The 72,089-nt window shown below is 38.2% G+C and overlaps 1 protein-coding gene and 1 long non-coding RNA gene across 6 annotated transcripts; one reads left to right on the top strand and one right to left on the bottom strand.

Annotated features, from left to right (window-relative positions):
* Positions 1-13,527: 13,527 nt before the first annotated feature.
* On the bottom strand, positions 13,528-36,625 carry PRPF4B (pre-mRNA processing factor 4B). 3 transcript variants are annotated; one of them, XR_008464658.1, is made up of 17 exons: positions 36,489-36,616; positions 31,428-32,621; positions 28,197-28,370; positions 27,789-27,944; positions 26,970-27,051; positions 25,197-25,407; positions 22,706-22,779; positions 21,153-21,243; positions 20,635-20,782; positions 19,238-19,375; positions 17,873-18,026; positions 16,757-16,871; positions 16,108-16,259; positions 15,529-15,615; positions 14,582-14,859; positions 14,088-14,222; positions 13,528-13,573 (listed from the first exon to the last, which is right to left on the bottom strand). XR_008464658.1 is itself a non-coding variant. In XM_054189784.1 (15 exons), the coding sequence occupies exons 1-15, from the start codon at positions 36,524-36,526 to the stop codon at positions 14,656-14,658; spliced, it is 3,018 nt and encodes a 1,005-aa protein (XP_054045759.1). In that variant the 5' UTR covers positions 36,527-36,616; the 3' UTR covers positions 13,528-14,655. The 3 variants fall into 3 exon arrangements, 1 of the variants encoding a protein (XP_054045759.1); XR_008464659.1 differs by having other exon boundaries at positions 14,088-14,859; positions 36,489-36,625; XM_054189784.1 differs by having other exon boundaries at positions 13,528-14,859.
* On the top strand, positions 36,590-63,264 carry LOC128904875 (uncharacterized). Of its 3 annotated transcripts, XR_008464661.1 has the most exons (7): positions 36,590-36,792; positions 39,230-39,366; positions 42,630-42,769; positions 44,485-44,752; positions 49,284-49,345; positions 53,253-55,272; positions 57,822-63,264. It is a non-coding gene; the product is annotated as an uncharacterized LOC128904875 (long non-coding RNA). The 3 variants fall into 3 exon arrangements; XR_008464662.1 differs by lacking the exon at positions 53,253-55,272 and having other exon boundaries at positions 36,640-36,792; positions 39,190-39,366; positions 57,822-59,032; XR_008464660.1 differs by lacking the exon at positions 53,253-55,272 and having other exon boundaries at positions 36,646-36,792; positions 57,822-59,027.
* Positions 63,265-72,089: the final 8,825 nt, after the last annotated feature.

The following is a 72,089-nucleotide window of genomic DNA, read 5'->3' as shown; positions in this document are numbered from 1 at the left end:
GATTGCATCAAATGTTCCTGAATTTTCCTTACATTCCCTTCAAGGTGTCACTGTTGGGTGGTGTACATCTTGCTAACGTAGCAGTGCGATGTACAATAGGATTCAGGTCACACTTGGCACGATTATACACGTGCTTTCTCCATCTATAACCTTTCCTAGATACTTAGGGACAGACGAATGTGCACGTTATGTAATCTTCTCGTAGTAGCTAAGCAAAATATTTTCATTCACAAAATTTTCTTGGAGGAGTAATTTTCCTCCTTGAGTTGCAACTGAGCAAACTTTAATACACCCTCCATACTGCCTGTAACAAGTGCAATGTAGTCTCAATCTATTTTAGCTGTAAGCAGGTGGAATAGGTCTAGAATGCAACATCTAAAACCTGGGGAAACAAAATCCCAAAACTAAATCCTTTCATGACTTAACAACCATTTCTCCATTCAGCATAATCAAGATGCATACAGTTGAAAGTAGTTTGTATAGAATGTTTAACATGATGTTGCTTTAATTAATTAGTTGCTGTGGAACACACCTCTGATGATTGATAGCGGTTCAGCAGCTTCTCACTGAGAAGGTTACGCGGCACAAGGCGACGACGAACCAAACTGGCAGGAAAGTCTGGAGAGCTTTGCAAGACGGTCATTTAGTTCAGGGTTGGCAGAGGGCTAGAGCAAAAAGGCTAAGATTGCTATTGTCATATTGTCCAAAACTTTGGGATTAAAATATGAATCTGTACAACTGAAAATTCAATAGTAGCTTGTTAGGCAGTAGCCACTCTGGATCAAAGGGGTTTTTTTCCTCTTCTGACAGAAAACACCCAGACTCTCCTCAAGCCTTCTCTCATTGCCACCCAAAGGTCAGGTTGAGAGCTGGTAGGACGAGGACCTCATAGTTATTAGTCTGCCACAAGTGGGTACAGGTGAGAAGTGTCATCTGAATGAGTGCCAAGCTGCATGCAGGTGGTTGGTCACAGCAGTGCTGCGGTGTTCGTCCCTACGTGAATCCTCCTGCTGTCCCAGGGGTGCCCTGAGCGCTGCGCTCCAGGCTGAGATGTTCTGTTCTGGGACTTGCAAATCTCATGACCCAGCGCTTTTCATGAGTGCAAAGTTTGCGTGCACCTGTATTATGTTAGAGACATAGTGTGCTGAAAATATAAACAAAACAAGGTTCGTAGGAAGAGATCCTTTGTTAGAGTGGTTAGTGTAATGTAAAAAGTTGAAAATTTTTCCAGCTTATGGCTCTTTCTTCACGTGTTCTCAAAAGCACTCCTCTTTTCCCTGAGTATGGTAGTTAGTTTTATAGGAGTCATTTCTCCCTGCCTAAAATCTCCATCTTGTTCAAATGCCGACACAAAATTTGAGGTATATTGTTAAAAGCCGAGTTCAGCTCACTGAAACTAACAGATACATGCTTGTAACAGGTTAAAACTTCCTGGTAAAAGATCAAAGAAAAAACCTAAAAGTGATAACTTCTGAGAAGCGTTTTCACGTGCATTGCATCCCAGATTGGTTTGTTCCTTTTGCAGGTCTCTTGCAGACTTCCAGTGGACCTATCGCTAGATTTGCAGTCATCTGAAAATAAGTGTAGCACAACACAGGTGGACTTCGTTGGCCAAATAAATTAGGTATCCTGTTTTACATTGTATTCCTTGTGCTTATTCTGAAACGTGTTTCTGATACTTAAACAAAACTGTTTCCCTTACTTCAACTAACTCAAAGCATCAGTGAAGACGAAATGTTTCATGCCTGGAAGAAGACACATAATGAAGGTAAAATTGCTGTGAGCTGGTAAAATAATGTTTTAGTAATTATATCAAATTAAATTGAGTAGTTAATATCATAGCCATCCACCCAGGCTGAACAGGTGAGAGCAATGCATGCAAAGACATGTTAGCACTTTGTGGAATTAAATATCAGCAGGTAATTATCAGCTTATATATTTTCTAACTGGAGCGCTCAAAGAGCTTTTATTAATTGATGTAAATTTGTTTTCATTAAAGAAGGGAAGTTGGCAGATTACAAACAGTATGTTCAAGTAAAATCCGTTAGTCTCTTCTACAGCACGTTATTTTGTACTATAGTTACACCCTGAGGATGCTTGTGGGTATCTAAGTATACAATTCACTCACTCCATTATTAGTGTAATTTCTTCAGTAGATCCTCTGTATACTCTGTCTGATGCTGGTTTTCATTATTAAAGCAGACAGGGACATTTTTGTTTGGCTGTTTTTTGGTGTTTGTTTTTTTTTTTATTGGTACTGCCTTTCTCTTCCAATTCAGTTAAGACCCTAGAACTGTAAGAACCACATGAGTACTTTCAATTACAAACAACATTTCTTATGCACCATATGTTCTAATGTATAGGAAATGTTTATGCAGATCGAAAACTTCAACATGAACTTTGAATAATTCACTTACCTTGTTTTCCCTAAACTTATATGTAAATATACTGATAGTATCTCCAGTTTGTAGCCCTCGTGATAGTGTATGTTCACCTTAATTAACCTTCTGTGATGTGTAGGGTTTCATATTTTTCAGACAGTAAAATGTCTATTGCAAATGTATTTTTTAGATGTCATTTCAGATAAAAGCAGTACAGCTAATATTACAGATAGAAAATATGGAATTCTTTACCTATTGATACAATGGTTAATTTAAAAATCTAGAAAAGATTTGCATAGATTAAAAAATGTTAAAAATTTAGAAATTAAAGTACTTTTTACTTAGAGAAAATCCATGGAGTTTGTAACAACATACCTAAAAGAAGATAATGAAACAATCTCTAAATTGTCACAATTTACATTGATTGAAGACATATTTTTGCTGTCTCACAGCACTGCTGAATATTTTTCTATTTCTTCTTGACATTTAAAGTGATTAGGTTGGAGTAATGTTTTAAAACTTTTTAAAAAAACAGTATCTGAGCAACACAAGGGCAGAAGCTAACTTCTGATCATATTGTTCCATTAGCCCTGATCTAAATACGTGTGACTTTTTACCTTTGTTTTGTGATACAAGGACAGAATGCTGTTTTTTATCAAGGTCTACTTTTATACAAGGAGAAGAGGCAGAAGGTACAGTTAAGTACATAAAATTAGTGGAGAGAGTTTCTTGGAAATCTCCTCCCTATTCTGCAGTAATAAAACAGAAGAAAACATAGTCTGTCAAGGACAAACAATAGCAACCTGATCTAATTCGCTTCATTAGTGTGACTGGCTTGGTGTATAACCGAAGAGCAGTGAATGTAATTTAAAGTTTAGAAAGGTTTTTGTGCTGTTCTGCTATGCAGCTGCCATAAACATTTCCAGGAAATGTGATCTAGATTGAATCACAATTGTAGAGTTGTAGAATTGGCCGAAACACTATACTAAGCAGTAGCCATCAGGTTATCAAAGCGAGAGGGCGTAGGCTGGGATCCGACAGGAGTTTATTCTGGTGTTGCTTTTGCTCAGTGTGTTCATGAACGAGTTGGATGTCAGGAGAAAGCACTGTATTACAAAATATGTGGCTAAAATCAAGTTTTAACATCATCTTGGTGAGTCGGATTGTTTGTAATCGACAGGATGAATTCCAATAGAGAAGCACCTTTCCACTCATATTACTACTGCTGAATTTTCTTGTGATGATTCTACTGAAGATTAGATTAACTTCTAGTGATGCTGAAATTAGAGACTCCAAGAACTGACATAATTGCTCTAAAATTATTACCTCAGAACTATTTCAATAGCGATTATCTTATTTTAGCAAAACCTTAAGTACGTTAGTTTGAAATTTAGTTCTCACTAATTTACCCATCAAGGGAGAACAAATTCTGCCATATAGGTAAGAACCCAAAATACATGGAAAACCATTTCTATTAAGTGCTTCCCTTTCCCAAGCCCTCCACTTCCTTCACAGCTCTTCATGTCTGAGAGTGTGCTCTTCCTTTGTGCTTGTTGGAAAACAGAGAAAGGTGAGTCTAGTGGAACAGAGTGGGGAATTGTCCCAAATTTTGCTACTCTGTGCTGTAAGTAAGGAAAACTGTAAGTAAAATTGGTAAGTTTTTGAAGGGTTTTTCATATGCTTTTGCAGGATTTTTGAAAACTATATATTTCAAAATATTTAGGAAGAATCTCCATGATTGCATTTCCCATTACAGGACATTCCCCTAGGAATTGTGCCATCTGCTTCTATAGGAAATCAGGAAAGCAATGAAAGTATGCTTTATAGTCTCTACTGGGAGTCAATTGGAAACTAGGAGAACCATCTTGATGTTTGAGGATATAGTTTGAGTAAGAGGAGGCTGAGGGGAGACCTCATCGCTCTCTACAACTACTTGAAAGGACATTGTAGAGAGGTTGGTGCTGGTCTCTTCTCACAGGTAATTAGCGATAGAACAAGAGGGAATGGCTTCAAGCTGCAACAGGGTAGGTTTAGGCTGGACATTAGGAAAAAATTCTTCACAGAAAGAGTGGTTAGACACTGGAATAGGCTGCCCAGGGAGGTGGTGGAGTCACCATCCCTGAATGTGTTTAAGACTCGTTTAGATGTGGTGTTAAGGGATATGGTGTGAGGGAGAACTTTGTAGAGTGGAGATGATGGTTGGAGTCGATGATCCCAAGGGTCTTTTCCAACCTAAATGATTCTATGATTCTATGATTCTACGATTCTATGATTCTACGATTCTATGATTAAAACAGCATCTTATACCCATCTTCAGCAGACACCGATAGCAATCTGCTGGACAAAAGGAGACCAGGATATTTTTTCAATACTAGAACTGAAGCCGTTATTTCTAACTTTGAGCCTGCTCCTGAATGTAGTGCTGAAGATACCCTCTCTCTTTCCAAATGTAGTTTTGGGTTACAAAATGGTAACACACAGGACTGTCTTTTAATGGAAGAAAATAAAGCATCTGAGAATGAACAGATAAAAGATAATTCGCTTAAATATTTCAAAAACACGGATTTGAAGCCATAAGCAATAGAAAACAACTGAGGAACTAATATCCAGACACAAACCCAAAATCGTCCCCTCTCCTCCCTCCCCCACCATTGATTAGTCTTTACAAAAGGTAGTCTTTTCAAAATAGGATGACCACAAGTCAGGTTTTGGTCTGTCCCCAGAAGGCTCTGATGTGAGACTGTCTTCTCATCTACTGGCAATGGAAGGAATGCAGCATCTGCCTACATTCCAGGAGAAGACCAACACCTCACAGCTTTTCCCCTGATGGTTGTCAGCAACCGACCTATTTCTTCCAAGTCTATGCATCAGTCAGCCAGGGCTACCTCATTCTCCCTGTCTTCACACAGCTTTTAATTGAGAAAAAATTCCAGCTGCTGCACACGTGAGTGGAGCAGTTCGAAATGTGTTTGCTGTGGGACAGGCAGGTGCGTAAGTGGGACACCCATCGCTGGCAGTTCAGCTGTGAGGGACCTTAGAGCATCACGCGATGCTCCAGAGAGCTCTGAGGTGCCCACAGTCTTAAACTCAGGTGCCCGTGAGGACATTTCCCTCTGGCTCTGCTGCTGAACCAAGGTCTCGTTCCGTGGTTGCAGCAACTTCAAAGTTACACTCGCCAAATACAGCTGCAACCTACTCTTTCTATACCATTGTATATGAACAATATAGGACCCAAACCTCTTCCGAAAGACTTCGGTAATGAATGAGTTTTTGTCTTGTCAAAAAGGTAGAATCTCGCTCTTGCCGTGGCAAAGTTGAAATACACTAATGCCGAAAAATATTAATTTCTTGAATTCCTGCTTGTTGTGAGTGAGTCTCATTCAGCATTGCTGGTTTAGTGCAGCTTGTAAGTTAAGGCAGTAAGTGTTTTCTTACTGTTTAGAAGTGATGGGTAATACCTCATCGGAATTGAATACAACTGTGTTATTAAAAAAAATAATATCAAATTTCATTCATTTTATGTGCCAGCATCTTGAGACATTTTGTAAGATCTCTTCATAAAACTAGCCGGCACGTACCTGTCTTCTGAAGGGCTTATCTTGCTAAAATTGCAGCTTTTTTTTTTCAAATATTTGTAAAACAGTAATAAAATGTAGGATACTGACTGCTTGTTAATTACAGTTGTATGACTTAGCATAAATACATCGAAACAGCATAAAAGCGGTGGTGTGGCTTAGATACAGTCTCCGGAACACATTCCAACTGCCTAAAACTGGTGTGGGCTGGGAGCTTTTCAGCCTCCAGTGGAATTGCTCGTATTTACCTTGGTATAAATAGAATAATCAGTAAAATAGCTTACTAGTAGCTTGACTGTTGCCTGAGACCAAATAATGGGTGGTATTGTAGATCAAATACATATATATGTGTTTTAAGCAAACACATTTATCCCTCTATCAGAATGTCAGACTAGAACGTGCTCCTGCAAACTTTTGGATTTTGGCGGATGACGACTATTCCAAGAAAGCCTCCTTAAACTTCTATGAGTAAATTACATACTTCATTTCATCTTTTTGTCTATAAGAGGGTTGTTTCTATTAAGTATGTATTTGCACTGCATTCATTTCTCTGTGTACAGGAGCTTCCCACACGTGAATTTTGCTACTTTTGTTGCTTTAAAATTCAGCTCTTCTGTGAGATGTCTTAAATTGCTCTTGTGTATATGCAACTACTGTGTAATTTAACACATGGTAAGAGAATTTCTGGATTATTTTTAAAGAAGAACTTCAAGAAAAAAGCGTGTTAATGTAGGCATTAAGTGGAATCCTCATGTAAACATAGCTGAATTTTTTACTAAGCCTTTCTGAACAGAAATAGATTAACTAATTGCAAATAGGAATGTACTTGGTATATTAGCTTTAATGAGCTAGCAGAGGATTTGGGTCAGGTTGTGCAATTGTCCGTTTCCTATCCCATCAAAGTGCTTGGATGTTCTGTAAAGGAGGCAGGGATCTCCACGCCTAAATTTGCCCTGCCAGGTTTATTTAATTTAAGCCTCCTAGGGGAAGAAAATGGATAGGCGTTGTGTGTGTGTTTCAGATCTAACTTAAAAACTCCCAGAAAGTGTCTGAACTGCATGATCCTCCCGCGTGTAGGATACCATTCGAAGATGCGCGACTGCAGACAGTCCTCTTGTTCGGCCACGCTGAGACCTCTTCATTCCAGAGCCTGAAGGGAAAGATGCCTTTACCAGATTCCGCCAGCTGGCTTAATCTGTCTGGCTATTAAATCCAGACTCAATTTTGTAAAAACATGTATGGAATTCTGTGTGTTACCTTTCCAGATGTCTAGTAGATACACAAGTACGCACGGCATGAAGGTCAGCTTGGCTTTAGTCGAGCAGAACTTGGTTCTTTCCCATGGAAAGACTGCAGCCCAAATGTAGGGCTGTTCTGTACCGAGTATCTCATCAGGATAATGTTTTTAGGATGAGCTTTATTTTAACATAGGAGACTGCGTGAGCCGATGCAGGCAGGATGCAGGCACAACCACAAAACCACAGATGAAAGGCAAAGAACAAGTTTAATCTCGATACCTCATGGACCGGGGAATCTCCGAAGCAACACCCGGGCAGAGGCATGCAAGCAGGGGATGTGGGCACCGTAGAGTGAGAGAGTCCTTGTTAGCAAGAGTCCTTGGCAGCAAGAGAGTCCTTATTAGCAAGAGCACACACGGGCTCCCTGTTCTCGCTGGTGTTTAAAGGGTTCAAACAGGCATAGTTTTCTCACTGTATTTTGATCTTCAACAACAGACCAGGATTCTCAAGCGGCTAGATAAGGTGTCCCTGAGTCCATTGCAGACTTATGTTATCTAAGTGCAAGTGTTTTATGTGCAGCACCCAAGACTGAACAACAATGAGTGTGATATATGTGTTTCCCAGCACCCCAGGTGCAAGTCCCTTGAGTGTATTTACAATCCTCCTCGCCGATCTTCTGTTGCTTTCCCACAGAGACGGATTTGTAGAACGCCTGAGCTTTAGGTGTATTTAAAGAAGGTAAAGCTCCTTTTATATATAGCATGTGAAGTTCAGCTTCCTCATTTGCGAACAATGCTTAGGAGCTGGAAGAACACATAAACTCACAGGCTGGTGAGTGTGACAGCTCAAAGCCACTGTCAAGGATATTTGCAGAAGAAACTTGTTTTTGTCAGAAATCGGGAATATTAGTTCTGCTGCTCCTTCTTGCAATGTGTCCAGCGCCACCCTTTGCTAGAGTTCAGCTTGAATTCAATAAATTGCAGCAAGAATATTGTCCCATTTATTCTCTTTGAGGTTTTTATACATTGGGCAAGAATTACGGTAACAGTGAGGTATGGGACTTATGAAAGGACAAGACATAAACATTTTTATTACTTTAGAACCAAAACCTCTCATTGCAGGGAACTTATCATAAAAATCATGTATTGGGGGGGTATGTATTGGATCTGCATGGCAAGGTTTTGGTAGCAGGGGGGCTGCAGGGGTGGCTTGTGTGAGAAGCTGCCAGAAGTTTCCTCTGTGTCCGATAGAGCCAATGCCAGCTGCCTCCAAGACGGACCCGCTGCTGGTCAAGGCTGAAGAATCAGCGACAGTGGTAGCGTCTCTGGGATAACACAGTTAAGAAGGTGAAAATGTTACTGAACACCAGTAGCCAGAGGAGAGGAGTGAGAATATGTGAGAGAAACAACTCTGCAGACACCAAGGCCTGTGAAGAAGGAGGGGGAGGAGGTGCTCCAGGCGCCAGAGGAGAGATTTCCCTGGAGCCGGTGGTGAAGACCCTGGTGAGGCAGGCTGTCCCCCTGCAGCCCATGGAGGTCCACGCTGGAGCAGATATCCACCTGCGGTCCATGGAGGACTCCCATGTCAGAGCAGATGGATGCCTGGAGGAGGCTGTAACCTCATAGGAAGCCCGGACTGGAGCAGGCTCCTGGCAGGACTAATGGCCCTGTGGCGAGAGGAGCCCACGCCAGAACAGGTTTTCTGGCAGGACTTGTGACCTTGTGGGGGACCCACACTGGAGCAGCCTGTTCCTGAAGGACTGCACCCCGTGGAAAGGACCCACGCTGGAGCAGTTTGTGAACTGCAGCCTGTGGGAAGGACTCACATTGGAAAAATTCATGGAGGACTGTCTCCCGTGGGAGGGACACTCCACTGAGCAGGGGAGGAGTGTGAGAGTGTGAGGAGTCCTGCCCCTGAAGAGGAAGGAGCAGCAGAGACATGTGATGAACTGACCACAGCCCCCATTCCCCATCCCCCTGTGCTGCTTACAGGGAGTAGGAGGTAGAGAAAATCAGGAGTGAAGGAAGAGGTTGGCGGGGAAGGTGTTTTTAAGATTTGTTTTTTATTTCTCATTACCCTACTTTGATTTAATTGGTAATAAATTAACTTAATTTCCCCAAGTCAAGTCTGTTTTGCCCATGACAGTAACAGCTGAGTGATCTCCCTGTCCTTATCTCAAGCCACGAGCCGTTCGTTATATTTTTCTCTCCCTTCTCTAGCTGAGACAGGGGAGCAGTAGAGCAGCCTGGGTCCAGCCAGGATCAACCCACCACAGGGTACCGCAGTCTCCGTCCGGGTGCTGGCATTCTGTCCTTACGCTTAATGGGAGCCCTTGGAGATAAAGCAGGCACCAGAAACACCGGGCACCTTGCACATGCGGCTGGTGGCAAGGCACAAGAGTCAAGAGAGGACTTATTTTTCTTCACTCTGGCATGACTGCAGATACCTTCTTGTGCCCAATAACCTCCTTTACCAACTCCATGTTTCTCTTTAAAGCCATATGGACTTTCTTTGCCTATTATTCTTGGTAGCAACTATTAGTCCCATTCTTTTAATAGCGGGTAGTGCAGTTGCCCTCAGTTACCCGCTCCTAGTTTCTTCTTACAGGAACACAAAGTAGCTTTGTTGCACCCTCACTTAAAAAATAACACTTCTGAGACTGAACCATGAGCACTTATAAAGTAGACAGTGACTGTTTCAGTATCTGCTTTCCAGGTTATGACCTATTTAATTCTACCTGCCCAGAAGTAGCTTACATTATGTCTCATTAACTTAAACTGGACACCGAATCTTTGTAAATATCCTTAGTGTGTTTTCACTAGCTCCTACCTACTTCATAGAAAGATCTGGGGTGCAATCATCAAAATTAATGTTTATGAGGAGATAATTGAGAAGATTAAGCATTCAAAAGGTGTACCACGGAAGGATACACACATTTTTAATTCAGATAAAGTAATTATTTGTCACAAGTTTCAATTAAGTTTTAGTTATTTAAGTAGTTGGCTGAACAAAACTAAGACATGAATGTCTACGAGACTTAGGGTAGTTTTGCTTCTGTACCTACATAACGAGTATAATGAATATACTTAGATTCATAATTTGATACATAATTCACAAGTTAAGAAATGAAAATACACATTCCCTCCCACTTCACCACGCTGCTTCTCCCATTTGACTAGCCCCAGTTTTTTCTTATAAAGATTTATCTATAAATATATCTGGTTCCCCTTCACTGCAATACGACGTAATTCTTTCATCCCCTAACTCAGAGAGGCTAGTACCTCCCTGTAAAAGATAAAACACAAAGGCATGGGGAAAACCAAAGTGAAATCCACATGAATTCTTTGGCCCTCACAGGGCTTCCAAAACCAGGAGAGGGGCAACTTAACAAAGGACAAGAGCTCCATTTTACACATATTCAAGAAGACTCTTTCCACATATTCTGTAATACCTCTGCTACCTAAGCACACAACCCCAATTCAAAGAACTATACTTTGATTTTAGTGTATTTAAAACTTGATCATATATTTAGCAGCTTTGCAGTATGACACTTGTAAACACAACAGAAGACGGGATGCAAAGCATTAAGTTTTAAGCATACTTTATTAATAGCAAGCAATTGCCACTGCCCAACATCCTCCACCAGAGTTACAATTTTACACATACTGTAGAAGATTGCTCTATCTCCAGCAGTATCACAGACCGGTCTGCCTTCTGCGTACGGTTCAATATACACATAAAGGTTCTTCAGAGGTTTTATGCCACTTACCCTATGTATGGAGATAAAGTATTATTAAAAAGGTTTTAAAGGAATCTTTAGATTCTATGAAAAACTCTTAATCAGCTTTTAATTTTTAAGTTATAGTAGCATACACCAAGGTAAAAACACCCCACATTCTAACTGCATAGGGCTTGTATCTTGTTTTTTTCTAAATGCTTGGCAAACTAAGTACGTTACATGCGAAGCTGCTTGTCACCACGAGGGAGAAGGAAACAGAAACGAGCACAGCAGATTTAGCCAAACTTTCTGTATGTAGGACCTCAGGTGAAGATACAAATTACATCTTCATGTACAGGAGGAAAAGATAAAATTATCCTCCCTCTTAGACCAGCTGAGAAATAGTTCAACATGACTCTGTTGCAGAGCTGTTCCGTTTGCCACAAGCTGCAGCCACGGGAATTCAGCTGACTGCAGTGGCACCAGCAGCTGCTCTGCTCTGCTCTCCTCAGAGACCACAGGCTACTGGGACAGGCACTGCCTAAAACTGGAGAAGTTCCTTAACACTGTCAAAAAGTCCTCAATTCCACAGGCTTTTGAAGCCAGAAGTAAATATTTTCTATTGTTGCCAACAACAAGTATCAGCTGAAGCCGATACTGGATGGAGGACTGAAATAGATTTGTTTTGAATAACCCCTGTCAGCCAGCCTCTGTATAAACAATGAAGTGTGACAGAATTAAAATAACGAACATGCTGAAGTTAACGAAAAAAGCGCATCATCTGCTTAAATATTTACTAGTTAAAACACATGTATTTTAACCAAACATAATGTCAGATTTTTTCCTCAGTTTCATAATAAGGTTTGTACTGATCGTTCTATAATTTTAAGAAAACTGCATTTACACAGCAATGCTTATGCACCTACATTTAATCACAATAAAAAAAATAATCTCTTCAACCAGAAATTAAGCAAGCACATCTATGTAACAAATTCTGATACAGTAAGTACGTTTCAGGAATTATCAGTACTGCAGCAGTGTTAATCAATTCTAAATTGGAATGCTGGAAACCAAAAGATTAAGACAGAACTACACAAAGAGTATTTTTCGTATCTTTTATAGGACAGAAACCTTTGTTCATGTCTTCTGGTAGCCATCATCTTCTTTTGAGCTGCACCTACAACACAAAGAACAAGTAAACGAGCAACTTTATGCTTCTCCAGAATAGCTTAAAACAGTTCTGTAGGCATTAAGGGGCATCTTTTCTACTGCTTTGTTTCTGTATCACCAACTCATTTCATTGTTTTATATTCCTATTTTAAGAATAAGTACAAAGCAACAGAAAGAATAAAGCTATTACTACATCTGTGTAAAACTGCCCTCAGAAGTGCTGTCTATGTTGTAAAAGTGCAAGTGACTTTGTATTTAACTAGCAAGCAACTAGTATTTCATTAAACTTGAAAGCTTTTTTTTTTTAAATTTCCTGTATGAACAAGATACCTTAACATGTGGAAATAAGGAGAGGTTATTTTTTATTAAGAATTTTACAATATAAATTGAGAAGAGACAGGTTGAAGGTTCCAAATAGGCATACAAAACCACCCATCTCCTGCTTGTTTTCGTAGTTAGTTCATTACATCTCCTCGGTGGGGTATCCCCCACCAGCAGAATGACTGCTTTGTGACATTTTTCCATTCTTGAGTGCACTGAGAGTGCATGATTGTTGCCATTATGTACCTAGATGGATACAAAAACCCTTCTTAGTTCAAAGAAGTATTATAAAGTAACGTGAAACCAGCGGGGGTTTCACAGCTTTTCAGAATATATTATTAAAAATGAAAAGATGAACTTCTTACTACTGTCAGCGAGAACATTAAAACAGCAGTATGGACCTGAAAAGTTTGATTCTTGTTCCCTCGCGCTGCATAACCAACTCAAATGTTTCAAGCTGTTCTAACTCGTTGCTAAATGTTTATCTACACATGCTGTCAGAAATAACCTTGTTAGGAAGGTGAAGTTGGTGTCTCAGCAAATCAGACCCATGGAGTAGGCGTTGAGTGGCCTGTGACTCGCTTTCCTTTTTCTCTTTCAGCACCATCAAAAGGAAAAGTGAGAAAAACAGCACAAACATTAGTTAAAGCCTGAATTTAATCCCATGTCCTACAGGAATAATTTCATTACAATGAAAGCAGACAGACATTATCTGTAGAGTTTTTTTTTTTTTGCTTTGTTTTTGTTTAAGCAGTGATAATTATATATCCAATTAACATAGCCTATAGCTCTCCCAAAGATCATAACGCTTAATAATCCCTTAAATTAAACGATTAATAGGAAATGCAGGGGTGGTTCTTACAAATTACCTGATTTACCATCACTGAAGACAGATTCTTTTAAAAATGGCTACAAATGCCTTGTTCACAAAAGACTTTATTATCTAATGATGCATACTGAAAACATACAGAAATCTGCATGGTCCACTTTACATGCAGCAGAACAATCTTCACTTTACAATAAGTAAGTGTCAACTGTTTTATGCAAGAGACAACACTTTAAAGTCACATTTCTTAAAGAAAAGCTTCATTTACAAAAGAAATAAAAGGTAAAGAAGCAATTACCGCTTTTAAAAAGCAGCTGCTTTGTTCAAGAGTGGAAGGTTTATGCCTGTATTGAAAGACAACATGATCACAAATAATGAAAACAATGAACAAATGAAACACTTTTAGCATAAAGCAGTACACTTTCAAAATGACATACAAATAGTTAAAAATTTCATTATGTTGTCTATCTATCCTTTAGATATAAGGTCTTTCGAATGAGATCCCAACGTATGTAATTACTAAAGGAAAACTCTTCTGTAAGTATTGGTTCTATGTCATAGCGAATTGTATTTAACAAAATGTATACAAAGTCTATAGCAAGTTGATTAAAAAAATTAAAGTAATAAGAAACAGTACACTGAAGGCGCTCTATCCATCAAGTGCGCACTCTCAAAATTTTAAATGTGATGAACAGAACAGAAGTTGTAACTATGCCACGGTTGCAATGCCAGAAAAATAAAACAAGATCATTTATCAAACATGCAGGGAATTCTGCCACAATGCTATTGTCTCTCATTTGTCAGTTGTTCCAGTAAAATAACAGCTTAAACACCGGTGATGTTGATGGGTTAGCTTACCTTCAGTGTACTGAAAGTTGTACACAACCTGCTTTAAAAGAGGAGACCATCCCTGCGGGCAGGCTCAAGAAGGAACAGACCCCCTTCGGCACTGACTACACCAAGGGCATGCTGCTGTGGCCTGCACACACACACCTAGGAAAACGTGAATATAAACAGCATTTATGCTGGCCATTTTTTAAAGACAAAAATGAAGCCAAGTCTGCTAAAAACAAATCAACCACCCAGTATTACTGCTCTTTTTTTTTTCTTTCTTTTTTTTTTTATAACAGATGCTTTTTTCTTTTTATAATATATACGAACTGCAACCATATACATTAGCATTGTACTTCTGTGCAGTCTTGGCAATTAAAACAGTTCTACAGTGAAAATTTTCACATAAGACACGAAACAGAATTACTCTAACATTTCTAAAAGAAATATCAGCCTTGATGTTAATTCAAATGTATCATTTCTTCCTCAACTTTGCAGGGGAAATATTTATGTTTATATACATTAATAACTGCTGTGAAATTTCTTCAGTCTTTGTATCTTAATTACTCAAACCCTTTGAACTTCTTCATCTGGTTTAAATTTTTTCCTGGATGAAGGCGTGCTGCAGAGCCTGGTTGATGCTAATCCGTTTAGCTGGGTCTAACATTAGAATCTGGTCCAACAAGTCCTTTAGCTGGTGCACTTTTTTACGCTGGTCTTCAGGGAGTCGTTGGCACCCAATCAAGTCTGCTAATAGGTCCTTGGTTGGATTAATGGTGCTCATAACAGTAACTTTCTCCTACAAATACAAAAACGGCAATCTTGTAGAACAGCAGTAATGCACAAACCCCCTATCCCTTTGACAGAGCTTCAGCCACAACTTTTCTGCGGGGTTCTCTCAGATCTGATCAGCAATGCTGACCACAACATCATCACGCGGCTTTATAAATCCTCATGGGGGCAAAGGAAAAGAGTGGAAATAATGCTGCCAGGGGGAGGCCGGGCTGCATCTTTCGCCAACAGCAGGTGCACACGTGAACCCAACATTCCAGTTAACTGAGAATGTCAAAATTCCACGTGTGAAGTTCCACATCTGACCATTAGTCCTGTGATTCTTAATAAATATACTATGCTAAACTGATACAGAAAGTCACAGTTTAGTGGACACACTTCTCTAAAATGAAGCCAGAATTTCTTTTATTGGTAATTTAAGGATGCATTACATGGAGATACCCTCTATACCTACCATGATTAAACTAAGATTTCTCTTAAACACCTTCCTAAATTGGAGGAAAAATCTCTGTTGCCAGTTTATAACTATGTATCCTGTCCATACTGCTGCAAAACTACATTCTAATAGTCTATAAAATCTTATTTTTAATGAAGATGTCAAGATATGTTTGGAAGACCATAATAGTAGGAAAGCTTGGAAAAAAGCAATACGTTAGTCAACACATTGAGGACTTACCCTTTCTGTCACCTTATCTACTTCTATATACATAAAGTTGAGATTTTGATCAAAGTGCTGATCTTTGAACACACCTTTTCGAATCATCTGGAAAACGAGGGAGAGGCAGAGCTTCAGGAAAGGTCTCTGTGTCTTACAAATTCCACAATTAGCATCAACGTCTACTAACTTATTGCAACATGAATAATTTAATGCTAATTAACGCTAATCAAAATTATATCAAAAGCACAGTAAGAAACATGTAGATTGAATAAAAAAATAAATACAGTTCAAACCATCTGAAAAAGGACACAGTATCTTCCATTGACTTACGTATTTTTTTTTTCAGGTCAGTGCTTAGAAGGTTTCTGCTTTCACTTTATACTTAGTCTATGAAAAAGAAGCTGTATACTTTCACTTCATAAGATTTTAAAATCAATATTAATTATACAGTCAGAGCGATGTCTGATATTTACTTGCTGTTAAGAGAAGATGTATATGATAAGAAACAGAATTCAGGGAGAAAAAAGAAAGTATGTTCTACTGTTCATTACAGCAGTTTCAGATATTAATTAAAAATCATGTACTTTTCTTTCTCACCTTGTTTGGCATCTTTCCTTTGAGATCCATGGCTAGTTTCAACATATGATTATTGGTTTTGCCAGGAAAGAGTATTTTTCCTGTATAAAGTTCATATAATGTGCAGCCTACAGACCACATATCTATACCATAGTCATAGATTTTTCCTATAACTGAAACAGAGCAATTACAGTTAATTCCACAAAGGCAGCTTTAAAAGATGCAATATCACAAAACCAGACAGATGAAAAAATTCTCATTTGTAAACTATATTGGTGCTCCTCATCTTCAGAATAAGAAGTCGCCATAAAAAAGTAAGGATGCAAACCTTTTAACTTTCACAGTATCCCTATTTTAGATAGGGAGGTTTTTATGTAACACCCAGCATGAATTAAGTCAGTAAGAAACAAGGTCAGAATAATATCTCTAAATTAAAACATAACTATAACCAATCAGAACGACTCCTCCCTGTCCTCACTGAGCTGACCACCAACACACATGCAGAGTCACACAAGCATGCTTTCGAAGTCTGAATTTTTGACTGCCACCACGTTTCCAGAGCGATGTTTTGCTAATACCAGAGAGTAAATTCAAGTCAAATTCTCATTTGCTAGTACCGATATATCCTGCTACTGCTTATGATACACGTAGCCAATCCAAATGTACTTACTAATTTCTGGAGCTCGATAAAATCTACTAACTAAATACGGTGTGATGTCGTTATCCGCAACATGCGAAGCTGATCCAAAATCGCAAAGCTTTAATATCGTTTTAGATTCATTCACCTGAAAGTTAAACATAAATATCCATTAGCGCTATTTGTAGAGAGAATTACCAAGAGCACTGTGGAAGTAACAATAAACTTAAGTCAGAAATAAGAAAAACATTCCGCCTTGAAATTGGAAGTTCTTCTCATATTTCAATCCTTCCTCTCGGTATTTTAAGGAAACTGTAAAACCTTCTTAAATTGAAAGTGACAGTTAATGTCTTCAATCCTAAGAAATACAAAAAAGGTCAGCTTCATGTACTTTTCCCTTACTAAAATATCCTTGGTGGGCCTGGATTTCTTTCCAGATACTGAAATTATATCAGTTCAGACTTCCAGCTCTAGTATCCAGAGTACCACTCACAAAGCAGCAAATTATTCACATATCTCACGCTTTCATAGATTTCATTGCTGTGATGGCAAAAAGCGAACATCTTAAAAGTAAAAATCTGACTTCTTCACAGGGATGACCACCAAGAAAACCAAAGGAAACATGTCTGACTCCTCTGATGTAGCTCTCATGCTCTGCTAACCAGAATGTTCAATGGAAACAGAAAAGGGAAAAAAAAAAAAAAAAAAAAAAAAGAGACATTAAGGACTTTTCCCCATTGTCTCATGCACATACACAAATTCTCCATCCAGACCTAAACAAACTACTTCCATTTTGCAGAAAGCAAGAACATTTTTCAACTACTCATGGAAAAAGTCCCAAGATTTATCCTAAGAAAGGATGCTGTCTTCCTTTGGAAGATATGCATTCTAAGAAGATACAAATGGATGCAGGTTTGTTTGAGAAAGACTACTCCATACCAAATTTTATTTAGATGCTGTATTACATTTCTTACATACTATTTACACTACAACAGCACTTTATAGCAAAACATTCATAACATGAAATCTTAACATTTTCAGTTAAAGTTAATTTTGACTTCACCTAAATTAACAGAATGATATTGATTTCAAATACTTAATTTTACATGATAGACTGTGAAAAGTAAGTTTCAATTATTTATTACTTACCAAAATATTATCTGGTTTAATATCTGCATGTAGGATATTGCATCTTTTAAGAAGCTTTAAAGCCAGGAACAACTGCTGGCTGTAGGAACGCACAGCTTTAATATGGAGTCCAACATCTTTCCCATACTTTTTCAACACCTCTCGTAAATTCATACTATTTCAAGAAAGAGAGGGAGAGAGAAAGAATAGAAAAGAACTTAACAAGTAAAAATATAGTGGCCTTGTAAACTGTAAGAAAAACGTGAAGAAACCAGTTAGCTTTAGACATTTTTGGAAAAAAGCAACACTCAACACAGATACTGCTCTGTTAGCTACAGCAATGAAACAAAAATGCAGGTCAATCGGATCTATCCTAAATTCTGTACAATTACTTACTAGACTGGACATACTTAGTTCAGAACATATTTTTAATCAAGATTAATCTGAGAGGGTTTATTTGCACATAAGCAGCATTTTCTTAACAACTGTACCGCTCCTGTACTCGTTTTCTGAAGAAATAAATAAAAAAAAGGAAGTATGCAAAAGATGAGGCGTTGAGGAGGTGATTTTTTGATGTCTTAAACAGCAGATAAAAAGACCACAATTTCAAGACAAAAACGTCATTGGGTATAAATAAGGTACAAAAGTGTTATAAACAAGAAAATGATTTGTTGTATGGCTTATTAATTAAAATATAACAGTAGTTTCATAAAACTTGCTTTGCTTCAGCATATAACTTATCTTCACCTCAAATATGGCAAAAATTAAAATATGACATACACAGAAAACTTAAGACATGAACAACTGATGTCTAAGCAGGAATGGGAACTAAGACAACGAATATTTCCAGATCTATCATAAAACACAGGATCTACAATTAACCTGCCAAACAAGCCTAATTAGTTAAGGGAAAAAGTGAGCATGCAAAGCACTAACAATTTTTTTTCCTTAGACTGTTGTTATACATGTACTCTTCACAGAATACACAGTATTTGCTGAACCTCTCTGGGAATGGAGTTTTAATGCAAAACCATAAAATAAAAAATTATGAAAACTAATAAAAATATTGTGACACACACACACACAAATCATTAAGAGCAGCACTGGTGAGATGACCCATCTTTAATAATACATCATTTTGTTTCAAATATTGCCCAAAGTTCACAATGATGCTTTAAGTAAACCAGAAATAGTTCAGTATTCTGTGGATTTGTGCCTCCAGAAAAAAAAAAAAAGGTTTACTTTGTTTTAAAAGAAAGCTCCTTGCATTCTTGAGTCTTGGCAATAGAACAAGGTATCAAAACAATAGCCAAGAACAGAAAGGTAAAGATCACTCACAGAAGTACTTTACTTTTTACAGAGAACGCCAAACATTTGTCGTCTTACCTGAGTGGTTCAAATACCAGACAGAGATGTTGTTTGTGGTAGAAATGCCTGAACAATCGTAGACAATGAAACTTGTCATCAGGATCTGCATCATTGAGCTTCTTCAAAAATTCCAGTTCTTTTAGGCCAGTTTTTTGCCTGGAAAAAAAAAAAAGATTAAAAGACAAAATCAGCAACATCCTAATACCTTTTTTAAATCTAGCCATTCACTTGCATGGTTATAATTATCAGGAAGTGAGAAGTGTCTTGTCATTACTTAAGGTACCACTGCTTAAAAAAAAAAAAAAGTCACAACAGTGGTTTGCTGTCAGTGTCTACACATTGGCTACATTTATTTAATTCTTCAATCTTCACCGTGCCTTTGTAACCTACTTATCCTTTGCATCTCCCTCCTGGTTGTACGTAAAGCTAAACTTAGATTTCCTCCTGTAATACAACACTTTAGCTTCAAACAGCACTCACGTGAGAAGTTTACTTTTTTTTTTTTTTTTAACAAAAGTACTTAACCACGTAGATTATTAAAACAGTTTTAAGCTAAACTGACTATAGAGTCAAGTATAGATAATCAGTTTGGGTGTGTACAACAAACTGAAATCGCTTATCACCCCCCTCTCTTTTTAGACTTTTCTAGATACCTATTCATATAACTCAAAATAGTCTAGTTATACACACAGCAAGACAATTTTTAAAACTTCCAAGATAAAAGGCGTGGAAAATATTTTTCATTTAAGTTGACTTTAATGGAAGAGGACATAACATATGACTGTAGAAATATTACAGCAGATACTGAAAATGAATATTATAGACAAGTCCTCACGTAACATAGTTTAATAGATCATACTTGCTAATGTTTACTCATTCTGAAAGACCTATTTATTTTTTTTTCTTCATTTCAAGGGGGAGAGACCCATCCCCTTCTATATAGCTTATATATATGCAAACATATAGAGAATATACAAAAGTAATTAATGTACAGATGTCTTTTTGTAAGTCGCAGATGATCAATTAGGATCCAACCCACAGCCTACCAAATCTATTTGGCTAATCAAAACAAAATTTTTTACAGTTCATGACTCCCATCTCAAAAATTTTAGGGCTAGGCAGGCCTCATAATTAACTGTAACCTTGTTTCTTGCTACCACTGTTCCCTGCAGTTTTGCAAATGAGAAAGTGCCTGATGAAAATGCAAGTACCCTTCTCCTGTGATAGCTGTAAAGAAGTGTGGATACATAGTCCTCAAGCGCTTCCCATTATCTGGCTCATATTAGCAGAAAAGGCAGGAATCACAGCTGTGATCTGTTACTTCACTTGAAACAAAGGGAGATTCAAATCACATCATGAAAAACTTCCAATTGTTATAATATGCTTTATTATTATTAAACAAAAATATTACTTACATAAGTTCATTGTTCCTGATGATTTTAACCGCTACTTCTTGGTTTGCTCTTGCCATGTCCCTGGCTCGCACTACGTTACTGAAGACTCCCTGACCAGTGTAACCATAGACATTGTAACGTTTATCTAGAACTTCACCTATATTAACACCTGAAGGATAAAAATCAAGCAATTTAAAGAGTTATGAGTGACATACATAATGAAGCTTTTTATGAAAAATAGACCATTCTATTAATTCAGAAAAATATGATAAACGGTATAATCCCTTAATTCCATAGTGTACAATGTTTTGTATCACCTAGCTTTGCGGAAATTATGGGGAACAAAATGATTCTGTACTTCTGGAGTCTTTTCATAACTGAGGTTAAAACCTGCAAGCTCATTTCATCCGTTACATTACACATTCAGTGAGGGCACTGTAGTACGTTTACATTGAAATAACATAACTTTTTACATGAGGATCCTTTCCATTCAGCACCCTCATTCTAGCTCTCCTTGCAAATCAACAAATACAACTTACGGTAATAGCCTTCTGCATCAGTCCAGTTATCCCTGAGATTGGGGTTTTCTTTGAAGTCTTTGCCAAACCCAGCAGCCCTCAGACGAGCACTCTGAAATAAAAAGAAAAGTAACAGCTTTGCTTGTGGGCTCTATGTTTTTCCCTGTTGTTTACTTACCAAAAGCCCCTTTTTCCTACCAAAACACTGTTCCTCTGCACGGTACAAACACACTTATCTTGTAGGAGAGAGAAAGTACTGAACACAAAATGCTATTTATATACCAGTATCTAAAGACTGATGCAAGGAAAGAGGATGGGAACAACCAACAGAAACTACTACTAAACATAAATGGGTAAAATTTCAATTCCTATCCACAAGAAATTTATATGAGTCAGGTCAGAACTCACATTTTGGACCACCTGAATAAGTCTTTTTATTTATAGTATGTTTGTAGTAATGAAGTTTAGCAATTCGTGGGGAAAATGTAACTGTTTAAGCCTTGAATTTCTGTTCATTCAATGTCACTTCACAGATTTCATACTACTACACTTACGATCATAAAATTACTACAGTTGCTATTGGCATACCTTAACAGATTTGGCAATGTATTACCACAAGTTCAAATCTATGAGTAATAAAGAATAATTGAACAACAGTTTTTGGAAGGGGGAACCGCTCACTTACAAGTCATTTAAATCCTTCTTTGTAACTTTCAAATTTATAAAAAAGCATACCACCCACATTATCCTTCAAGTACTTATCTTTTTCCAGCTCAAAGGGGTTTTGATTTTTTTAATTTTATTAGTATTACCAGTGTTACTGGAGTGACAATATGGCAGCCTTTTGTCACGAATGCTTCTGTCATACCTAATAGATTATGCATACCGTAAACCAAAATTAACTAGAGAATTTCTAAGTTAAGAAGAAAATTGCTGTCTTAACTTATTTCTCAGTGTTGTGCATCAGGAACAATGAGGCAGATTTACAGAGAACAGCAAGTAAAGTCTCAAAACTAGTCACTGGACTGCCAAGATCTGCAGGCTACTTCAACGTGTTTAGAGAAAAGCTGCTGGAATAGTGCAAAAGTAAAGGCAGGAAATGCATCTCTTCATCCAAAAAACCACCCCCACCAAACAAAACACTACATTAATCCAACACAGCATCATTAGCAAATTAAAATATTTTACACAGACACTTTTTAATTAACCATACATGAACCTCTGAAAAAAGCACATATTTAGAACAGCGCACCATGGTAACATTAACCTAAAGGGCAACTTATTTATAAGTTTGTTACCGTGTGCCATTATAGGCCCTAGTCAAAAAACAGGTGAATTCCCTAACTGCTTACTCTGGTAAAGCTCCCACTGATTTCGGCAGATTTCCTTTCACTGAAATATTAAGAACTACTTTGCCTGCCTCAGCTGATCAAAAGATTCATAACGTACCATCCACTCAGTTACACATGTTTTTACAAATCAAAGTCCCCACAAACCTCAAGTGATAGTAACTCTCTAACAAAAGTCAGGCAAAAAAAAAAAAATCATACATCTAATCTCCAAGAATTACCTACATCAAAGTATGCAGCGAACATATCGTCTGATTCTGTGAACATATCAGGAGCTAGCAGTTTCTTCTGGGATGAACCTTAAAATGAAATTTAGATTACTCAACATGAAAAAGATGACAAACTATTAACTCTGTTACCAGTATAATTCGTGACTCGGTACCTTGACAATATAATCTAAGCTCAGTATGTTGGCAAACAGGTAGCTTTACTAATATTTTTAGCAAATATCATTTTACATTCTAGAAATACAAAACTCAGATTGCGTAAGTTCTTCAAAGTACTCAAGAACTTACACCTCCTTGAAAAATTAAGTATAATAGCTTTCAAGTAATTCACACAGCAGAAAAGAAACAGTACATACTTACATGATTCCTACAGATAATGACTATATATATATGTATGTATAAAAAGATATATAAAATGACCGTGTCTATATATAAAAAAAATACAGACATGTTTTTAAATATACAAGTTCTGGCTTTTCTGCTAATCATAAGGTATCTTTTTTTTACTAAAAACTAAAGTTGTAAACTCAAAAGTTCTTTCTTTGGTAAATGTTTTCTTCAACCCTGACAAAAAGGACCTTGTGTGTAGCTTTTAGCAAAAGACAACGTTAACTCTTATGTTTAAGAGAAACATTTTTAATGTGGGCAAGATTATCCCTTTCTCACCTTTTAATCATCTTTAAAGTCCCAAAGACATTTTACTTGCTTGATAAAAGCAAAGAAATATAAATTAAGCACATGTTAGTGAAAGCAAATAAACTTCAAACTATTTCATAACACACATTATGGTAGCATCCCTTCATGACCATGGTAAATCTCCCTTTAGGGCATTAGTCAATGGAGAAAAATAAGCGGTTAACCTCAGATTCTTCAGGTCTCATGGCCAACCACTTTCATACAAAATAACTAGACTGAAATCTTTTGACACCATCAAAAACTCTCATCCATCGTGCTGACACCGTCATTTCAAGGTCACCTGACACTCTGGGGAGACAGGCTACACCACTGTTTCAAGATATAGACCCTTCTAGGAACTTCTTCAAATTTTCTTTTTAGTTCCAGTTACTCACACTTGCACTGGGCTACAATGAGTTATTAACTAGTTCCTTTGCAACTCACTATCCTGCCTTTAGGAGGTCAGGATAAAAATAAAAAATGGCTCTTCGGAAAAAAGGTGATTCACTGCTTCCATCTGTTGTTATAGCCACCTCCAACCTGGAATCCTACCAATATATGAAAATTCCCAGATTTGAGTGTAACTGATCTGTTTTTAAAAACAAACCTTTTTTCCTATCTTAAAATGACTATGTAGTTAACACTTATATTTTCATATACTTTAGTGGACAAAATTAGAAAGCAGTACATGCCTCTGACAAAAAAAGGGAAAAAGATACTGTCTGTTACACATACGAAGATTTAAGTCTAAACTTGTGGTATGCAAATAAGGAGAAGTGCATAAGATAGTTCTTTCCACCTACATTGCAGGAGAACAATCTGAAAACACACTGCCCAAGGCAACACTAGGACAAACTACAGAGCAGTAAACCAGTCCCAAGAGATGCAGCTTTACTACTTCAAAGAGAAGCAGCCACTAGAACGTAGCATATTTAGCCCCTAGGGATACATCTAGCACATGACACGAAATACAAGCTAACTGTCCAACCATTTCCTGAGGGGTTGGGCAGGTTTCACAGCCCTTGTTAAACAGCGTGCTGTTGCAATTAAACCGTGAAGAGAAACTGAAGTAGTTAAAACTAGCTCAAGTATGTCCACACAGCAACTAGTCACACCTTTTCACTACTTGGAAGACGTAGTTCCTTTTGCTGCAGGCAGCACACACAAGGCAGGTTTTATGGCAAGAGGTATTTCATTTCAGTATGTGCATATAGACACATAGACTATGTGCAGGGAGGAAGAGGAGGAAAAAGCCATATCTTCATCAAGAAGTTATGCTACCAAAATGGACCTACTAGCAAAGACTCTCAAAAGCCTTAAGCATTCTATATTACTACTGACCCACCTATATTCTTCTAACACAGTGGCTTTGACCAAAAAAAAGGGACAAAAGGGGGCATGGTTTCCAACCCACCCCAAAATAGACTAGGACCATATTAAGCTTCTAAGAAAACAACATGCACGAGTGAAAAGAAAGATCTGGAAGTCAAAAAGGGTGATTCTTAACTATGAAGAAGACAGACATCATTACTTGCTCTTCCAAATTTATAGCATGAATTGTGTTAAGAGCTACTGGAAGTATAGAGAGCATGTGCGATTCATACCACCCTCCTCAACGAGCAAGTTTTATTTTAATGTTATGCTTTTAAGTACCATAATATTCGTGGAAACATTTTCAAATTCTTTTCAAAAAGTCCATCTACTTCCAAAGCTGGAAGTATATAAGGACACTAAGCAAAATGTCTCTTTTTAAGTGCTGTGCTTCAGAGCTGAGCTTTCATAAATGGCACTATGAAGAGATTTCTGATTCTTACCATTGTTCTGTTCAACCGTCATGAGGTTGTGCTTGGCTTTTACTGATGCCTCAAATGTGTCCACATTTTCCCGTTCGTACTCCTTAACATCAGCAGCTACTCTTTCTAGGATGTCATCTGGTGAATTTGAGCGACTACGCGTACTACTTTGAGGACTGCTTGGTTCAGATGGTACAGATATATTACTGTCTTCTGTCTGGCCTTTGTATTTCTAAAAAGAAATTTAATTATTAATCTCACCATCACAGCCTATCACAATGTAAACATTTTTATACTGAGTCTTTCAATGGTTAGTGTGAAACCTTAATCTTTGCTTTCCATATTCACCTACATCTCTAATGGCAACAGATTGTTTGCAGAATGTGGTTTTTGAAAACTCATTTTGCTATAATGCACCACAGCCCAGACCACAAAAGATGACTAAAAAATTCATGTGTGTCCTTTAGGCTTTTACATCTGTGTAAAAAGCTATTTTTATTGAAGATTAACTATTTTGTTCTGCGTGACAATGTCAGTACCAATAGATTCATTACTAAACCATTCTGGCACTTAAGTAGTGAAATAAAGTCTTTAAGGAAACATTTATGATCTTGTATCTTACATCCTAGAATCTTTTCCATTTTTATTAGTGTTATGGTACAGAAAAGAAGTTTTTAGATTCAGTTTTTCAATTTGAACTAGAAAACATGTTTATTCATTCACTCTTGTTGAAAAATTTCAGATGAATTAAGAAAGTTCAAGGCAACACCTTTACAAACAATTTTTTTAACTCAAGTAGTGTGAAATTATACAAATGTCACTTCCTCTCCCAAAAGTTAAAAATCAAACTGAATAAATGGCAATATCACTCAGTTATCAAGGTTGAACTATTCAATAATACAAGCAGAGGTTTCCCATTTCGGGAACGAAGCTCTGGAATTTCCTTCCTGCATGGGCCAACAATAGGTATAACTGGCCTTTAAAAATAATCTACTTTCTATGGTTTTGGCTCAGTCATAGTTCTGATGGATTTTACACTGGGCTTTGCAAAAAAGTCAAACGATGAACAGCATTTTTAGTGCTGCTTATCTTAAGCAGCATAAAACCCAGGGTTTTTTTATAAGTAAATATGCTACAGCAATTTGCTTACTACATTCTAACTGTGTGCCAAATCCCAACTTTAAAAAAAGACAACTAATTTGTGCTGTAGAATTACATCCCCTTTGGCCACAGCTCCCTTTACGGGGTCTCAATCACTATTACCTGTCACTACTGTTACTTTCTTATCAGGAATAAGAAGTTCATGGGAGCTCACAAGTGTAACTTAATACATTATCTACTTTGATAAAGAGGGAACCCATCTTAGTGGCTTTATGAAGTTTTGGAAAGGAACAAGGACAACTTCTACTTGAAACAAACTGACCAGTTAAGTTACTTGATAGGTAACTTAATGCTATATCGACACTACGATATCAATGATACAGCTATGAAGAAAACCTACAGATTAAGATAACTGAAGAACATTTTAACATGTCATAGGACTGTCAGAGAAGGTTTAACCATAGCACATGACTCCCAGAAGAGTTTCTTCAGTCTTAAAAGCAATGTTGTTGCAATAGAAGCATACAGTTTAACTGAGACTAACATTTACAATAAATTAATTGGAAAAAAATATAGTAATAGTAATTACTATCATAATGTAGTATTAGGTTAAGAGCCTTCCTTTATCACAACATTTTACACTTAAAGCCTAAAATTAGTTTCCATAACCTACATGATAATATAACCCTGTACCTGAACAATTGCTTGTCGCTGTAGTCTTCTTTGTCTTATCTCTGCTTCTTCATCCTCTTCTTCCAAATCAAAGTCTTCAAGACTATAAAAATACAATTACTTTTTATATAACATCATAAACATAAGATTATCTGCTGATTTTTACCAAATGCAGTTCTTCGATGTAGAAAGCGCACAATATATTAAACAATAGCTGTTCAACTGACTCAGAAAGCAAAGGTGTATTAAACCCCAGTGTGTATATTTATACCTCCTCACAGAGAAAAATTTATCTTTTGGTATTTCATTGGGACTTCTGAGTATTTAATTTTTAACTGTAAACAATTAACAGTAACTGCTTTTAAAAAGAAAAAAAAAAACCACAAAAAAAACCTTTGTTCATTTTTATTTCAGCATCATTCTTCCTTGATAATTTGATTAAGAATGCATACTCTTGCACAATTGGATTACATAGATATTTAGCAAATATAAAACCAATTTGCAGATAGCAATTAATCTTTTCAACTATTTATAGTTTTTCCTCAAGCTTATCGCTTAAAGAAACATGCCAAATATTTTCACAAGATACTGATCAAGTTGAATTTAGAAACCAACAACATGGTCTGCCCAGTAGCCAACAGGACTTGATATTTCTTGCATACTCCAAAGTTTTCCAGATCATCCCAAGAGTAACTTGACAAGATCACAAGTACGAAAACATGATTAAGGTTTTAAGTGACAACCCGAAAACTACACCATGAAGACAAATGTCAGTTCATTCTCCGTATTAGTGGATCTGTATTTTTAGATAATCAGCGCAAGTTAGAAGTTAATTCTTACTTTTCATCTGATGAAGACTCCTGTTCAGCTTTCATACCCTCAGAAAGACTACCTTTAAATTTGTCTTCTTTAACTTTGCTTCTGCTCCTACGCCTATGGCCACCACGTGACCTGGATCTTCTTCGAAGGCGAGATCTACTTCTTCGGCTTCTATCCCTGGTAACAATAAGGGGGTTTGGATTTGAGCATTTTGGTTTGGTTTTCTTTTTTGAAGAGGAAAACCTATTCATAAAACACATAGGTACATAATAACTTCAAGTAATAAAACAAATGCATTAATGGAGAACAGTATGAATTCAACTGTGCTGGCATGTATAAATGTGGACAAAAAATGCATTGTCTTTTTACACATAAGATATTCTTTTAGTAATATTTTACAAAATACATTTAAAAATGCAGTGTGTCTACCTTCTCCGAGGAGATCTACTCCGCCTTCTTGGAGATCGGCTACGTCGAAGGGGTGAACGAGACCTCCTTCTAATGGGGGACCGAGACCTTCTTCTGGATGGGGACCATCTACTGGGTGGGCTAATATCTTTTGATCTTTCACGTCTAGACAAAATATCATCTCTGGTCCGCGTTCTTAAAATAGAGGAAGAGAACAGCAGTAAAATCAGGAGCAAGCTGAAAACAAAAACACAACTCCCTCTAAAAGCTCCCTTTAAAAGCTTACTGCAGGTGAGGGGCCACCAGATGGGCTTCTGAAGGAGGGAGGGGTAAGTATGCTGCAGAGCTGGTTGCCCTTCTTGTGTGTGCCTGCCCACCCTGGGAAATGTGTGCCCATACATAGGTCTAGTTCAGGACAGCTATGAAAACAGAACTTGTTAATTACTACCACACAGCTAAGGGAGGTTTTTAAAACAAAGCTTGTGTTTAAGTCTTAGATAAACAGTGACCTATTTTCATGTTTATTAGAAACAGTATTTGAACAGTGAATAAAACCCAATAACTCCTCCTTCAGAATTTTCTCAGCAACTTTACCACACAGTATTGAAATTTAGGACCATACTACTCCACAGCAATGACTTTAATGTCTACTTAAATTTGGGCACTAGAACTGCACAGCTTCAACATTTCCCATGTTCTAATACAGCAGATGAAAACTAAAATTCTTAATTACCATGTAAAATAACCCTTCTCGAATTAAAAAAATCATTCAAGTTTGACACTATATACTATTCAAAATTTGCTCAATCTTCGCTATACAGATTCACAACTATTCAAGAAAAAAAAAAATCCTTGATGGGACGACTACATTAAAAAGCTTAACTGTATTCCACAACCACAAGACTTCAATTAAAAATTGGACAGGATAGAAGTTAAAAATATTTAACAACTATTCTAGTGACACTGCAACAGAAATTCTTGGAAAATATTTCCACACCGTTGTTCAAAGAAAATATCGCTACTTCATCTCCTCCCCTCCAACACCCCCTGCTTTTTTTTTTTTTTTTAAATCAAATTGGGACAAGTTATTTCAAGTGTTATCTCTCATCAATGAACAAAATCTCTTGGGTCTGAAAGATTAATTCCACCCATTCTATAATGTTTTTTTTTTGTTTGTTTCTTTTAAGACTGTTAGCTTCAGTTACCTTAGCTACGTATAATGACTACACATACAGAACTGATGCAAAATAGTAAACAGTAAGACAGGCTGAAAATTTATGCACATGCAGAAGTACTGGCAGTTTCTACAAGAAATTACTCCAGACTCAAAAGCTGGAGCAGACAGATCCCTTTAACCCATTTAATTTACATTATGTTCTTGTGAACAATATTACAGAAAAAGTCACAGGATGAACTGAAAGTTCCAGGTTTCCTGGCTAACAAAGTGGTTGTACTGCTGAAACCCAATCAAAATAACTGTAAAAAAATTAAATCAGTTCGGGGATCACAGGTATGAGACAAAAGGTAGAAGCTCATTAGAAATTCATAGTATGTTATATAACAAGTAACTTCAGTCAAAGATCTGAGAAGTATCCTACATGATTAGAATACTGGAAACAAACATGAAAAATAAAATGAATGGGAATTTTTGGTTAAAACTGTTCAGTAAAGCTCCTGAAATTCTCTGACAGCCTGAGTAATTACAGGTAGTTAAAACTCCAACATAGTTGGAGTTACTTCAGGATGTCCCACAAAGAAAGATTATTCCTGCTGATTTGCAAACACTTGCAGCAAAAAATATTTCTTAGTAGTCCTCCACTCACATGCCGCTCAGCACGGTGTTATAGAAGTATGAACTTGATACCAAAATTCTCGACACATGCCTCACTTGAAATACTGTCTAGACAACTAATTCAAACTGTCTGCAATGCAAGCTGTCATGAGAAATGAAAACTGAAAGATGCAAAATGCTATGGAAGAAAAGTCAAATACTATGTCAAAGAAACATGGTGGTTGTGCTGATACATTCCCAATTCACCAGAGAGCAGTCAGATAAACTGCTAGCATTTACAATACTTGCTTACTCTGGTTAACACCACTGGAACCATCCTCCAAAGCACCTGCAGTATTGCTAAGCAAGTAGTACAGACAAATAAGCTGATAACGTGCCTGTAGAAGATAACCCCAAACTTCAAACCAGAGTAGCATTCAGTGATGCAGGCAGAAAGACTTTCACATTTATTAGGCATTTATATACAGCTAGATCTTTGTGGTTACAATATGCAGTTTTAAATTCATACTACTTTGCTCTTTATTCTTGGCATGGGTGAAACTAAACCCCATGACAAAACATTTTAAATTATTCATTATCCAAAAGTAATGCTGTACTCTTCTGCCTGTTGAACTTCTTACATTTAATGAATTAACTTCCAAAAACGTATACACTTATATTGTTCTCTGTTTGTGAACTTACCATCCAGGCCTTTTCAGCTTCAGAGAAGGAGATGTTAGTAATTATTGTCTCATGGTTGATATTAAATTAAATTTCAAGGTAACTGCCTTCACAGGCTAAACTGTCTTTTTAAAAAAATGCTAAAACTAAAAACACATTAAAAATATTTCAGTCTGTCTCCTTCAAATGTATGCAAAGCATGGTAATCATATACAACAGACCAGTAATGAAGTAACACTACCATACCTCTAACAAATGAAAAATACGAAATATTTTTAAGAAAAAAAATGACTGTGAGAAGGACATTTTGATATAAAAGATTTGCTAACATTCACACATGCTGACTCTATCATTAGGGGTTTTTTTGAGAGGGAAAAGGGGTTAATTACCCACTTTTAGCCAACAAGGACACGGAAGAGCGGAGGGGACTCTCACTCCACAGAAATTGCTGAAAGCAACTGAACTATTAACTAAGAAACAAAGTAGAAGCCAAATTCTGAAGCCAACCAAGTGACAAAAAAGGAGAACCTGAGTTACAAGACTTATTCCTAGCAATACTGTGAACAGCAAATAACTCGGCACTTTAACAACCAAAACTAAATATGCATGTCTGACAGCTGGGGGAGTATTTTTAAAAAACTGAATGCAAACAAAGTCAGGTCACAATATAATGCACAATCCCATTACCTCTTATAATAGCTATTTCCAGAATAAAACAAAGAGATAAACACCAAACAAGAAGACAGTTCAGTTCATCCTGTAATGCATTTTTGTGATGGTTCATGACATCTTTACATTACCTGGGAGAAGACAGACGCCTCCTTTCTGACTCTCTTCTTTTCCTTTCTGCAGACCTACTCCTCACTCTTCTAACTGGAGACCGGGTTCGAGAAGGGGATTTACTCTGTTTAGATCTACGATCATTGAAGAGAGGGGACCTGCTTCTCCTTGACTTTTCACGTTGTTTGGGAGATAAGCTTCTTCCTTTTGGGCTACGGCCAGGTCGCCTAGGGGACCTGTTTTCTTTCCCTGAAGAAGCATCTTTAGAAGGAGATTTAATTGGCTTTTTTTCTTTGTCAGTCTCTGATCTCCTAGGTTTTCTATCTTTGGACCGTGATCTTCTATCTTTGGATTTGCTTCTTAGTTCTGTTGGAGATTTAGATTTTCTGCCACGATCTCTACTTTTGTTCTCAATAACAACTGGAGACTTTCTGCGATCTCTTGACTTACTTTTATCATCAGCCTTATTTCTATCCTCCTGGGGAGACTTAGACTTTCTGTTTTTCTCCTGAGATCGCCTTTTAAGCATTGGAGACCTGGATTTCCTTGTCTGATCTTGAGACTTACTTCTCTTATAAGGGCTTTTGGATTTCCTCCTCTCTTTTGACTTGCTTCTAGCTGTCTTCTCTTTGACTCCATCAACGCCTACCTTGCCTTTCTTTTTGTCAGATCTGTGCCTAGTCCTTTCTTTTGATTCACTCTTACTTCCTTTCTTGGAACTAGTTTTATTGTCCACAGGTTCTAACTTCCCCTTAGTGTTTGACTTGGCTGTAGGTCTTGTTCCATTTCGCACTTTATCATTAATCTCCCCCTCTTCTTCAGATCCTGACTCATAACCTTGTAATATTAATCCCATCCCAGACTGGACTTTTCCTTCCATTAATTCATTTTCAAGTTCAGCTTTCAATAATGCTCTTTGTTTCTCCAAGTCTTCCAGAGGAGCTAAAAAATCGATTTTAGTTCTTTTAGCTGGTCCATCTTCCTTGTCAGAGGTATCAGCTACCTCTTTCCGTTTATGTTTCTTATGTTTATGTCTGTGTTTATGTTTTTTGTCCTTATCTTCTTCTGAAGAATGTTTATGTTTCTTGTGTTTACTTCGGTGTTTATGTTTCTTTTTTTTGTGTCGGCTGTGCTTATTCTGAGGTTGGTCTGCCTCTGATACTTCCCCATTTTCTTCATTTACACTTTTCTCAGATGCATCAGCATCTTCAACCCTGCAAAAAATTAAAAATACAAATCAGTACTATCAACTCTCTGCAGTCCTTAATCCTGTGTTGACAGTCTTTTTTATGATAGAAACTAACTGGCATTTAATTACCTACCTTTGGGAGAATTACGAATGTGCGACTAATGTAACTAAGTTATAACCACAGATACACTTCCTCCTGAACAGACAGCTGTGATGGCAAAAAGAAACACTGTGGAAAGGAAATACAGCAAATGCACTAACAAAACAAAACACATGGGTGAAATCAATGCTTATGCTTTTAGATTCAATACTGACAATATCCGTTAATAGTACACAACAGTACTACATATTTATGCATCCTGTCAGTCCACCATCTGTCTGCTGCTCCACTCCAATACCTAACCCAAGCTACGCCTTTTAAAAGTATTTTCAAATGGCAGAAGATAGTCATGCTACAAAGATCAAAACTTATTTCAAAGGATGACAATGACTATCCTAACAAAACCATCTTGCAAGATCTCACACAGAGTCAACTGATTCTCTTAACTGCTATTTCTTTCTCTAAATGTTCACACCTGTTAGAAAATCAAGAACTATTCCTACTGTATTTATATTATTTATGCAATACAGGGGACAGCATAAATTAAGGAAGTCTAATTTCCAAAAAGCTTTCTGATAGTATACAGCAGACCATTGGCTTCCCAAGAAAAAAAACCTGTAATCTTTAGACCTGTAAAATAGCATAGGCCAAAAAAGCAGAAAATAAGTCTACAGCAGGTTATTTAAACAATAACGTGTAGTGTTTCTTTTAAAAAAAATCCTTTCAATTAGCTAGTCACAGCAACAAACAATTTAAATAGTGTACTTCCTAACTTCAAAGTTATAAAATTCAGTCCTGACATTATGCATTCACTTATCTTCTTTAGATGCTGAAACTGGCTTACCAATAGATTTTTTTTACAGTGTTTAGCAAACACCTCCTGATCTGCAGAATATCAATTAATTTACTGTCTGTGGTAAGACAGATATTTGCCTTTTGAAATCTGTTGCTGCACATTACAGATGCCAGAGTTCACCTTTCTACAAACTCACCCCACCTAAGCTAATGTTTCGGAATCTACTAGATAACTCTCTAATAACTTTCTGTATCCCAAGCCTCATGCACGGAAAAAAAATTCCCTAAACATGATGGTCAGGAGCGGTGGGGGATGTACACAGAAATGTAGAGATATCTTCCGAACTCTACTAGTTTCGTACAACAGATGTTTCTGAAGAATATGATCAACAATCCAATAGAATAAATACATCAGAGGTATTCTAAGCCAGGCATAAAGGATGGCACTTCACTACAAATCTGATTAGCTTCTTCCTAATTAAAGATACGATCTTCAAACAGTGCACAGTTACTGATTCTCTCCTGCTTGAGTTAATGCAAATTCTAGCACTACTAAATAATGCAGACTTTTCTGCAACATACATTAAAATTATTTGCTAAAACCATCAACACTACAGTGCTCTGAAATGAGAAACTTCTTGAGGAACAGACCATTTGAGTTAAAAATATGCAATACTCGGAGACTTGAGTCAAAACGCTGTATGCTTTTTCTACTATATCTTTCCCACTACTTCTGCTTACTCAAAGCATAAAGAAGGATGTTTTTGTTAATTGCTTTTCCCAACACTACACACCATTATGACAACAGAGTAACAGAAAGAGGACAAACTGCCTTGAAATGACTTTCCTCCATGTTGCATTTGGTACAAAAGACATGAAAAAAAGGAAAAAGTATTACATGGAAAACTTTTTCAACTTGGATTTGCAATCCAGAGCAAGCATGTCAGTGATATAAACTGGCTAAAGGGCAGAGAAATGTCACAAGGAGAATTTTAAGGGAACTGTGCATCTTTCAAGATTTCTTTTATTTGGATACAGGATGCTGTACAAGTCCCCAATAACACATTAATAGTACTTCAACATGTTACAAAAATATTACAGAACAACAAAAATCATATCCATTCAAGCTGCTCCAGATTAAGTCTTCCTCCTCTTAATAGCAGAAAGTGACATCAAAATTTATAAGGAAGTTATTTTGTTATCGTACGTGTTTTAATCTTATGTAATAACCCCACCTTACATTCCATAAAAGCAAGCTGGTAGTGGAGGCGCCAGATGAGATACAGCACCACAGCAGTATCTCAGGCTGCTACAGACCACTAATATGACTGCCAGCTTTCTTTGCATTGGTACCTCAACTATAAAATTACTATTAAATTCGTTAACACGCATGAAATATTTCAGAGTTGATTCACGTACAAAAACCTATTAACTTCCTGTAACTACATCAAAACATGGCTAAACTTTTACTTCATTTAAATGCTTCAGAGGTGCAGTGACATGGATGAGAAACCTTTTAAGAAGATTTCAGAAGGTGATGCGACAGATCGGTAAGTACATGTTTAGGTGCTAATGGCTTTAACTGTGGAGGAATTGTGACATGATCTTATTATAGCCCAGCTTTTTCTTACTTCTGAATTCAAGGAGAAGAACAATAGGAAGCTCATGAAGATCTGTGAAAAGATTTCACCCATCTTTTCCTACATTCAGGCTTCCTATCAGCAGATTTTACCTTATTGCTCTTAGTTATGTTTCTCTATACAATACTAAATACTCTTCTTCATGTGCTCATGTGTTTTACACATCTCACATGTACAGGCACTGCTTTTCCTTACCTGTTTTCTACTCCCACAATTAAAAACAGCAACAAAACCCTCAAATCGCTACTTTTAAAGAGAGAGAAAAAATACAGAAAGCAGTTTATATGGCTAAAACGTTTGTATAGTGAAGAGCAGCAAAAAAGTAAGCATTAGGTTGTCAACTGCGGGCAAAAGTTCCAGAGAAGAAAGCGTTCAGGAGCTTGTGAGCGTCGACAAACCTCAAATCTCACGACGCTAAGGCGGGTGCCAGGAAAACGCACCCCCGAAGCCTCGGTCGGGGCGGGGGGGGAAGCGGCAGCTCCATCTCCGCTTCCACACGGCAGCCGGGAGTTGCCAGTCATTTGGCGGGCTGGAAGGAGGGGCCGCCGGCAACAAATCGCTTTTTCGCTTCCACCAGCGCAGGGAAATTTTATACCGCGAGAGCGCCAGGGACTCGGGGGAGGTGGGCTCGCCGCAGGGCGTGCGGGCGGGCAGCGGCTCGGCGGGCAAGGCGGAGGGGCAGCTGCGAAGCACCGGGGGAGGCCCGTCTCGGACACAGAGCCGCAGTGCATGTGCGTGGGGCGGGGGAAATCCCGGGCAGCGCCGGCCCATCTTCAGGGATGCCCGAGCTCCACCGGGCACCCACCCGCCCCGGGAGGGCATCGGCCTCCCAGCCGTGCAGAGAGCGAGGATCCCCCCCCCCCGCCCCCTACTTCCCCGGGAGGTGCGGAAGGTGCCGGGGCGGGGAGAGCAGCGCCGGAGCATCCCCCCCGTCCCGGTCCATCCCCCGCCCGCCCCGAGGCGGGAAGGCGCACGCGGAACCGAGGACACGCGCCCGCAGGTCCCGGCTCCGCTTCCCCTCCCCTCCCCCCGCCCCCAACGGGCCGGCCGGCGCGCGGCCTCCTGCGCGCGCCCGTGTCCCCCCCATCCCCTCTCCCCGCCGCCGCCGCTTTCTCGGTCACCGGCCGGCGGGAGGCGGCGGCTCTGGAGCCCCGGCCCCGCTGGGCCGCCTCACGGCGGGGCGAGCGACTCCTATAGCAACCCCTCTCCCTCAGAGCGGCCGCCTTCCCCCCATCGCCCTCCCTCCTCCCCCCACCTCCACCCGGGCCGCTGCTCGTCCTCCCCTCGCCCGCGTTTATCTCCCTCTGCCTCCCCGAGGCGCCACGCAGCGAGGAGCCTTCCCCAACCCGTCTCTTACTCGGGGGCTCGCAGCTCGGGCTCCGCCGCGGCGGCCATTTTGAACTTCCAAACTCCTTCGCTGCCGCTGGGGAGACGCGGGGCCGCGGCGCAGGCGCCGTCAGGTGAGGGGGCGGGTTGAGGCGGGGGCGGCCGCCGGCGGAAGTGAACCCCGCGTGCTGGGCGGGGAACGGAGCGGAAGTGCCACCATTTCCCTCTATGGGGGCGGTGGCAGCGGAGGCTGGTGGTGCTCCCGCTGCTAAGAAATCTTCGCGTAGGTTGCTGTTCTCGGGATATGCTTAAACATCTGCACAGAGATTTTACACGTAAGTGAAATTTTATTATATTTTTATTCTCGTGCAGTTTGCCTCAGTGATAAACTTCTCTGTGGCGCATGACTCTGGTCAATGCTAGATGTACGAGAGGGTTTCGGCACGAGCTGTAAATGCTGCCGTGAAACATCTTCGTGGTTTAAACAAAGAAAATGTGAGGATTGCAAAAATTCTAAAAAGCGTTGTAAGCGTTCAATTTTTGGTGTTGTTTCTTCGTTCTGCAAAGTCTGGTCTCGCTTTATGTTGTGGATTCTGAATATTTCTAGGGGTAGTTAACCCTCATATTCCAATAATTTCAACTTTACTAGCATTTTAGTGGCTCTTTAACGTTATTGTGGAGGTACGTCTATCAAGGTTCATTCGTTTTATTTCGAAGCTTTGTGATGCTGCTGCTAGCTAAATGTGCTCTCTGTTTACACCCTGACAATGGAGGACCTTGGTAGAGTAACATAACCTGTGTCTCCTAAATCACAAAAGGACATAATTCCGGTATTTCAGTGGTCCTTCGTCTTTGTATTGACTACAAATATTGTTTTTGTACCAATTGTACTTCATTTAAGCAAGAAGGGGAAAAAACAAAAGTGTTTCTGTTACTAGTTGCAAGTGTTTTATCCTCAATAAAAGAACATGTTTAGTGCTTATCTTCAAGTGTGCAGGTAAAATCTTGAAGGATTTGCGCATAAAACTAGTCAGGGTGTTTCTCTGTTTAACCATTTGGTGTTGCAGGTGATTGATTGATTTTAGCAAGGTTTCTATGGCTGCTACTGCTAATATAAACCAAATTTTTGCCATCTGGGTTGAACTGCTGGTTTAGTTCTGATTGTTCAGTGAGGCCAGTGCAAAACCAGGTAATTTATGTGAAATAAGGTGATGGGTCACAGGAATGCTCTGGAGTTTGTGGTAGTGGTCTGATTCTTGTGATTGTAGCCAGGCTGGGCATTGTATCTGTGTTGCAGTGTAGGTTTTGAAGGGTTTAGATTGAATATGTGTTGTGTAGTCTAATTTTGAAATCATCTTTGGGATAGGTGGGGTTGTTCTGAGGCTTTACTGCTTAAAAGGGCAGGAGATAGAATTTTGATAGAAGATTATTGCAGAAGTCCTGCAGGAAAAGTAACTAAAAAAAGAGTTATTTTTAGAACTAAAAGCAAAATGAGTATTTTTGTACTTCCCAATGACATACAGTGTCTCCACTTAATTGTATGTGACTGTAAGCTGCCGTCAAGGCTGTGGTCCAGTCTAACTTGTTCTCTTAAGAGATTGTGAAGGAGCGCACATAAAAGACAGCTGAAATCCACAATATTTCAAAATAGCTATGACTACAACAGTGAAAAGATTTATGAGTGCTTATGCAAGTAATGTTGCCTTAAGTAAAAGGAGAACTGTTTTGTATTGACAAATTATAAGTTGTCTCTTGAATGAGTAATTTCCTTCCTTTTTTGGGGGGAGAAAAAAAATTTAAAAACTTATGTCCCTTACAACTGTAGTGAGAAAACAACTTTTGGGGTACTATTTTGACAATTTCTATCATGTCTGGAGGTAATGAATTTTGAAGATTATAACTTACTATTCACTGTTAACATATGCAGGAAGTTTACTTAATTTTATTTTTCTGTTGAGAAATTTAGTAGGTTAAATACTTAATAACTTTTTAAGCCCTTGGCAGTATTATAGAATTGTAAATATTTTACATTTGTTTTGAATATTGTTTGCATTTTTGTGATAAATGTAAACAAAGGAAGCCTTTCTAAATATCTTTTTAACACTGTGCTAATTTCTATACATTTTTGAGGTGGAGAAGAAACATTAAAAAAATTATGAGAAGTCTTCAGCTTGCTGGTATTTTTCAGATGTTTCATTCCCTTGAAGGGAGTTTTACTATAACATTACAAAGAACTGTTGTCTGCCCATTTATTATGCTTGTGGACCTGACACAAAGGGTATGCTTGCTATGAGGATAGCTTTTGAAGTTCTAATTGCTGACATTATTTGCTACAGTATAACTTTTATATCTGTTAAAACTGTTAGCCTACATGAAAGCCTAACTGGTTAGTAGGAAAACAGTGTACAAATTGCTAAAATACTTCAGTGGAGTATACTGAAGTTTCTTAATTTCTTAGTTAGGGCAAAGCTATCAGTCTGTCATTCTGAGAGATTCTTGTATGTGATTATGGAATGTTATTTCTTGTTTACTTGTCTAAGTTAAAACAGTTGTTGATATCTGTATAGGCTGTGTAGTGACGGTTTACCATCTGCATCAGGGATAAAGAGGCAAAAGACCTGAAAGACTAATCACACTGCCTGTCCTCATATTGTGTCTTTGAATGTTGAGCTTTAGAAAAGAGTCCAGAAGTTGCTGCAAAGTTGAGTGATTTTGTATCAAAACCTTTACAGGAAAGGCTTAGTGATCTTGATTGCGTTTCCCATTAAACAGAAATCCTCTGTGCAAAACCCACAACCTCCAACCAGTACTTTCTCCAGACCAAATTTAGACTGTCAGCAGATGTGCTTAGAAGAAAATGGACATGTGTGTTGCATCCTCACCATTAAAAATAATCCTTTGAAGCTTGGGTATGTTGATGTTTCCTAAGTATTATTTCCTTCAATGTTTTTCATATGCTCAATAAGTCACATCAAAATAACTCCACTGCAAGTGTGTATTTTGCTAAGTCATTTTAAATTGTGGTTTGAAATCTTTGAGAACTGCTTGTTATCCTGGTTTTTCTTTTTTTCTTTTTTTGTTTTGAGATTGGGGAAGAGGAGTGCATTGAGCATTCTTAGAGCTGAGCTAACCTTGCTTTTGCCACCAGAGCCCCTGTGGTCAAATTTTTTCTTCATAATTAATAATTGCTCTTTCTTCTAAAATGCTGCGTATCTCAGCCAAATTCAGCCTCACATCGTTTAAATAAGCAAAAAACCCACTTTAAAACTACATAGGAGTTAAGCTTGAATTTTTACGTTAACAATTGTTTAACATGGAGCAATGTCTTATATTATAAATTAACGTATTTAATCCAATTTTAACCTATTATAACAAACTGTGGCTTTTAATACAGCCAAGGAATGGATCAAGGTCTACAAGCATCTGCGCAACCATAGTTACAGTTTCAAACGGCATCCATGTACTGAATGTGAGAGATGCGAGAGACCTTTTTTCCAAATATAGATGGATTTTTTTTGTTGTTATTTTTTTATTCCTCTCTCCCTCCGTTCAGTAGGTCTCTTTATAAACTAAACAGTTAAAAAAAAATAAAAGAAAATGCAACAAATGCTTTGTAAATACTATAAACATGCTTGGGGTTTGGGTACATTTTATGTTGATTTGAGTTTTTGATGGGCTTATTTTGGCAATTGATAATTGCTTGGTTGGATAACCACTTGTCTGTTAATTTAAAAGGAAATTCTTTGTTAAGTTAGTAGCAGCAAGTTTATCTTCTTTCATCAATTTTGCTGTCTTACTTGGCAAGAGCTTTATTTCCATCTTGCTTTGTATAAGGAAGACACTGTATTACCTCACTGTTTTGTTGGGTTTTTTTGTGTTCAAACTAGACCCTTGACTTGGGAGGCAGGGGGATACTATACTGCTTAAAATGTCACAGCTGAAGGACGCTTCATGTCTGAAGCTTTTCTGACTTTAGCTTTGTGAAACAGATACTCTGAATGATGGCCAGCCAGGTTCAATCTACAGTCTAGATCTTTTTTTGACAAAGTGTTTAATCTCTTTCTGATTCCTTTTTCTGACACTTAATGATGTCAAAAGCGCATGTCGCAGTTCATACTGTTTGCAGTTCCAATTCCTCAGACCTTGACCTACAAAGTCCTAGACTTGAGGTTAGAACAGACCTATGTGGAGGCTTGCCCCGCTGTCTCTGATTTCTGTCTGCTGTCTTCAGATAATCTTGTTAACTGAAGCAGGGTGAATCTGGTGGGTAAATGTATAGCGGCTCATCAATCAGTGTATATTTACTTTAGTTCCATCAAATGAGCAATACTTATAGCTAACTTCAACGCTTCTTAAATCCTAAAGCAACTTTCAAAGGACTCTATCCGGCTTTGTCTCTTGCAGGGTGAACAAAAGGAGGGGCAGGGGCTGTGAATTCTTATGCTGTCAAATTTGATTTTGAAATTTATTTTTTAGTAGTGGTAGAGGCTATACATCTCTAGCAGCAGTTCCTCTTCATGCTGATAAATAAACTTTCCCCAAGATTATGTTAAAGAAGTCCCTTTCCTCTGAAAACAGAGATTAAATGAATTTATGATATACACCTGCCTGTCTCTCACTTCTTTTATACTTCAACTGCTTACTTCATTTTTAGTGTTATAAAAGTGCACTGTATTTTTTTACTGCTGTAGATGCTCTGCTTTGTTACCAATGTTGCTGTTTATTTAAAAGATACCATTTTCACTTGCTCGCCTGTCTTGCTTTTTTGTTTGTTTAAACTATACTGGCTGAAATCTTTTATGTTGGTTCTTTGCCTCTAACTGATGCTCTCCCTTTTAAAGCAAATCAACCAAAATGATTTAACAAATTTTCTAGAATGTGTTTGGGAGAAAACTTTCTGTTCATGTTTTCAAATGGAACCAGTAAGACTGTGGATACCTTTTATTTAAAAAGTCCTAATAGTCCATGGCTTGCAGGAAAGATCTAAGCAATTTTCAGATACTGTCTTCTGTTAGAATAAATGAAAGGCAAACTCCTGATGCAAAAGTCTGTTGAGATTTCACCTCTTTACAGCCTCTGAAAAATGCAGTTAACAGTCAAGATACCTCACTGCAGGAAACTAATTGTGACAACTGTTTTAGGGAGGCAGGGACAGGAATATAGAAAACTTATCAGATTTCTTGGTACCTGGCTGCAAAAGTATTTAATTCTTTCATAAGAGAGCATATAAAAAAAAGTTGGATACTAAAGACCAGTGGGGCTGGAAAACCCATGAGAATTTGCTGGAGGACGTGATGAGAGAAGGAGAACTCAAGCAGAACTGGCCATGTTAGGAAACTGCCACTGATAGTGGGCAGAGAATAAAAGAGTGGGGAGCCTCGGACACTGAAAATAACTTGGGCAACACGTTGTCCTGAAGTGGACAGAAAGGAGATTTAGAGTCTCAGATACGTGAACCGCCATTAATGTAACAGGGTCCGGAACCACTTCCATTTGCTTTTGCTGTCATTACTCAAATGGCAATTAGTTCTAGCATCAGAAGTTTCTGGTGTATCTAAGGGTTTCAGCAGTGCCAGTCAGCCCAAATATAATTCCCCATTGTGAATTCTGGAATTTATGTTTTAACCTCATAGTTATTTTTTTTCAAAAAACAAAGCCTAAATCATGTTAAACGTGTTTTTAAAACCCCACAAAAATTGAAGAAAACTCACAGTAAAGGTAGCAAAGTCAAACACTCATCTATGTGGGTAGGTACCCTTGCAAAATCTTCTGTTGCCTGACTTGACTGTATACAAATTTTTATTCCCACCACCCCACCCCGTGATCCTTCTAAAATTCCATGTGTAGAATGGGTAGTGCTTTATTAACCTTGGTTTATTGTTTAGTGGGCATAGCGTATATACACAAAAGCAATGAAATTAGGGTTACCAAGGCAACTTTAATTTTGGTAATTCCTAATTTTTGGTTTTTGGCTTAGGGACCTTAATGAGGTTTTTTTAATATAGTATTTATTTTGTGTTGTGGGAAATATGTTGGGAATCTACCTTAACATACTAAAATAAATTACCAAAAATGTTATAATCTTTAGCAGTATGTGCTGCGTGTTCATAGTTACTAGGCTGTGAGACTGTACAGTACGTTGCGTATAAAATTTCACATATTTCTTCCTTAGGTCCTGTGACATCTAGACCCTTTAGGGTCGCTGGCTTCAGCTCCATCATGACGTCCTAACATATACTGTGTTGGTGGTGATATATTGACCGTCAAACCACACTGAAGCATGGAGCTGGTGCATACCGAATGGAGGATCAGGTAAGTGTTTGTTTATTCATAATGCTGTCTTGAATGTACAATCTCAAAAAAGCTATTTACTTTTTTTTCTTTAATCTGTAAGTGGTCCTAAAATTGGCTCCATAACACAACAGGATTTGTAAACAATAGTGTACTGAAATGTCTTATATTACCAAGCCCTTGCATGGAACATTTGATACATACTGCTTAAGTTGATGGATTTTACAAGTCACCTTCAGAGTTGGTGCAACTGTTTTGAGATTAAATCATTTACATAAAAAGTAATATCACCTTTCATATCTTGTTTGTAGGCAGGGGGGAGGGAGACAGGCAAGCAAAAAGAGAAATTTTGGTACTTTGTTTCTAAAATAATTAAATCCTACAAAAGCAGTAATATGCCAATTATGTCAGGACCAAAAAGATTGAGTCAAATTAAGTGACTCTGTGCCAAATGATATTTTCTGTGGATGAAAGTACTCCCCTTGCTCTGAAATGAATACTGGCAATCTTCTTGATTGTCTCATGGGTTTATTCAAATTTTTTTCCTAGTCTTACAAAATATGCTATATATTTAAAAGTGTATGCAGCACTGTGTTTTTTAAACTTATATTTTAGGTTGGAAATGGCTGTCATTTCACTGGTCTTGATATTAATCTTAATAATGTAATTAGAGTTTTATGCTATTTTAACAGCAGCATGAGAAAGGGAACTTAGTATTTGGATATTCCTAACAAAAATAAATCACTTCCTTGCAACGTAGTAGTTACATTATGTAAATATGTAGCTTGTTCTTTATCTTCGTGTATAATCTTCTACATTGGAAGTTTAGCTGAGGAAACTTAGAAAAGACAATTGTTTAAAATGTGCATTGTTAGATGAAGCTTTTGTATGATAGGTACATTGTAATCTGGTAAACCCAAGGGATTCAGGTCACATGAGGTTCCTGAAAATCATGATTCTCCTTCCTCCTTTGTCACTTTTAAAAAAACAAGGGTATTTATTGTGATGGCCTGCCTGTCATTATAATTTGTGCATATTCCACTTTGGTTTTCTCTTTGTGCTGAGCAGCACTGTGGCAATTTTATAATGAAAGTATGCATCCAAGATTGATAATCTGTACTTCTAGGGTGGGTGTGAATGGCAGTTAAACATTGCTGTAAGTCATCTGCATATTCATTGTATTTACAATATGTGCAAAAGTAAAATAGAATACTTCTTTCCTCAACATTACCTATATTTAACAACTTGGATCTAATTTGGCCCAACAGTTAAAAAAACCCAAACAAACAAAAAAAACCCAAACAAACACCCACCCCACAACTCCCCCCCCCCAAAAAAAAAAAAAAAAAAAAAAAACCAAAAAAAAAAACCCAAAAAAACCCAAAAAAACCGAAACCAACCCACAACCCCAAAACAAACAAACAAAAAAACCCACAACCAAACAAATGGCTTGTCTGGCTTTTTTGGGAAGCTATTTTTTCCCCTTTTTTGTGTGTGTATTTCACAAACATAACACAGAATGATTGTCAAGGTGTTTTTTTTCTCTGTTGGTTGACTATATTATGAGGGTTATGCTATCTCAAAAATCCCTCTACAATTCTGTCTTTCAGCTGGAAGTATCTCAAATTCTCAAGTCTTTTCAGTCACCGGTGGTAATGCAAAATATTGGTTGATACTGTATTTTGGGTTTCTTTTTGAATTAGTATACTTATCTTATTTCTTAATTGGCAATCTAGAGCAGAGTTGAAAGAGCATATGGAAAACCACAAAACTTCTACAGCCCTTTTGTCTTCATTTTGGAATGAGGTACCTGGTTTTGAACCAGACATCAGATAAATGGGCATCACAAACAAATCCATCAGGAAAAAAAAAAAAACCCAAAAAAAACCCCACAAACGAAAAACAAATGAAAGAGAAGAAAGAAGGCTGAAGATAATCCTGTGTGCTCCAGCACAAAAGCAACTAGAAAGAAGGATTGAAGTTAATTTACATGTAGTACCTACGGTAAGTATGACCGTATTATAGTAAAACTTGCATTTTGTTTGTTATGCTCCAAGTACTTGTGTAGATCTTCATTGCAGAACAATTGGTAATGTGGCACATTTGTTTGTTTATTTATTTACTTTTCTATTTTTACAAGAAAGTTGCCCACAGATAGCCTGAACGAAAATAAAGTATCCTATTCAAATAGTTTTCTTCTTGGTTTGTGATAGTACTGGTCTTTTGAATAAAGTAAGTAGGGGCAGATCAAAAGGTGTTTCTAAAGGCTTTCTCTTACATTTTCTTAGAAGCAATAACAAAGGAGAGCCACTGAGGTGCTCTTTGAAGAGCCAAGAGATGTGCTATAAGACTTCTTGGAATTCTGCATGTAAAGTAGATGAAAAAACTGACAATGTACAGCTTGCTTTGAAGTCATGGCTGTATTTCTAAGAGGCATGTTTATTGCAGCACCAATCTTACCAGCTAATGCAAAAATGCACTTATCTGCAGTTTTAAGAGTTCACACTAAGACTTTGACCTCAAGGGCATCCTCTCTTCCAAAGAGAACTTGAGAATGCATTTGATGCTTTCCTGTTATTCAGAAAATACGTTTTTTTCTTTAATAAAGATAGTGATCTCTGGTAGCCACCCATCCATGAGCAGGCATCACACAATATTCTAATGATAGCTTTCCTAGTATGTAGGTAGAGAAGTTAGTGTACATTCTGTTTCTCTAAGTTTCTTCTAAGTGCGTGAGTGTTGTTTTGGGGATGTTCTTTTGTTGTTGTTGTTTATGGCCATACATGTCTGTTATGTTATTAGAAAACATTTTCACAATAGGTGCCTTCAGTTTAACTAATCACTTTCTGACTTTAAAAGTTGTCTTATAGTCTAATGAATTCAAATTATCAAAGTTTTTTTCCCCAAATAGCTTCTTTACCCTGCTGTTTTCTAGGACTGAACCAATTGTCTATACCGAATCTGGATTTCTGCTCACATGGAAAGAAATAAATGCATGTTTTAGTAGCTTGCTAAAATTGGTGTAATAAAAAGAAAAAAAAAAAAAGGAGTTTAGGTTTGGATAGTCAAAGGCCTGATTACTTGTAGCGAAGTAGCAGCTTTGCTAGTAGGTAGGAAGTAGACTGACATGCTGATAATGCTGATGATATAACTTTCACATATGCATCTGTGTCTTTTTTTTTTTAATTAAGTAGTCAGTTAACAAGCCTTGTCATTGTCAAAGCACAGTTCAGTCATTACAGATTAACCAAGGAGGTAGACAAGGTGCTCCCGTGTTCACAGTGAGGTATTTTGAAATACTTGTCTTCAGTTTTAAAGAAGTTGGAGAAGTACAAGCTTAAGCACTTTACATCATTATATCATTACGGCGGTTATTTTTGAACCAGTGGAATATGTCAATCCAAATTTAGTCTGAGGTTACATATGAAATGTGTTGTTATCTGGTGAATGCGTTACCTCTCTGTTTTGGAAGTAAAAAGAACATTTATGAACTGGGTCTCTGGAGCTCTCCCTGGAACAATGCTTGTAATTACTGCAAAGATTAAGAACTTACTTGAATTTTTCATACCTAGTTCTGACTTGAGTTTTAGTGTGCTATCTGTACAGCAGAGCAAACCTCAGGTTAACTCTGCTTCTTTATTACAGTCTTTTTGAAGGGCAAACTAACAAAACTAGCAGTTAGCTATATTACCAGCCTGTGGCTGTCCCTTCTTTCCACTGAAGGTCCTGACCCTGTGGCAGGACTGGCAGAACAGAATCCGTTGTGAACCGCAGCCAGTTCAGTGTTGTGTCCCGCAGCTTATGTTGAATAACTGATGGCAGAATGGCGTAAAGATAATTCTTCTATGCTGACTGTAGCTAAGTGCGCAGTCTGTGCTGCTACACAGAGGTCCAGAGAGATGAAGCAAGTAGCCTCATTTTCTCTTCCCAGAATCATCTCTCATTATGCCTAGATTAACAGACTCGCTTGGGAAATATATTTTAGAGTCTATTGATATTTTAAAATGAAAACTTTAAAAAAAAAAAAAAGCCCTTAAACCTAAAAAGATTTGCTGTCACACGGTTCAGTTACCAGAGAGATGTAGGTAACAGTAGGCAGGGAGCAGTTGTTTGCCTAGCTCTTTTGGTGCTTTTTTTTTTGCTTGTTTTGTTTTTCCCCAGAAGGGGGCAGCAAATGAACATCATCACACTGGCTTTTACTTTTCAAATGCTTTTTCAGTGTTCCTCTTTGCCTGTAAACTTCAGAACAGACTACCTATAGATTGCCTAATGATTTCTGCCTGTTTATATGCCACAAGGATAGCTGGAATGTATGAATTGGAAGTCCTAATTCTTTTCAGTATTAGGCGGTAGAATTTATTCAGTAAAATCTGTTTCAGGTTTATGAAAAAGGCAGTCTATATGAACGTTTAGGATTTTTGTGACTATGGCATTAGGGGTGTGTAGATTTTAAAGAATAAAATAGTCAAACAACCAAACCATTATTAGTTAATGTCACCTAGGTCTGACTTACATTTTTCAAATATTTATTTTCTATATTTCAAGTTAAATTAATGTACTATTACAATTCAAAATAATGTTCTCATGGCCATTTTTCTCCCATCAGAAAATAAAACTGAGAGTACACTAAATATAATGATGCTTTTAATTCACATATTAATTGACACATTCACGTACAAGGGTGGCTTGTGCATTCTGCTGACAGTGCTTGTGAGTTAAAGGCCTCAATTCACAGGGAATACTAGTGATACTAAACAATATAACCAAATTTTATTGTCTTATTTAGGCAATGAAGTACAGTTTTTATCATCTAAAACTGTATGGAGGCAGACCATATTAGTGATTTGTGGTATAGTTTTTTTAGGACTGTAAGGGGAAATGCTGATTAATACCTACAATTATGAGTTCCTTGAAAGTGTTTGGCCATAATTCTGTTTATGAAGTTACAGATCAAGTAGTTAGCAAGAAGCCACAGAGAGAGGGCAGTCTAACCTTTTCAGTTGCTGAGTTTTATCCAAAAGTTCGTATAAAGAAGGGAAAATCATAGTGACATCTGTGAGTATCAGCTGCCTATAATCAGTGTTCAAAAGCTAACTGGGAAGAATGAAACTGATTCCTAACTAGACTCATTTATTGATAGTCGTACCTGACTGTTGCATTAAAAATCAGAAGAGTTAAAATGCATGTGGGACCTTTATGGAGCCTAAAATTTGATCAAGAGTACTCAAGACCCTTAAGTCTTAATGGGTCAGAATTTCCTACTGTCTCAAACACACCTGATTTATATCTGAAGGGTGAAAGGTTAAATCATCTGTATTACAATTCCATGTTTCTTTGGACTTTCAGTCCTTAAATTTATAAGAGTGAACCAACCCTCCTAGCAACAATGTTGTCTTTCTTTTCTCCTTAAAGAAAAAAGAACACATGAGTATTTGTGGAGAGTTTGCACCACAGGCACTGCCTGCAACATTATCAGAATTCTGGAATCTGCATTTAAAGCTATTACATGTGCTAGAGATAGGCAGCTATGCTCACACATTTTTTAAGGAGTAATTCAAATAGCTAGAAAATCTAAATTGCTCTACTTTTCTACAAAGCATTTAATCACCTAACAAAGGAAACTTGTTATGTCATTGTGAAAGACGTGTCCGTTAAGTGCATAAAAAGTACAATTTTAGTTGTGATTTCAATGAATAGAAATGGTAACAAAGAACATTTTCCTAGTCTGTGAATCGGCATTAACTTACCTTTGAAATATTGTGCTTGGATTCACACAGATATTGCAGAAATTAGCCTCTCCATTTTTGCTCTCTGTTTCATAGCTCTAAAAAAGTTCAGTATGTCATGTAGGAGTTCAGAATCTATATCTTTGACTTCTTTTTTTTTTTTGTGGTGGCTTGTCCTCTTGAAAGATCACAAATGTTTAGGGAAAAGGGAAAAACTATTACAAAGAGTTATTTAGAATGGCACAGCTTGCCTCTCAGAGTTGGCTTCCATCTTGAAGCCCGCTGTTTAAGTCCCAGATTTTTCCATATAGTCCTTTGGTTCTACTGAGATTAGTGTTTTAGCTTGCACACCTTCTTCCATCCACCACTTCAGCAACTCCCCTGAGTACTTAAGTTCCCTCATGCAAGTTAAGGGCATTTATTCTTTAAGCAATGTAAGCTTTCTTTCTCTGGTGCAAGAAAGTGTTAATCCACAGAAATAATTGAGGCTTAAATCCCCTTCTGCATCTTTCTTGTTTTGAATACCATTGCATAAAATAGCAGTTGTATGATTCACTCTTAATTTAGAATTAGCAGGAATACTTTTACCAGTAGAAGTCTTGAGTGTAATACAAACTAATTTCATTCTTTTCTAAAATACTTTGTCTTCAAAACAGTAGGACTTTAATTACCTTCACAAATGTGTCATGAAAATAGCTGTGTTTTCATTATAGTGTTTAAAGAATGAGTAATCCTTTTTATTACATCTAACATGTGAATGTAGTGCATGTATTTGGAAATAGTATTTACTTAGTATTAATTATTTACAGGTATGACTCGAAAGTACACCGTTTCCTTTTGCTGAGTGCTGACCAATAATCGGGATAGAGATGTAAGCACCTTTTAAATCTGCTGTAATTGACTTCCACCAGACAAGGATTTTAAAGTTGTTTTGTGCTTGTATTTGTCCCTTTGAAATTATTGTCTGTTAAAGATGCGACTTTACTGCCTTATAGACTTGTGTTAGAATTTGTGACCAACCAGGGCTTCCTCTGTTGTTGCTGAGTTTTGAGGAACTTTAAGTGCTTGAGACATACAGTTAAATGGTTTTGAGGTATTCTAAGCATGGTGCAGGGAAGAATCTGGAAAATCAAGGAATTGGGAACAGCAGATCTGTGATCTGTGTAAGCCTTTTACAGTTTTGTTCCTCTCTTTGGATATAAGCACACATATAACTTTCATATGCATTATTGTTCCTTCTAGATAAATTCCACTTGCTGGCCTGAAAGAGCAGCATGTCATGCAATTGAGAAAGTAGAATCTGTCCTTTTGATCCAGACAAAAAAAATTCTAAAAGACTTAGGTGGACCGTTCAGACATCAAAATGCAACAATCTAATATAATCATGTTGCATTATGCAGTATTGTCTGCTAGTAAATTTCTCAATACAGCAAAGTATGTCATTCTGGGAATATAAATAAATAGTTGAAAGGTAATAAAATAATAACTGAAATACTTGGTTGTAGACAGGTCTGAGAGGACTCTTTGTGCTCTCATCCCTCCCATAATGATATCAATCTTTCCTAACTAATAGCTCTAAACGCTCATGATAAAAGGCATTAAAAGCCTAAATTAACAACAGTATCTGAGAAATGTCATCCCTTCAGAGCACTTACACAGGAAAAATAGATGATGATTTTCCAGCTGTGACAAGGTTCATTTCCTTTCTGACAGGAAGTGTTCTTATAGTTAGTTTGGCAGACACACAGGGCTGAGTATGAAACAATGCTCGAGGCCTCTCTGACACAGCATGTGTTATTTCATACTGGTGGATTACATGTATGTGTTCTTTATGTTACTACTTAGATAAACTGCTCAGGTAGAAGTGCTGTTGAATTCAATTGAATATTGAATGCTATGTAGGAGTGCTCCTTTTGTGCCACAGAAAGGATTTCTAGAGAAAAGGGGTATTTTTTTGCCTATTGGTAGTTCTCCCTCTTGCATTGAATATGCAAAAACCAAAGACTCATGATTTAACAAAACAGGCACGTTTTTGACTTAAGTGGTTTTTTTGTGGCATTGAGGGATATTGATCTTTAATGATGTGTTTGATTTACCTTTTTGAATATAAGTATATTCACAGAGATCCTGGTTTAGGATTTATATTCAGAAGACACCTATGTAAAAGTATAGATATTGCAAAGACACGGACAGCTTATGTCCCTGGCTTGTTAACTGAGGAGGATGCCTTTGCTGATTCAGATGGATGCAGGCTTCAGACAGTACTTAATTTTTTGTTCCATACTGGTACTCCTCTATGTCAAGGAAAGAATGTGAATGTCTGCTCAAAACTTTTTAAATCAACTTGCACATACTGGCGTATTTCAGGTTTTTTAATATATTGTGTTTTGTCTACCTTGGCTACGTTCCCTTTCATTTTCTGGAAAGCTTCCTGCTTCAGTTCTCTGTCTTGAAGTTCAATGTTGAACCTCTATCAAAGGCCCAGCCTCTCTGTGACTGATGCTCTGAGGTTCTTTCTGTCTTGGTCAAGTGATTTGTTTACATAGACTTCACGTTACCATGGTTATATTAAGTCTGTCAGTCTGCCAAAAAAGGCACTTGCATTAGAAATTCTGAATTTACACATAAGAACGTACTTTGTATCACTGTCTGGTTGGAACTGTTGGATCTGCTCCATCTTGCTGGTATTTAAAAAGTGAAGCCTTTCTCCTTTCTTCTGAACGGAGCATTTTACAGGATTAGAAAATAAGTGTAACTGAATGAATAGGATGGGAACGTGCTGTGTTGCGTTAATGGCCTTCTGAAACCTGCTCCTTGATGTGTGCAGTGAGTGAGTGGACAGTACATTGGGGAGCCAATAGCTCCTTGTGATAATATTTAAATAAATCAGCTTGCGGAGATCTTGTCCTATAGGACCTGGCAGCATAGTGAATAGGGAACATCCACCTTTGTCCACACTGGCAAAATTAACTTTGCAGTGGTTTGGCAGGAATGCGGTGCTCCTGGCAGGGGTGCAGGACACTTGAGCGACGTGGGTGGTGCTCCATCCTGCAGCATTGGAGCCGTGGCATCACACACGGCAGCAGAGGGGAGTAGGCAGATGTCTGGCAGGAAACATAGGTGTGAAGAGGGCTGATAGACGTCTTATGCTACTGGGACAGATGGTTCTCAATCTCTGTGGTAGCAAGTATACCATGTTCGAAGACAGACACTTGCTCTATTAAACATTCTTAGCTTTTGTAGAAGGCAACTGACAGGGCTTCAAAAGGTAAAGGAAAAGGAGAGCGATACCCAAAGAAGAGATAGCCAGCTTCTCCTAGGAGGCTGTCTAGGCAGAGTCACCAGGTGCTATTAATGATGTTCTGGTGCATAAGTAGACAAGTGACCAAAACCATGCAAAATAAATGAAACTTTTGCAAAAAATGAACAAAGTCAGTCACTGTCTAGAAGAAGGATTGCAAATCCAGAAGGAACAGTGTCCTTTTGCTTGTTCTGCAGCTGACCTGCTATGTAACCTACAGCAAACATATTTAATGAGTTTTAAGAAGCTCTTACTACTTGTGAAAATGTAATTTGTTATCTAGATATCAAGCCATTGACAACTGCTCCTCAAATGTCATAAGCCTCTTCCTGTTTGCTTCCCCATTGACAACTGGGGGTGAACATTAAAAAATGCTTTGATTTCCACATCATATTGACTACGCAGTGACCATGCAATGCAATATCCCCTGCATTAATTCTTAAAAGATAATACTAATAAAACTGGAAGTGAAGAGTTACTTGTAGTAACATTGGTGTGAAATGCTGTCTTGAGGAGAATTATTACTATACCAGGGTTGGTGTTAGGACTTATATTCTTAAAATATATTCACTTTTAATTATTTTTTAACTCAAATGTATGTATGTATTTGGTTTGTGGTTGGTTTTTTTGGCTGCAAAAATGAAGATAGATTTGCCTGTTTGGGGGTTGGACCAAGTGACTTCCAGAGATTCCATTCAACCTTGACCATTCTGTGATTCTGTTTGTGCTTGGTTGTTGGGTTGTTTTTGTTTTTTTTTTTTTCAGTCGGTGGTTTCTTTCTGGTTAGGTTCATTTCAGGTTCTCCACTGTAATATTTCAGAATTTTAGTACATCAGAAAAATATGAAGATAAATACTGTAAATCAGAAATTGTCAGTGGGAATGTAGATGAAAGAGGAGGCTAGTCCTTTAAGAATGTACCTCTCAATATTTTCGTTACTGAAAGTCATTGTTTTCCTTTGTATTTGTGACCTAAATGTTGTACTTGCTGTCTTTACAGAAAATACTTTGTGTTTTCTTCATTAACGTGTAAAATGACTTTCCCTTAATGTCATTTCCATTTGCTTCTTGACAGTTTCCTGTTCTGCTACATTTCCCCTTTCTGAGGGATTTTGTTTGGTTGGTTTTAATTGGTGACATAGAGTATGCTGAAAGTTGGCCCTCTGAACTTTGATTCAGGAAAAAGAGATCAAAACTAAATTTGGAAATGGTTCTGGCCAGTTTTTCTTGATTAGACTTATGGTGGAAGCCAAATTTAGATGCAGCGGATCTCCTACTGGTAAAACAGACTGTAACCTTTAACTGCCTAGACCATTATCTAAGATCATGCTTCATTAGCAACAAGATCATGTGAAAGATGAGCTGTGGCTTTGAGGATGTGCTGTAAATGCTAATCCACTGCTTTTCTTTTGAATTTCCAACACACACTTTGTGTTCCCATAGAAGATTCCTTCATATTTGCTTCCATTTACTCGTAGGCGAGAAGCCTTTCAAATGTGAGATCTGCTCTTACACCTCCACTGATGCAAGCTCTCAGCAACAGCTCTTCCGAACACACACTAGTGAGAGGCCCTACAAATGTTGACTCTGTTCATGTAGTGTAAATATATGAAATGTCCCTCTGTTGGACAAATTCTATAAATCTGTTGGCTTTTAAAAAAAAAAACAACAAAACCCCACACTTTAAGGTGTGCACTCCTACCTGTTAGTAAAAGCCTCATCAAGCATTTACATATATTCCTATTGGAGCTTGGCTCTACAAAGGCTTCTTTGTTTAAAGGGATTGCTTTCTGTCCCTCTTCACAGCTCTTTCTGTATATAACTGCATAGACTGATGGAAGGTGTATAGAACATTAATGTGCCTAAACCAGAAATATCTGGTAGAAGGTGATAGCTGTGTCTGTGAAGGGGGTACTGGGACAAACAGTAGTGACTTGTATAAAAGCAAAAATGTGTTCATTCACTACTGTATGTCTTAATTTGCTGTATTAGGTGCACCATGCTGCTTTTCACACTGATTTTGTCTGCAACTTTGCTTGTAGTGTTTTGATTCCACCCTCCCACCCCCGCTGAGTGAGGAAATGATCACACTTCTGACAGTGCTAATGCATTTCATTTTGCAGTGTTGGCAGAGTGCGTCATGCGATGAGTGGGAGCATTAGGCAGTCTTAGTAAAGCCAAAGTACATGTTAAAAGTATGTGCTTAGCATCCTTAGAGGCTGTTTAAATGTTAAATTCTTGTGTGTTTAAACTCTGTACACTAAATGATGTACTGTTTGCTTTAGGTTTTTTTTAAACTCGAAAGGTTTAAACTAAGATAAGCCGATGTTCACAAGTCACTTCTTGAGGTATACAGAGGTTGGCGAAGAGATGGCTTCATAAATTTTGGTTTGTTACTTCTGTGGAGGAGAGCTTAATTTGCTCTGTTTCTTTAGGTAGTTCTGATCACAAAGCTAGTGCTCCTTTTGGGGAGTCTTTTGATGTCAGAATTAAAATCTGGAAATGCATCTCAAAAGTGATAAGATACCTTGAGCTTAAAGTAAGTTCCTCCTTCACCAAGAGTTTTTCAGTACCTGGTAATGGAATAACGGGGAGAACGCTTTTCCTATTTTTTGTAGCAGCTGTGTAAAAATGCAGAATTGTAAACATTTATCAAAATGTTTTAACAAAATATGAAGGAAATTTGTGTAATGGAATGGTCGCTTACTGGCCTTGTTACAAAGACAACATGTATTTGTTTACAGATATTTACTTTCTAGCAAGTATCATGTATGTCCTAATACATGAGGGAGAAAATAGTGGTTGGAAAATTTGAGAGGGGTGGTAGTGGTGAACTCCTATAGAGTGGAACACTGATAACCTATTAGTCTTTATGCACTACTGTATTAGGCACAAGAAATCCAATTCTGTCTCCTGTCAGAAAGCTTTAGTTAAAGGATAGAGTAAGCATGACAGGGGACATGTCATTAAGTCCTATACTACTAAAAATCTATTTTTTTTTTTTAATAAACTGTTCTGTAATGCCTGTCATAGTATTTTGTCTCTGTTCAGTATTATTTTACAAGTAATTTATTTGTAATACGTCAGCCCTACTTACAGGAAGCAAAGATTTTGTTGCTTGCAAATTAACAGTGTGCCCCCTTCTACCAGCCTACTTTGCCTTGTTAGATGCACATTAACCATCATAATATAAACACTTGCATGCTTAACTTTTGCTGTGGAACTAGTTCCATTTGAAGTTAATAGAATTGTTCTTTAATAAGTTAAAAACTTATTGTATAATGAGGGTCTATGAGATCAGGAAGTGAACGTTTTAACCAGTGTCTGTAAGAGTAAATGATAACACTCTCTGAAAGCACTTTTTGCTTGTATGTAGAATCTATGCTTACAAAATATTTAGTTCTTCTCTGCATAGTGGCAAATGCCTGCGCAGTGTTCCAGACCTAAACAGTGTGGATGTTTGAAATTGCCACATGTGAAACAGTTTGCCTGAATTGGGTAAATACAGTTAAGTTAGTTTTTATTTCTTAAGTAATCTATTTCAGATCTGTAATAGCCTTAAGATTTTTAAGTACATGCTCTATTTCTGAAATTATATCAAAAATGCAACAAAATGTAGGGACGCAAAAGGAAAAAAAAAAAGGGGGGAAAGAAAAAAACCCCTAAGCAAACCCAACCCTTTTCCAGTCCCCAAGCATATACTTTACACCCACACAGAACCCATTGACTGATTCAGTGGGCTGTATTCAAGTGTGGTGTAAAGAGTAGAAGTCACACGCAGATCTGAGTGTAAGCAAGACTAGGGATGGCATAACCGCAGTGATGAAATATACAGAAAAATGTCATCTCTAAACTTTTCCAGTATTCTGATTTAGTTAATGAATAAATATATATTGTTTACTGATATTGAATTAGAAGAGAGTTTCATTATTCAAGCTCTAACCCATTAAGATTATTTCTGCTTTGAGCTTACCAGATACATTGAGTGAAAAACAATATAGTGGAATCTGCAGTGGCTACTGCTCATCAAAATTCAGGATTACACTGCAACTTAACTTTAAAGTGCATCTCTGTGTGTATGTATAATGAACTCAAGACTTAAAATGTGTATGTAACTGGGCTAAACAGGTAGAGCCTTTTTACTTTAAGGCTTTTGTCTTATCAAGAGTTTAGAGCTATGTAGAAGAAGAGATGTAAATTTGCTTGAGATATCTGCCTTGCTTAGTGACTTGGAAGAGTCAGATGACTGCTTCTGATGGCACAGAATCCGACAGGTTCACATTTTTGGTAGTTTTGCTGTCAAAGACTGCTAGAGGATTTCCTGAAAATTGCATGTTCCTGGTGATAATAGAGGTAGGGAGAGTTCTGTGCTGCTTTAATAAGAATGTATGGGAAAATGTTTAATCTTTTGTGTAAATCTTAATTTGAAAATACAAGTTTTTCTATACATGCGTAGTAAAATACTTCCTTACATGCCAGATCAACCAATATATTTTTATTTGTTAGGTGTGAGGGGAAAGGAGGATTAAGGTATGCTTTTCTGATTAAGCATACTTGAAGAAAGTCTAGTCTTTTGCTTGTTGCATTTGTATAAATAACACTACCGCCTAAGTACCACAACCCCAAATATAGAAAACCTGTAAATATTTGCAGCACCAACTGTGATGTTTTTAAACTGGTATGGTGTATACATTGCTAAGTCTAAGAATTAATTTTAGCCACCTCAGTAGTTTAAGCTGACCTCTTTGTGGATCCCCTTCTATACTCAATGGAGAATGATGGACATTCCCGAGAGACTTCTTAATGTCATAAGAGACATTACTTAAATGTGTGGGATAATTCACCCCTGTTAGGGTTACTTACTGCCTGCCTGCAGTTAACTTTACAGAGGAAATCTAGAAGATAACACGCCTGTTGGGTAACATGTGGGATGAATCCTACTGTGGGTGATTGTTTTAATTTCCTAGCTCATATGGTTGCAAATAGTTGTTGCCAAAATAAACAAATCCTTGATATCTCTTTAAGGGAAACCTAAAATTCAGAGAAGCTTACATTACGAACTGGCAGGTTTTGAAATCTGATTGATTGATGTTAGGTAACAAGTGCTGAGTCTCAGTCTGGGTTCTCTTACAGCCTGTATACAGCTGTATTCTAGGTTGTCCTTTTATGGGAGAAGTGCCAAAACCCAAAGGTTTAGATTCTAGATCTGGTGTTCCCTGAATCTAAAAGAACTGAGGTTTTGATTAGGATCAAATGATAATTCCAGGATTTAGACCCATAGTAAGTATGCAGCAGACCTCACATTTTGCTATAGAACGAATCCTTGAAAGTATTTGTGTTATGGTTAAGTTCTTTATTTTGAGGTACGTTCCTCTGTCATAATGCAAAGTAGGTAGAATTAAATGACAAATGCAAGGTCAAAACTTCAGTGTATTCAGACTGGTTTGCAGTTTTCACTACGTCGAACTGGAATTACATGGAGATACACATGCAAATGTCTACATCTCTGGTGTGTGTGGCTGCATGCTGGTGCAATTATATCCTAAGGGTGTAAATGCATATAGGTCCTATTAACACTAAAAAGTAAATTGGGACACTTGTGCTTGTAGGAGTTTAGATTGTTATTGCCTGCACAGAGGTTCTATTTTCAAGGAATAGATAGATCTACAGGTTCACAACTGACACTAAAATAGAAATATGGCTGAAAACATGGTGCAAAACTCCACTAACTTACTCCAGTGGTAGGAAAAAAAATGGTGAAAAGTGTCATCTTGCTTGTGTAAAATGAGAGACATTTTAGGTCTAGGAACTCTCACTTGGGAACACAGCTAGCTGTAAGTGAAATCATTGGGTTAGGAGTCAGGAGAGTTGTGTTCTGCCACTGGACAGAACCATGAGATCTTGCTAGGAATGACTCATCCCCTGACCTACTGTTTGGCTATTGTGGATTTGTGAACACTCTAGCTAGAGACTGACTGCCTGTGTTCGTGCAGTGCTAACTGATACTGATGGTATTAATGTCTGACGCATTTTTAATTTTTTTACAGCATTCAGAAGAAGAGCTTGGACCTTCATGTATGCCGACATCACACTAGTGAGGCATTTGGCTGTAGTTTTTGCTGCTGTTCTTCCCCTGACAAACAACTTCTCTGAAAACACATTAAGAAATATCACCTGAGTTCAGGAACCTCATTAACCATCCAGTTCCCAGCTCACCTTTACCCTCAAATCAGTTCTGTGGAACACTGGGTTCTTCACGCTTAAATTTCCACCAGAGCATCCCAGCAAATAAAGAAGCTGTTGGCATTGTCAGACTTTTGTGCTGAAAGCCAGGGGCTATGTGGAAGAAGAAAAGAAGCGGTCCTTACATGGCAATTAAAAGCACTTAGAATGGACTTCCCAAAAAGTTTCGCTTGCGTTATGGTGCAGGTGTTAACTCCAGTGTCCTGAGAGGAATGTGAAGGTTTCTGTTGCACAAAGGGTGGACATGTTGATTTTTTTGTTCTGGTGACCTCTTGTTGATGTATTCCGTGTAGTTACAAGTGAAGAGTTTGACTTTTCGAGGCAGAATGTGTTAAAATGTACCAAAGCTGACAGTGAACCCTACAGGTGGTTTCTGTACTACATCTCTCCCTTTTAATACAGCTCTCTATATAAAACGGTAAATGATTCAAGAAAATCTACTGATGCTGTACCACTCATAATGTTGTAAAAAAAAAAAAACATTAAATTTATTTGTGGTTATTTTTTATAACAAAATGTGTCTATTATCATGAACTAATCCAATGTTGAAGTAAGAATATAAGCTATTGAAATATGATATTAAATAAACTTGACTTAAAATTCAGTGATTAAATGCATCTGTACCTTATTTAGACAAATAGAAATTGCTCACTTAAAAAAAAATAAAATTAAATTAGAAGAATGAAATACTTCCTAATTTTAGGCTATTAGAGGACTGGTTTTACTCTAAGACTTCACATTCATTCTTTGACTATGGTGGTTTTGTGGCATCCGTTATTAGCTATGAATGTTACTCAGGACATGTAAATCTTGCTAAAAATAAAAAAACCTAATATCACAACTTCCTACCAGACAGAAGCAAATAGTGACCGAAGTGTGCCTACACTGTTCTCTTAACACAATTGTAAAGAATTGGGGAACTTCTGGGGTAAAATTTTCCCTTCAGGTAAGTTGTAGATTTATTGATTTACAGAAAAATGTTAGTAAAAGATTTATGTGGAGAGTAGCTACTGGCAAATTGTAGGTAGAATCTTTATTAAAGAGTTAGAGAAACTTTTTTCAGAGAAGGAAATGGTTATACTGTTAGAAAATGATGAGCATCTCAGACCTTGTCTTCCTGTTTTACAGTTGGAACAGAGAAGGTCGGAATGCATGCCAAACATAAACACTTGTTTCCTCTTCATCTGGAAGTATAATAGTTGGACGTTTGCAACTGAGCATGTACATAATTACTAATGGGAAATATTTTCTGTCCCTAATACAATTTACATTGCGGCATTTTAACTTGTTTGTACAACAGTCTGATGGTTCTTTAACTTGAAATTGCTTGAATGGTAAGTATTCATTTACGACAACAGCAGTACTTTACTCTGAAGGATTCCAACAGCTTTTCACTAACTTTGCATTGGGGAAATATTTTGATCCTTGTTGATGTTAGGCCCAGAGGACATTGACTTAATGTGTTGGTTATTTAATATCATTTAGCAGTAGCAAAGGATGTGAACTGCGGAGGGGATGTAGACATGTGGAATTTAATTAACCAAACTGGAATTCAGCCAAAACTCAAATCAGCAGTCCCAATCTTGCAAAAAGCGCTAGGGGACTTCTAATAGTTGGTAAGTGAACTGAGCTTCCATTTTGATGTCACCTTGACAATTGTGGTGTAAGCAATCTAGTACCTACTTTTCTAGGGAATTTATTCAGTAATGTTGTGAAGGGTGGTGCATACCACTTAGTAAATTACTAGTAATTACTAGACATTACTTCTGGCAGCATTCTGTCCTGTGTTTGCGTCTTTCATATAAGCACCAAGTTCAAACTTAACATTTGAGAGCAGGCAAGAGTAGAGCTTGGAGTAGCAGAGCTGCAGGCGTAGCGTGGTGCAGTTGCACGCCCACTAGAATTTTTAATGTGCTGGGTTGGGTTTTTTCTCCCCAATTTTTTTCCCCCTGTTGTTAGTGCAGGCTGTATAATAGGCTTGATAAGTTAATTAAGAATGAGATCTTGAGTATAAAATAAGTGCTTTGTTTCATTTTTTTGTATATTTATCACCCTATTACAAGCAGGCAGAAATAGTCAGCATTAGCTAGTTTACTGAAAAGACTGACTGCTGATAGCAGTTTCTGTACATATAAGGTATGATTTATAGAGCCAAATTTTAATCTGTTCTTTACACCAGCCTCAGGCAGTACAGTTATTCTGCAGTAAAGTGAAGGATTTTGGTATGTCCTTGTAAGTGATCTTTCAACATGAATATGGCGCGGTCTATCAGAAATACTTTCTTGCTCTCTAGAAAAGGAACAAAATCTACATACAGAAACTTAATAATCCTGACACGTTTCTTTTTTGTTGTGTAAGACATCTTGGAATACTAGCCTTTTATTAAAAGTCCACACGCCCTGGTCTTTCAGGAGTAGCAATCAATGGAAAACTAATGTGGCTATCACATAAACCTATCATTTATTAGTATAAAATATTTGAAATATAGTTAGATCAGTAAACAATTAGTTTCTCTTCAGCTGTCACAGATACTAGAAATCTTCGAAGTCTGCTTCCAGCTCCAAGTACTATTTTTCTAGGAATATTTGAGTTAGTATGCCTTGGGTTTTCTTCTGTGTAAACCAGCAAACAGTGATATGTGTGTGGTTTTATGAATGTCAACTTACGTGAGCCCGAGGGGAAGCTGGGGTGAGTTTCCTGTGTGACTGTTACAAAGCTGTTAACTGTGCTTCCTCTCGAACAAACTGTCCCTTGCATTCTCTTTCCTTCTTACTTCCCTTTGCTGTCAGGAAAGACCTTTCATAGAGCAGTGGTTCCACAAAGTGCAGCCTCAGCATAGGTTGGGGGCTGTAACGGCGCTGACAAAGGACACTCTGTCTTATTATATTCAGGCAAAGGCTCTACTGCTATAAATAATGCATGTTTTAATTGGAAACTGCAAATGGAAATATCAGTCTCTACAGGCTCGTTGATTTCAGTATAATCTGTTAGGGGCAGATTGTGTTCCCCAAATTTGTGGTTGGTTGTGTTTATTAGTATTACCTGAGCTAGTGAGTTCCTTCCTATAAATTAAGACAAATGTCATATCTAGCTAATCATCTGGGAATTTCTATCACTGTATATTATGAAAATTGCCTAAAACACTATTACAAGACTGGGTACCTACTGATGTTAAGTGTTCTAGGTTCCATTTCCCTTGGTCAGTATTAATAGGATCATGCACCGTACCTACTGAAAGTAGATTTAACTATTAATAGGGGATGAGTTTAAAAGCAGATAACAAACATTCTCATTTCTTGCCAGAATTCCCTGGGATTAATCACACTGTGCCTGATGTTAGCCACAGGTTTAGGCTTGCATGCACAATTACTGTGGCTGAGATGATACCTGGCTAATTCATGAAGCTGGAACGCTAAGCATCTAAGAGGATGAGCACAACTTTTTGTACCGTTTTAATTAAATTGGCTTAAAACCGCACCTTGAGGCCTCTTCTAAACATAATGTGCTGCCAACTTCAGTAAAGGTGTCCGACAGTTACCTAAATGGCGCATAAGTGTGTGAACACAAATCTGTATGAAAGCTATTTGTTTGCTTTGGGCTAGATTGATCTTTGCTTTAATTTGGCTAATTTCTATTTGCATGTATTTACCAGTCTTGTTTTAAACCCATTTAACATTGTCAAGATGAATCTTGCACAATTTTTTTAGTAGTTTATAGATATTAAAATAGTAAATTAACCTTCCCCCTCCCCCCGCCATGCACACTTGCAGAACTGTAGAAAAAAGGGGAAGCAGTTTGGGGTGGCCCTGTGTAATTTTATTACTTTCCAGTTTGGGCATCCTAATCTCTTCCAGTTTGTGGACAAGTCTGAGCAACATATACCTAGAATGGTTCTAAGAAGTAGAAGTTAGGATTAAAAATAGGTTTTAAATGTGTAGACCTCCTAAGCAATGTGCAATCCTTCCAGAAGTGACTGAAGGCTTATTTCAGAGAACACTGTAGGAACACCACATGCCAAGCTTTGAGTGCGTAGAGCAACTCAGTGTCCCACCATGGGTATGCCTTGAGCTGCAGGTGAGCTGGGTGCCTCAGAGTCCAATCCAGAAGATGGTGACACTGAGGGAGGGAGCCTTAAGAGTTAAGAGGCAAGACTGAATGTAGGATTGACGTTTACCCCTAGTCTTCAAACTTAGGTACCTGCAACTGGTCATGATTCAGTCATGAACTCTTACCTCCTTGTTTGATGGCTGGAGTTTGGTTTGACAAAACACAACCAAGGGAAGTCCTGCAGCCCCTACTTGGATTTATTTGCCTGTGTGTAGATATCCCATGGTGGTTCAGAGCAGTCCTTTGCATGGGAGGACAGGGTTTCGTATTCGGTTTCTCAAGAGAGTGCAGAAGGGTAAAACCTTTTGGAGATGGGGTTTATCAAGTGCTCCTATGAAAGTGTTCTTTATGCATGAGGAGACGAGGCTTCTAGTTTCTATTACAGGAAATATTTAAATCTTTTGTATTAAATGGAACAGGGATTAGGTTTTATCATTCCATGTAGCATGTCTTAAATGCCATGTTGTACAGACGTTCCCTTCTTTTTCTGTTGGCTAATAATGGCTGAATTAATCTGTGTGTGAAGCAGTGGTTTTACTAGCAATCTAGCTGTATGGTCCAGGCCCTTTCTTGAGGGGCAATGGGGATATCATCAGGCAGAAGAGCTTTTTTGAATTTTTCCTTTACTGAGGTTACAAAGCAAGTCAGGGGCAGAAGTTAGGCAGGGAAGAATACCTCTGTCTTATGCGTCAGTCTTTTTAAATATACCTGTCCTTAGTAGGACAGTAGTGAAAACAAGAGACAAAAGGTAACTTCCTTCCCTTCTCCTAAAAGATTTTTCTTGAAAACAAATTTGGGATAGCTAATAAAACTGAAAAGGTAGGAAAGTGAAGTCTGATTCAGATGCAATTGTTAGAGCCTGATCTTTTTTGTTGGAAGACCAGGATTAACTCTGTGTTCTGCAAGGCAATGCATTATGTTAGTACATTATTCTTTTCTGGATCATAACTAAGTGGGGCTTAGTAATGTATATGATGTACATTCTTGGATTGCATTGCTTGAAAGCATGTTGAATAATTTTTCAAGTTTATTGAAAATCTAAACGTTTTTAACTTGACGTTCTTTTTTTTTTTTTTTTTTTCAAAGGTCATTCTGTATACCAGGAAATGTAAAAGACCAACAGAAATAAATTGCATACAAACACAGCAGCAGTTTCTGCAGAAAATATCTCAAAAACATTTGTGGATTATGTTTCCTCATTTACAGTGTATTGATTATTTTCACAATAAGCAGCTGCCTATGGACTTTTAGGTACAGAAAGCATGTGCTAAGAGATGGCATGTGAAGATGAACCAACAGACATGGGGTAGGTGAAGGTTCCATGCCATGAGCTGATACTCAGCATTCCTTTGGGTCATTGCCTTGATAACTCCACACCCAGTGAGTGATATGGTCATACAGCAGTGACAAGCCACTATAGCCCAGGCAGAAGGAAGCACTTTTTGTGTTCCTAACCAGGCATATTCGAAGGTGTGCCCCTAAGCTGTTGCTGAAAGTGCTGACTGCATCTAATTGCTGTTAATTTACTCTGGTCTGAATTGTACTGATTACTAGCTGTTAGCAGAGCTTTCCTCTTTATAGGCGGGGCTCAGAGCCTTGTCGATTCAAGTCTTGCTGGAGAACAGAGTGTGCTGCTGTAATTATTAGTAATTCTTATCCCTGGGGAAAGGAATCTGCAGCGCTCTTTTGTGTCATGAGGAATACTTTGGCCAGAAGTTTAGTCTTCTTGCCAGTAGGGGTTGGCAAGAATTTGTGACTCCTCGTCCCACCTGTCTCTCCAGTGGCCCTGCCACTGGGGTATGTGCACTGGCAGCTCTTGTCCAGAATCAGATTGCTTGTTCTGGTCATTCCCAGATTTTTGCTACTGATGAGCTTGCTGTGAGACAGTGTCTCTCTTTGGCTCCTGGTTTTTAGGAGTGGGTGTGTCCAGTGTTAGTGTTACAGGATTAGAAAAATGCCATGCAATGGTAAATAGCTGCATTGCTGTTTGTCATTACTCTTTGTTATACGCAAATACAAGGAAATAACAACCTAATATAATCTTTTTACATACTCAGAAAGCATCACTTCCTCAGCGTTAGTTGGTGCGACTGGCTCAAGGCGTTTGATTGTTGTCTGAATTTCGGAAATGATGTCTTGGTGATTGGAATGCCTTTTCTTCACTTGCCGGCTGCTGTGTGGAGGTGCAGCAATTCCATTTTCATGTGGCGGCTTTAATTTCTCTTTCCTTGACAGAAAGTGAGCAACGCAGCACACCTTTCACAGGATGCAATTAAACCTGCCTTAGTCACTGCTGGAGGAACAGGCAGAAACAGGTCATTTAATAGAAACTTGTCTCTAATAAAACTGAGGCAAACGTGTCCTGTTAAAGATATGGGGAAATCTCTTCGGGCAAAAAAACTGCTTCCTAAGGATGGACTTTGCATGGCCCTTCCTTCTATTGTATTTCACTTCCTGTAGATGACAGATATGGTTAAATGCTGGTAGTAGTCATGTTATTGAGAGCGAAGCCAGGATTTCATGCACCATGTCTGCAGGCAATGGCTTTACTCCCCACCCTGCTAAAAGGGGTCACGCTGGCTGCTACTGAATCTTCCCAACCTGATGTTGTATTAATTTTGAACTCTCTTGGAGCCAGATGTGTGATTGATCTTTCCAAACTTTAGTAGCCTAAGAAGTCATTCCATCTAAAATTAGGCACTTGGATTCCTTCTACAGCAAGCGGAGGCAGTATTTATTTCCTGGGAGTAATTAATCCCACGCTGATTGGGGGTGGTGGGGCAGCAAAGTGGTTGCTTCCCAGATGTGGCCACAGCAGGAAGTGTTCTGACAGCTGGCGCCTCTGCTCTCTGCAAACCTGATGTTGCAACAGGATCTGCAGAGGGATCTTTCCAGATTAGATTTTTAGTGAAATGAAATGCTGTCAGTACTCAAACTGGTTATTAAAACTTGGGTTTGGGATCTGTCTGAAAATTGCAGTGGCATTTAAAAAAACCTGGTTCCGGCAGTCTAGTGCTGAATGTGGAATTCAGATGAGTTAAGAAAAGCAGTATTGTTCATCATATTTTTTTCTACTATGTTTTAGAGCTCCTCAGATGAAGATTTGCAAAAGACCCCTACTATATGACAGATTTGAAGAAAAAGTAATACGTTAGTATAGATTTTTAAGGCCAAAAGAGAGCATCAGACCAATATCTCCCAGCTATCATACAGACTCTGTTTAGCTCAGAAGATAAACTGTCAGTAGCCATAGCACAAAGGTGGTTTTGTAATATTCCCACTTAAGCAATTCCACAAACAGCAAAACTAATGGAGCCTTGTTTCCAAAATGTGTGTATGCCTGTCTCGTCTCCTCCCATGTGGATTCTCTGGTGTCTAATGCTGTGGCCAGTTCCTCTGTGGGGAATATGAGATCCTCTCTCTTTTGTCTATTTTCCCAAATTATTTAAGGGTTTAGTATTTTAGAAACCCCCTACCTTTCTGTTACAGTTGGTTAAAATTTGCCACTGGGTTCTGGAATTACTAAGAGGCTGTGGACAGACCCACGTCTATGTAGAGCACAAAGACACGTGTTTTATTTTCATAGGAAACTTAGCCACAAATTTAGAGTGAGGGGTGTGGTGATGTGTTAGAGTATTGAGAAATTACTTGATTTCAAACTGTGGTTGGCCCCAAAAAGCACAGAAAGGTGCCTGTGTCAGATCTCCTGTCTCGCCTGTTCTCTGTAGTCCATTCCACAGAAATTCTGTGTGCCAGCTCCCGCTAGACAAGGGGTGGCTTGTGTTCTGTGAAAATACTATATAATTTAAAACTGAAAAAGAAATGTACTACTTCTGTTCATAATCTCTCTCAGCCACGTGTCACAGTTAAAACGTTGCTTATTTTATTTCTAAATTTGTGTTGTTATTTTTACCTTTAGTTTTTTACTGTTGATTCGTGCAATGCATTTCTCTGCTAGGCTAGACAGCCCTCTGAGACCAGCTGTTTTTCACCATGAAGGTGTGTGTGCGCTGTAGTTGGATTATTCTTGATTTTGTTTTTGATAAATGAAGCACATTGAACTCTTTAGACCCCTATGGTAGGGCATTTTCTCTAGCCTTCATATTACTCTGGCTCTTCTTTTCACTCTGTAATTGCAATCAGTGTGATCAAAAAAGAATTTATAAATTACTTGTCAGATTCTGTCTATAGTATGCTTTCTAGCTGGCACAGAACCTGCAGAGAGTGATACCCTGTTTCCTATCTGCTTTGCACAATAAAAACATCTGATAATGTAAAGATGGCAACACCAACTGTTGGGGTTTTTTTTCTTTTTTTCAATGTTACTGTGAAGATGCTAGTTCAGTACAAGCTGTAAAACCAGCTAATTTATGAAGTTGCATTTTTTATCTATCTTTAGTTTTCCTTTTACAACTCTTGCATTCATTAGCAAGCGTTTGTCGAACCATGCTGTTCCTTTGAGATCCTCAAATGCCCTGCTCAAAGCGGAGCACTGTGTGTATTCATGAAGATGTTGGCCTATCACAACATGTTTCCATTTTTCTCTCTATGAAGATCAATTGAAATTTATTATTGCCAGCTGTTTCTTTGTACGGTGTATTTCTTCACATGTGGTTAGCGATCCTGATTGATTCAAATCCTTGCCCTGCACAGAGAAAGCATCAGGGCTGTTCTGTTATATAAACTTGTCTGACAAACTAGCATCACAAAAGAATCAAAACGGTAAGCAGAAAGAGTATGTGTTTGACCAGATTGTCCTCTTTTTAAAAATGTCTTTTGAAGTAGTAATTTTTTATTTTTTTTTTTTTAATTACAGTAACAAACAAATGTGGTACAGTTTGCAGTTTGTCTCAGTTTTATCCATAGTGGTCATCCTATTGTGTTTTTCTTGGGTAAATACTTGCACCAGGGTTGTTTGCTTGCCCCTGCCTGATGCATGGGTGCGTCATCTCGTTGACTGCTGAACCCTCTTGCTCGTGGAGCAGCGGCTGCTCCACGCGGACGCAGTGATATGCTTAATCCTTAGTCTCTGAGGGTGATCAATAGATTCAAGTTAACCATTTCACCTTATGGCTAAACATTAATTATGCAGAGCGTACTAGCGTCCTTTTTTTAGTAACACTTTAACCTTCTGCATTCAGCGATTAAGTGCTGGCAGGTCATTTTTTCCCGTGCTTCATGGAGCAAAGTTAAACGTGGCTGTCTGCAACTGTGCCTCTAGCTGGGTGATGAGTTGTACGGGTTTAAGACAACGCTACTGACAAAATGGATGGGTTGAAAATCAGATTCTTCTGTTGTTACAAAACAGCCAGGCTAGAATGAAATGGCAGTGGTTCAAGCGTGTGCTAGACAGACCATATGTTCCTTACAGTGAAATGAAGTGGTGTTGTCTATCTGTACTGCTAAGCATAAGGACAACAGCCCCAGCTTCCAGAACTGCTGGCAGGAGTCCTACATAGAAATGTACTCATCTTCTATCCCGTAAAAGTCATTTAGGAGCGAAGCCAGTGTCACTTCCTGCCTGTCTCACGTTAGAGCAAGATGTTAGTAGGAAAACATGCCCGATGTAAAGGAATCGACATCGTTGATATATTTCAACTATATGTGCAACTAAGTTATAAAATGGTCAGCTAAAATCACCACAAAACTATCACTTCTGAAATACAGGGCTGCAAAGGATTTCTTGGGTCATTGAGTCTCATCCCTCTTCTCCCAAGAATTATATGAATTCTGATTAATTTATCAAATTTCATTTTGAGAGTTGTCATTTTCCCGACCTATTGCAAAGCTGCTCCGGAGCTCTAATTCTCCCCTACCATAGAGTAGTTTTCTAATTCTTGCCACAAATTCCAGACTTATTTTCTATATTTTGATGTCTGTTAGCATTTGCTCTGAGAACTCTTCTTTCTCTCGCTGGTGCTTCTTTTGAGAAAGCACACGCTCTAGAAAAACACTTTTCTGCAGAGCTTGTAAGCAACCAGAAGCAAGAGGAACACTTCTCTGTGATGTCTGGTAAACCACTGTTTTGGGCAGGACTTCCTTTATGAACTCTGCTTGACACCTTAAAAATTATGATAAGCTCAAGAAAAGCGCAGTCTTAAGAATGTGTTTACATTAACTTTAAACACATTACTCTGGATTGGAACCATGTGGTTTCTCTCTAGGGTTCTCGAAGTATTTTTTAGATTATCATTATAATGGCGAGGGAAAATAGTAATGGGAACAGTCAGATACAAAGTTGTGGGTCTGCAAGAGATCTTCAGCAAAGAAGAAATGAGGGTCTCATCACCGAGGATGTATTGTGTCAACTGTGGGCTTTTGTGGGACTCTTGGCTGAGTAAAAACACAGGGACGAGACCCTAGCACAGCTACTTGTAACCCTGTATAAGTTCAGATGCCAGCAAGTGGCAGCTGATTTGTCAGTTTTCTGAAACTATTAAGTCTGCCCTAGAACATTGCTGGTGGAGGAGGGATAGGGGTGCAGTGTCAGAAATACGAATATGGCTGTTAAGTCAGCTGTTTAAGTACAATGAGTGTAATTTATTGAGGAAATTCTGGCTGTAAGGTGCGTTGTGTGTGTCCCAGACTGTCCCCAGGTGAAACACTGTCTGCCTGTGTTGCTGGACATTGAAAACTTTCTCTAGAAGGTGGAACCTGGCCCCTGTTGTTGCAACTAATGGGAGCTTAATTTTAGTCTACCGTTAAAACTACATTTTGCTCTTTTCCAATTGAAATCACTTAAAATCTCACTCCACAATTTGTGTTCGACCTAGGGTATGAGTATCTCGGGTCTTGTCCAGATTGTGTGAGGAGGGTGAGGTGAGGTAATGTGCACTGGCAGAAAGCAAGGTGAAAAGCACATTCTCTGTATCTTCTTTAGGCAAGGGATTCTTCAACGTGTTAGCTAAGGGTGATGCTTCTTCAACGTTTCTTCTTACTGTAGAAAAATCCTCAGTGAATAGCAAACATCCTGCTGTCATCCGAGAGCTCCATTTCTGTACTTCACTAATGGCTACTTGGGGGTGCCATTAACAGCATTTGAGATTTTTGAGGGAAATACTCAATCGCTTTGTGCCTGGGAGAGGAGTTTGAGATGACAAGTGGAATTCGAGTAAAAGCACTGGTTGAAGACCTAGCTGTTGACGCTTTAGAGCTGTGTAGTAGAAACGGAAATTATTCCAGCAGGGAACTGGTGAGTGAGCCAAATCATCCTTGGGTAGATTTGCTGGAAGGCTCTGGCTTTTCTCCTCACCAAGAAAAAAACCAGATCTTTTAGAGGCTTATCATTCCAGCTTTGCAATTTGCCTGACCTTAGTGAGTGACTATACATCACCTGAATTGGTAAATCTCTATAGGATGATAGTTGTATAATCTCACCCTTTTCACAAATCCCACTGTCTTCTATGTGGTGCTCTAACTAAATCAGACCAGGGATAAAAATAAATAAGCCCTGCTGTGACTCAGGCATGGGTAAGACAATGACAACGCAGTCATACGCTGAAGCAAATTGCTCAGGCTGTGAGAAGTGTAGATCTGCACCCTTCATCACCCGCACCCCCTATCCCACGCCCCGTCTTTCACCCTCGGGATCTTTCTCTACTCACTTCAGGTCATGACATAATTAGCTCTGGTGCTGTTCTCTGCATGCTGAGTAGCAGAATGAAGTGTACATGTGTATGTCAAAAGGTAAATCTCACAGGTTCTCTTTGGCTTTGCTTTCTGATTTTTGCAGTCCTGGGCTTGGATATGATGTCATTTGCTAAAGAACAGAAGGGATTAAGCCAATAGCAATGAGTCATTTCCTTCTTATTTTATTTTCTTTTCATGAAATGCGTTCACACTGTTGGGCAGAGTGTTGGCTCTGCATCGACCCTGCCTGAAATTGTGTGTTGTTCTGGCTGCCATCCAGGAAAGGAGAGAACAATTTAAACACCTCCCCAAGCAGTGACAACTGAAAAAAAACCTGGGAGCTACTAAGCAAATCTGGGAAGTGTGAGAGCCATGTGGCTTAGCGGTTTCCTCAATGCTGACAACAAATGTACAGGACCAGTTTCATCCTAGCACTGTGAGTACGTGGCAGAAGTAGTAGGAAGCCCACAGTATCATAGGAAACTAATCTATACCCCAAACTTTGTTGCTGATGAGCCTCCCAAGAGAGCATGAGAAAGACAGTGCTGCTAGAAGGAGGTTTGAGTCTGTGAGAAGCAGCGTTGTGTTGTGCAGTTTGACTTGCACCGTGTACATCAGCATGGGGTTTTGAGGTCAGGACTGCAGCTGGTATAAATCAGGACAGTGAAAAGAAATGTTGATGCAAATTTCCCTCATAATCTTTAATTCATTTTTCTAAATCATATGGCAACTGCAAAGCAATTTGTCTTCATTAGCATGAGGCAAAAATCCTAAACACTTGCATAGTTTAAGTAAAAATACCCAACACATCTTCAGATGAAGATGTAGCTTAGGTCCAGCTGCAAACGATCCACCCCAACCTCTTTAATGGCAAGTAATTCAGAATTCAACATCACCAGCACCAAAGACTGCAGCAGCATTGCGTTTAAAGCCAAATTGTCTTCTGCTCTTGCACTGGTATAAATTTGGGTCATATCCAAAGAAATTAGTGGGCTTGCACTGTTTCTGCACTGGTGTAAGTGAAGAGACTGATGATTTCCACTGGAGCCTCTGGGCATCTTCTACAGAATCGCAGTTCCCTCTCTAATAAGGGCTGGTGTCAGGTTAGGATGGTAATTTATAAATCCCTTTATGTGCTGTAAATATAGCCGTGTCGCTTGACGTGAACAAAATCCCTTTGGAGAGCCACACAGCAGGGAGATTTGTTGCAGACTTCTGTTGGCACAGCAGTATCAGCCAAGGGACATGAAAAGGTGTGATCTCTGGCTAGTGGAGCCAGGCTAGGAAAATCTCCTAATACAAATGCAGTTACACCGATATAGTTATAGGGTGACTTTCAGAAGGGTTGCCCCAAATACAGTGGTTCTGCTGTTATTAAGTTACATCCACAGTAGGGATGCTCTGCTGCTGCATAGGCTGAAATAGTTACTCCAGGAAAAGGTCCTATTAGTATAGCTTAGATACATACCTTTTAAGACCTGCCTTCTTTATCACAGCAGTTAATAATTAGCAGGGCTTTAGGAAAATGGGGAATCTGAGTTTCTCAACAAACTGGGGAAGACAGGTTAAAGCTACCAAATCCAGCCTGCGTGTCATGGCGCTTGTGAAGCAGTAACTGCAGTCACCCCTTGCAAGCACAACATGGAAGGAAAATTGGTGGTTTACTCATAAGCCTGTAGGTTTCTTTTTTTTTTTTTTTTGTGGTGATTGTTGTCAAGAGTTACCAAAATACATGATATATAATACCAAGGGAAGTAGAAATGTTTTGCAGGGATTTAAAAGCATAACACAGTGTTTGGTTTTGAGTGCTGAAGGAGAATATAGATGTTTACCCTGCAACCTAACTCCCAGTGGTTTTGGAGCCCATCCGTGAACCCTTATTTATGGAGCCTTTCTCCTGGCCTGGAAAAAGCACTAGTGATCTTTTGCCTAATTAAAAATAAATGGGGTTCCAGAAATGAATAATAAACAGGGCTAATAATAATAATATTAAATAAGCAAACTGCTTCCTCAGAGGGGGAAAAAAAAAAGAAAGAATCTAACATTTTCTAGCTATTTGCTTTATTTTAGCAATGTGATTTGCAGTAATGCTTCCAGCACAGAGATTCTTAGAGAGTTGTAACTCTTGTGCTCTGTAATTTGTTGCGATTTTGGACAATCTAGGCACTGATACCAATGGCAGAATGAGGGAAACGGGACAAATTTGTTCTTATGTGTACACTAGCAGTTGCATTAATCTCTGGTTTATATGTGCCTGGAAGGATTCACAACCCTTCCCTCCAAGTATGGCCTCCATGTGTCTGGGATTTGTTACATTCCAGTCAATGCAGCATAAA

This window comes from Rissa tridactyla, chromosome 2, assembly GCF_028500815.1.
Source record: "Rissa tridactyla isolate bRisTri1 chromosome 2, bRisTri1.patW.cur.20221130, whole genome shotgun sequence".
Classification (NCBI taxonomy): domain Eukaryota; kingdom Metazoa; phylum Chordata; class Aves; order Charadriiformes; family Laridae; genus Rissa; species Rissa tridactyla.
Note: the sequence above shows the minus strand (reverse complement) of the source record. Positions and strands in the feature narration are given on the sequence as shown.

Bases quoted from the DNA above. Each gene is read 5' to 3' on its own strand.
- PRPF4B (XM_054189784.1), bottom strand. From the start codon at position 36,526: ATGGCCGCCGCGGCGGAGCCCGAGCTGCGAGCCCCCGA. The intron at 22,780-25,196 runs GTAAGAATCAGA...TTTCATTTTAAG, and splicing joins GACGGTTGAACAGAACAATG to GTTCATCCCAGAAGAAACTG. The intron at 14,860-15,528 runs GTAAGTCCTCAA...TTGTATTTGTAG, and splicing joins TAGATAAGGTGACAGAAAGG to GAGAAAGTTACTGTTATGAG.